The sequence below is a fragment of the Lolium perenne genome, chromosome 4, assembly GCF_019359855.2.
Source record: "Lolium perenne isolate Kyuss_39 chromosome 4, Kyuss_2.0, whole genome shotgun sequence".
Classification (NCBI taxonomy): Eukaryota; Viridiplantae; Streptophyta; class Magnoliopsida; order Poales; family Poaceae; genus Lolium; species Lolium perenne.
In genome coordinates, this window is record NC_067247.2 from 131,627,550 (window position 1) to 131,699,638 (window position 72,089).

The 72,089-nt window shown below is 43.1% G+C and overlaps 3 protein-coding genes across 8 annotated transcripts; 2 read left to right on the forward strand and 1 right to left on the reverse strand.

Annotated features, from left to right (window-relative positions):
• Positions 1-5,731: 5,731 nt before the first annotated feature.
• Positions 5,732-13,295, forward strand: LOC127293924 (uncharacterized). 6 transcript variants are annotated; one of them, XM_051323634.2, is made up of 6 exons: positions 5,732-5,984; positions 6,474-6,631; positions 7,198-7,264; positions 9,005-9,252; positions 9,342-9,405; positions 12,703-13,295. In XM_051323634.2, the coding sequence occupies exons 1-4, from the start codon at positions 5,850-5,852 to the stop codon at positions 9,101-9,103; spliced, it is 459 nt and encodes a 152-aa protein (XP_051179594.1). In that variant the 5' UTR covers positions 5,732-5,849; the 3' UTR covers positions 9,104-9,252; positions 9,342-9,405; positions 12,703-13,295. The 6 variants fall into 6 exon arrangements, with proteins under 6 accessions (XP_051179594.1, XP_051179598.1, XP_051179596.1 ...); XM_051323638.2 differs by having other exon boundaries at positions 9,005-9,237; positions 9,314-9,405; XM_051323636.2 differs by having other exon boundaries at positions 9,005-9,237.
• LOC127293923 (probable beta-D-xylosidase 7) lies at positions 9,933-15,027 on the reverse strand. The gene is made up of 4 exons (XM_051323631.2): positions 14,563-15,027; positions 11,881-12,332; positions 11,695-11,792; positions 9,933-11,455 (listed from the first exon to the last, which is right to left on the reverse strand). The coding sequence occupies exons 1-4, from the start codon at positions 14,986-14,988 to the stop codon at positions 10,092-10,094; spliced, it is 2,340 nt and encodes a 779-aa protein (XP_051179591.1). The 5' UTR covers positions 14,989-15,027; the 3' UTR covers positions 9,933-10,091.
• An 18,082-nt stretch (positions 15,028-33,109) lies between these two features.
• Positions 33,110-34,474, forward strand: LOC139830913 (uncharacterized). Its single transcript, XM_071819670.1, has 3 exons — positions 33,110-33,516; positions 33,618-33,881; positions 33,960-34,474. Exons 1-3 carry the CDS (start codon positions 33,447-33,449, stop codon positions 34,403-34,405), a joined length of 780 nt encoding a protein of 259 aa, XP_071675771.1. The 5' UTR covers positions 33,110-33,446; the 3' UTR covers positions 34,406-34,474.
• The last annotated feature ends 37,615 nt before the right edge of the window (positions 34,475-72,089 follow it).

The window sequence follows — 72,089 nt, forward strand, 5'->3', positions numbered from 1 at the left end:
TATTTTCCTGGATCCGATTAAGAAGGTCCCTTTTAAACTCTTCTTTGTTGCGTGTAAATGATCCAGAACAAGAAGTATCCAGCAAGGTCTTGTCTTGAAAAGAAAGTCTTGCATAGAAATTATCAATAATAACATTACCAGAAAGCTCATGAATGGGGCATTTGAGCATTAAAGACTTCAATCTCCCCCACGCTTGGGCAATACTCTCTCCATCATGAGGCCAAAAATTATATATGCGGTTCCGATCCTTGTGAATTTCACTTGGAGGATAGAACTTAGAATAAAACCGGGGCACAATATCATTCCATTCAAGAGAATCCCCATTATCCAGTAATTTATACCAATGCGCCGCTTTACCAGACAACGATATAGAGAATAATTTCTTCCTCACTTCATCCATAGCAATACCTGCACACTTGAATAAACCGCATAATTCATGTAAGAACAGTAAATGATCTCCAGGGTGGACAGTTCCATCCCCAGTATAACGGTTATCCACTACACGTTCAATAATTTTTATAGGTATTTTGTATGGTATTTCTTCCTCACCTGGCGCCTCATCCACTACCTTTGCAGTAGTAGTAGATTTTCCAAATAAAAATTCAAGAGAAGATCTCTCCATAATGAATTATGGCGGCAGGCAGAAATAAAATCAGCACAAACAGTAAAAGTTTCCCTTACCAATTTCACTTACCAATAGCGCTTCACTCCCCGGCAACGGCGCCAGAAAATAGTCTTGATGACCCACAAGTATAGGGGGTGTATCGTAGTATTTTCGATAAGTAAGAATGTCGATCCCAACGAGGAGCATAAGGTGTTGACAAGCAGTTTCGATGAAGGATTCACTGTAAATGCTCACAGACAAGTATTCAGGGGGTTTTGATGTAGCAGTTGAATAAAGTACGAGTAAGTAAAGTGCGAGAGTAACAATTGCAGCGAGTGGCCCAATCCTTTTTAGCACAAAGGACAAGCCGGTTTGTTTACTTATAATGACCAAACGTTCTTGAGGACACACGGGATTTTAGTCTAGTGCTTTCGCTACATACGACTAATTAATCTTCATTGTTTTGATAAGTGTTGTGTGGGTGAACCTATGCTAATGTACCGCCCTTCCTAGGACTAATACATACTTGTGATTATACCCCTTGCAAGCATCCGCAACTACAAGAAAGTAATTAAGATAAATCTAACCACAGCCTTAAACTCTGAGATCCTGCTATCCCTCCTGCATTGATATACCAACGGGGGTTCAGGTTTCTGTCACTCCGGCAACCCCGCAATTGGCAAACGAGTACAAGATGCATTCCCCTAGGCCCATAAAGGTGAAGTGTCATGTAGTCGACGTTCACATGACACCACTAGAAGAATAACACCACAACTTAAATATCATAACATTGAATATTACTCAACCATACTTCACTACTAACATTTAGACTTCACCCATATCCTCAAGAACTAAACGAACTACTCACGGGACATCATATGGAACATGATCAGAGGTGATATGATGGTGAATAACAATCTGAACATAAACCTTGGTTCAACGGTTTCACTCAATAGCATCAATAACAAGTAGAAATCAACACCGGGAGAGTTTCCCCTATCAAACAATCAAGATCAAACCCAAATTATTACAGCGGTGACGATGTGCAGCGGTGGAGACGGCGGTGATGATGATGGAGATGATGATGATGGTGATGGAGATGATGTCCAGCTCGATGACGGTGACGATGGCGTCGATTTCCCCCTCCGGGAGGGAATTTCCCCGGCGGATCTCAGCCTGCCGGAGAGCTCTTTTCTCTCTGGTGTTCTCCGCCCCGCAGAGGCGGCTGTGACTCTTCGCGACTCTCTCCCTGGAGCTTAGGTTTTCGGGACGAAGAAATACGCGAAGGAGAGGAGGCCAGAGGGGGCTGTGGGCCCCCTCCTCACAGGGCGGCGCGGCCAGGGCAGGGCCCGCGCCGGCCTATGAGGTGGGCCCACGGCGGCCCTCCTCGGCTCCCCCTTCTGGCTCCCTTCGTCTTCTGGAAAAATAGGATTTTCCATATAAATTCCGTCAATTGTTGATCTTCCGAAATATTGCATTCTGACGGCGCTTTTTCCAGCAGAATCCTGACTCCGGTGCGCGATCCTCCAATAATCATGAAACATGCAAAATAGATGAAATAACATAAGTATCATCTCCAAATATGAAATATATCAATAAATAACAGCAAATTATGATATAAAATAGTGATGCAAATTGGACGTATCAGACCTCCAGTGCGTTTACCAGGGGAAACTCTAGGATCAGTCCGGGCAGCAACGTTGGTGTCGCTGCATTCCTTCTTGAATGTGTTGCTTGGTACTGTTTGCTACGCAACACATGAGAGTGATAGGAGCGTGTTGGGGATTCTCTGGAGGGCGCAACGACTGTAGGCATCTTTGGTTTGTCGTTCCATACTTTTCGGGTTTTTCTCTTTTCTTTGAACGTGCAACACTACAATTATGTTGTGTAGTTCTATATTATTATGGTGGTGCGAAAGACTATTTGGAGCATGTGACCCACAAGCGAGGGCGCGATCAAGAGATTTTTTGTCAAAAAGGACCACCTGCCGAGTGAAATGGCAAAAATGACCACCTCTCCGTGAAAATGGCAAAACTGCTGTGGCGGCACGCTCGCCAGCCGACACGTGGCGGGTGCCGCCGCCGGCTGTGGCGGCACGCCCTACCGCCGTGAGCTATGGCGGCACGTTTGCCTCCCCGGCCTTCCGTCGATGTCGCCGTTAGCTGGTGGGCCCTGCCGCCAACGCCCGCGGCGGCATGCTGGCGTGGCAGGGTGCCGCCACCGGCCACGGCGGCACGTCTCCTGCTGGCCGACAGTCTTCGCGTGTAAGTTTGTGCGCGTGAAAGTGCGTGCGCGTGAAAGTTTGTGTTGTTGGATTCCTCTGTTTTTGGCTGAGTGTGTGTGATCATTTCCCATGCTTTTGGCTGTGGCGCGTGAATGGAGGAATTGCAGCTGATTTCGATGCTGTATGGGTGTAACTTGCCCGATTCGCATGCATTTGATGCAGACATGAAACTACTGAGACAGGAAATAGACCACCGAAAGTGCTTGAGCAGCCTGACTCCGCATGCTTTAAAAGCAGCAGCTGCTCACTCCTCACAGGGAATTGTTCTCACTCACGCGCAGCTACTCTCCTTCTCTCGTACGAGCAGACGAAAAATTAGCATAGCTAATGATTAAGTCCGTGATTAAGTGCATGCAGCAGTTGAAGGAATAATACATAAGGTGAGTTATGTGAGATATTTGATTATATTCGTACATGCACAAATTTTGTTACCATTTTGTTGTTTAGTGAGTGTATCTTACTTTACTAATTAGACATGCAACATTGAATTTGCGTAGTCTAGTGTAGTATTATTGTATGTAAGAGTGAAATTTTAACATATGAGCAAATGGACGAATTTAGGTGGATTGAAGCATATAGCTGCTCTAGTGTAGTATTATTGTACGTACGAGTGAAATTTGAACATATGAGGAAATGAACTAATTTACTGAAGAAGTGAGTACGTACGTTAGCTGGATCTTATGAAGTCATGATCTTGTATGTTTCGTGGATTATCGTAATAAAATTTTAACTAAATTTATGAATTTATATTTTAGATGGATTCGAGCATACAATTGCTCTCTGATCGTTGGTATATAAGTGGGGCGTTTATGTTGTTGCTGAATGATATTAGTTGGAAATATCGTGAGGCGCAATTTTTTCTTCGAAGAACACCCATCTGTGAAAAAGAATTGAGGCATAAATGGTATCATAATATTTTAACAGTATTATTTTAGAATTATTGTGTTGTTTATTTTTGTAAAAAAAGGATTAATTATTTTCAAAAATTCATAACGCCATGTTAAAATATGTGTTGTAACGAATTCTTATTGTTAAAATAATCCTTTTTAACAATAAATGAGTAATTATTTTTAAAAAGTCATATGTCATGTTAAAATATCTGATGTAACGAAATTATTAAAACATGAATATGATTTAAGGTAGGATGTTACTAATATTATTTTAAAAATCTGGTTGTGCGGTAGATACGATGGAAAATTTGGTAGTGTTACATGGGGAAGTCGTACGTGATGAATTTGGAGGAGTGGATTTCTCGAACTTGACTCGATGGAAGTTGATAGATATGGTTAATAGAGCATTTGCGGATGTAAGAAAAGACACCCAAGTCCCATTTGGTCAGGCGATGCTTGGCATAAGGATGACGGTTGGGGCTCTTATCTGTGTAGAAGGGAATGATATGACAGGACCTCTCCGTTGGAGTTTGCGTGAGGTTAAAAATGATATAAATTGACATACTCGTACATGAGGAAATTTTGGCGGGAAATTTTGGCGGGAAAAAATAAAGCGGGAAAATTTAGGCGCGAACTTTTTTCGGAAATCAACATTTATTATTAATAGAGCTAACGAAATAAAGATGGAAATATAACTTAAATTAAAATACGGCTAATCACTACAACGAAATTTAAGATGCAACGAGAAAGTAAAACAGAAATTAACATACGTAGTTAGTACAACAGATCACTCTATTTACTCTGCGTTCAGCGTGGCCATTTTTCAGTCTTATCGCCGCGTTCTTCTGCTGCCTGCGCCTCAGCAGCCCTTTCTCTTAATCTCTTCCTTTTCGCTTCACGGGCCTCACTGCGCACCTCTTCCTCCGCATACCTACGTGTAGCCTCATCATCTATCCGCTTCTGATTTATCTCACGATTGCGAGTTTGCTCCGCCCTTAATTTCTTCATCCGTCTCTCTCTCACTGCTTTATCATTAACAATGGCTTGTTCCCTACGCTCCTCCTCATGGAACCTTGCCCATGCACGCCGTTGTTTTTCCTCCACCTCAAGGCGCGCCCAATCCAACTGCTCTTGGTCTATCCAGTGAAACCAGTTGCAAAGGGGCGGGGGAGACTGCAACAAAAATAAGACGGTTAATAAATGAAAATTAATGAAACATACCGCAGGCCTCGAGGATTTTTAATCATGCTTTTAGAACATACCGCAGGCCTCGAGGACGATGAACTTGTTCGTGCGGGTGGATCATGATCGTAATAAGCGCACATGAAATATTTCATGCCGAACTTATCAGAAAAATCCACCACCTCCTTCACCTTCGCAAGGCGGCCGCACCAACACCTCTCTACTCTAACCCCCGGTGGCAAGCTTCTATTCTTCCCCTTCATCGGCCTAAAATCCTGGTCCGAGCAAGGCACACTCATGCTGGCTAAGGTATAACGACTTGTGACTTGTGTACCAAATAACATCGACGCCTGTATTTATAAAGAACTAGACAGATCGAGCGGGAGAATTAGGCGGGAAATGGATGCAATCAGCAAAAAAGCGAAGCAATCATCTGAAAAGCGAAGAGTGGGAATCAGTGCCAGGACTGCTGCCTTTGTCCCCCAGCCAGGCATCTTGCCGCCACGGCCGGTGGAGGCAGGCTCCACGTCAGCGTACCGCCATCCTCTATGGCGGCGGGGCCCACCAGGGTTCGACGACGCTAACGGTCGGCAGACGGCGACCACGGCGCGCCAACGTGCCGCCACAGCAGGCGGCGGCACCCTCCACGTGTCGCCTGACTAGCGTGCCGCCACGGCATTTTTGGCATTTTCACTTAGAGGTGATCCTTTTGGAAAAAATCCGATCAAGATGCTAGCTTGACTAATGGGCCGTGTCCTGACCCACCGAGCCCAACGCTGCATCCGGATGGCCCAGCGGTCAGCCCACACGCTGTTTGCCGGTGGAGAGTGGGGGAATCCGGCGATCCGTGGGAAGAGGACGCCGCAATCCGGCGAGGTGGGACGGCGAGATGGGGTCGGCGGTGTTACCGACGCTGCGGCGGAAGCGGGAGGTGGACACCGCCATTCGCGACACCCTCGACAAGGTCCTCGTCCTCCGATTCGGCCGCGCCGCCGACGCCGCCTGCCTCCAGCTCGACGACGTCGTAAGTCCGCACTACATCACCCGCCGTGCCATCCCTAGGTAGCGTCTGATTCCACCCGTTCTCCTCAAACTCGGTATTCGATCTGGGGCTACTTTTCTTCTGCGCCGATGCGATTGGAACTGTAGGTGGGTCCAATCTGGCCTCTGGGAGCAGTTTCTTCAGTCTGCCTAAGTTCTTCGAGAGTCTGATCGGACTCTGCGTTGAGCTTTGGCCTTTGGCAGGATAGTTTGATAGTATACTCTAAATACAATTTGCCGAACATGGTAAGTCTAAAGAGTATAAATGTGTGATAGTCACAACATGAACAAATTAGCAGCTAAGGTGACTTCCACCCCATTTGATTATTAGGATAGCTTTGTAAATTGATTTGACGTACTAGTGAGTAGTGACTAGTTTTTCATTCATATCCTTTTTAGTATGGAATTTTACGAGTTCTCTAGTGTTTATGCCATTTCTTTCATCTCATCCTGTTCATTGCTGTTTCAACAGCTTGCAAAATCTTCTTGGGATATATCCAAGTTTGCAACGATAGCGTTGGTCGACATGGATTCTGAGGAGATTCAAGTGTACGTTGACTATTTTGATATCACGTTGGTTCCAGCAACCATTTTCTTCTTCAATGCTCATCATATGAAGATGGATTCAGGGTATGTTATTGTTCCTCTTGTTTTAATTTCATTGTTATGATACTGTTTGGAGATGCTCGTCTTACTATATAGTTATATTATTTCATCACTATACACTCAAGACCTTTCTCCCAAAGTTTGAAATGAGCTGTGCATATCTGAATGACGCCCGCCTAAAGTTGTCACGTGTCTTGTAGATTTTACATAGAGATGTATCATGATGTAAAGATCTAAGAAACATCCACTTTAATCTGAAATTAGTGACAACTGACTTGATATTAAAGATTACATGGAAGATATGCAAAATATTTATGTGTCTTTCTTTGAATTGTAAGTAGATTATATGAAAGATTTATGGAAGAAATTTCAGTGAATATATGTGAAAATGTATATGGCTGTGTTTCAAACCTAATCGAACTTCATAGAGTTGATTTCTTTTTCTCATAGCAAGGAGAGTTGGTCAAGTAAATGCTCAATTATATGCACCCACAGGGGCAGGGATAACATATGTCTCATCACTATATTTTATTTTAGTTATTTTCCATGGTACTGTACAAAATAAATGACACACTTGTTATAATGTACAGGACACCTGATCACACAAAATGGATAGGCTCTTTCAGCAGCAAGCAAGACTTCATTGATGTAGTGGAGGTGAGTGGACCTAAAGTGTCGTATTTTCTCCACCTCTCTGATACCTTCTGTTATTAGATTTGACTATTGAAATTGGCAAGTTAATGAAGTAAACGGGTGGAGAATATAGATAATTTTGATTCGACTGTAACATTAATATGTGGTAGGGTTCCATGGATGTTAATCTGTGAAAACTAGAAGGAGACTGCCTATTATAGTTGGTGCAGGTTATAGATATTTGTTCATACATGTGCAAATTGCTTTCCAGAATCCATAACAAGAATATACGTATAGAGAATAGACAATTGCAAATTATAGCCAGGGGTTGATATCCTGTATATTTTGGTGTAATCCAGCGCAAACCATACAATTAATCCAGTGCACACCATTAATTGGACGACATCCTTTGATAACAAAGGAAAGCTGAGGTAGAAAGTTTTCTTTTCTGTTAGTAGTTAAACCTTTTTCCTTTTTCTGTATTGCATTCTTGGGTTCAAAGCTGTTCAAATTTAAAATAAAGAATAGGGATTTGCTAGTTAAGTTTGTGCTCAGTCAAGTCTACATTGTTAGATTTGCTTCGTGATTCGTGCTAGTTATCAGTTGCAACATGAGTTGCAACTGAGATTTGATGACATCATCTGACCGAGAACGAAGTTAGTTCTCCGTCGACTGAGAAATAGCCACACCCTAAAGAATACTGTAAAAACTCAAAGACACGATATAGAACTTCTAAGTTTAGGCTGCGTTGTGCTGCATATTTTTAACGGCTGCAGTATTCCCATTTCTTTTATGATGGAAACAAAATGAAATGCTACTCACTATGTCCCAAAAAGGATGTCTCAACTTTATCTAGATACGCATGTATCTAGACGAGTTTTAGTGTATAGATACATGCAAATCTAGACAAAGTTGAGACTTCCTTTTCGGGGCGGAAGGAGTACAAATTAAACTTCTCAATTTTCCTCAAACTTACTCAGTACAAAACTTATAGCATATCTTCTCTTTCCATACATACCATCAGACAGTGAACTTTTTTGTTTCACTCACTTTGATGGCTCATGTAGTGAGCACACATCTCAGTCGTTATGGTTTACTCACCCTTCCCATTGCCATAGGGACACACAGAGGGAAGACATTTTCGAAAAAGTAAATTCTAAATTCTTTTCCGATAATACAAGTGTGGGAATTTTACTTCTCAAGATGAAGAGAAACTAAGATTCTTCACTCTGGGTGGTCCAAGTAACTTGTTAGGCCACCATTAGGATCCACCTGGGCCTGCTGCTTTTGGATGTTTCTTGCAGTACCTTCTCTTAAACCCACCCATGGGGGCTGAAACACATGTTCCGTGAACATTTGGTTATTTGATGCCTTAGCTGTTATTGTGCGAATCACAGCTTACCTGGAAGGTTTCTGTCTAAGAGCACTAGCATGGTACGATAAGTGGTCAAGTCTTACTTTTTTTTGTGTGTGGAAAACACGTTTTCTGGATCATTTGAATATCTTCTCTCAATCCAGTTTATTGCTCCTGTGCTCTTCAAGTTCTTATAATCCCAATCCTTCCAAGTATAGCTGTTTAGCTGATACAGTATCGGCATCAATTCGCAACACTTCTTTTATGTAAGATTTTTGGAATGCAACAATTATCTCTGCCCAAATATCCAAAATTCATGATGATTGGCATGTTGTATCACAGCTTCTTCTGTACAGCATTGCTTGGCAATTATGTTTCCTCCGAATTCTCTGATGATCTTTTCACTGCAGGCAGTATTTAGGGGTGCGATGAAAGGCAAACTGATAGTGTCCTGCCCACTTCCACCAGAGAGGATACCTAGATTCCAACTTCTTTTCAAGGATGTCTGAACACAAGAAGCTCTAATTATAAACAGATGTACCTTTCCTAAAAGAATATGGTCTTTTTGATATTGGAACAGTTTCATTCCCTGTCCTCTGCATACATATCCACCCAGCGAGACCTAAACAATAAGCTGTTGATGGTAGGTGAAAAGGAGGTATACTTGATCCAACTGCATTAGCTGGTGCACTGCTCATTCTTGTATCCTTTTTCTGCAGTATGAATGATACGATTTATGGACTGCAGGAGGATATGAAGCTGTGGTTGCATGAGCTAGGCGGTGAACAATCAAGAGTTGGCACTTACATTGGTTTGCATCAACTGCACTTCTTTATTATGTTATAATAGCATAATAATACAACAATTTATATTCTGATGTCTGTGAAGTTATGAATTTCACAAACTAAAATGCTCAAGTGTGTATCTGTTAGTGTGGTACATATTATTAGTGGGGTACATACATGGCTGGTTATGGGCAAGTTTAGTGTGTATTTGTGAAGTCATAAAATAAATTACCAAAATTTACATGATTGTACTCTCCATCTCAATGATGCTTGAAGAGATAATTTTTGTTGGGCTAGATTTTATTTGAAGAGGCAGTGAATACATGTCTTACAGTACAGACTAGGAATCTCAGTTTCCAATCAGAACAATGCAATGTAAAATATAAAATGAGAATTATACGTACCGACCTATACTTCTTTCTTCTCAAGCAATTGTTTATCTGTTTGTGTGGTACATACAAGTCTGGTTATAGGCAAGTATAGTGGATGTTTGCGAAGTGATAGAATCAATTATCGAAATTACTCTCCATCTCAATGATTCTGGAAGAGATGCTTCGTTGGACTAGATTGATCTTTATTTCAAGTGTCAGAGAACACATCTCTTACAGTACAGCCTAGAAACCATAGTTTCCAATCAGAACAATGCAATATAGACTATAAAATGAGAGAATTACACTGTATCCACCCCTACTTCTTCCCTGCAATCTTAAACTCAGGCCTCAAATCTGATCTCCATCTCATGCTTGTCAACCATGAGGAAATGAGAACCTCTGTCTATGACCTTGTTGCCATCCTCCCTTACTCTGCTCAAATGCTCACACGGGTTGATGTCAAACTTGAGTCTGGCCTTCTCCCCTACCTTGAGATGCTGTCTCCTGAACCCCACCAGCTGCCTTCCAGGCCGTCCAGCCGTTGCGTTGGGCCACCGGAGGTACATGAGCACTGAGTGCTTGCCGTCCATGGGGCCGTGGTTTTCTACCTCTACCATGGCCGGGAACTTGAGCTGCTCGCACCCTTCAGCGCCAATCTGTTCCACATGGTAGCTCGCGACGCCTTCTTCCGTGGTTGGCATCGTGTTCAGGTCTGCCAGCAAGTCCATGTTGGGTGGCCGCTTTCTGGCGCCAGATGCGACTAAGTGGCGAGAGTAGCTGGAGTAGCTGAGGCCGTAGCCAAATTTGTAGACAGTTGGTCCCTGGTAGAAGCGGTAGCTCCGGCCGGGGTAGCCGGTGGCCGGGTCGGCACGCATCCGCATATCCGTCATGGGCACCTTGGTGAACTCCTCCGGGTACCAGGTCACCGGCAGCTTCCCGCTGGGGTTGTGGTCGCCAAAGAGCACCCTGGCGATGGCGAGCCCGCCGGCCTGGCCAGGGTACCCTGCCCACAGGATGGCGCCGATCTTGGGGTTAGTCTGCGCGAACGTCACGTCCACTGGCCCGCCCGTGAGGAGCACCAGGATGACGGGCCTCTTGGCCGCGTCGGCCACGGCGGTGATGAGGCTCTGCTGCTCCCCGGGGAGCAGCAGGCTGGTCCTGTCGCGTCCTTCGCTCTCCTGCTGCTGGCTCAGCCCCACGAAGAGGAACACGTAGTCTGATGTGCTCGCCAGCGTGGCTGCCTGGTCCGTCGCGGCCGTGGGACAGGCCGCCATGGGACACCCGGCGAGGAACCTTGTGTCCTTGACGTACCCCTGGATCCCTTGCAGCGGGGTGATGGACTCGCACGGCGGGCCGAAGTAGTTGCCTATGAGCAGGCCGGCGTTGTTGGCGTTGGGGCCGATGACAGCGGCGGATGCAATGGCCGCCCGGTCGAGCGGGAGGATGCCTGCGTCGTTCTTGAGGAGGACGATGCCGTCCTGGGCGGCTTCGAGGGCGAGGCTCCTGTGCTCGGGGGTGCAGATGTCGGCGGCGCCGAGGGATCCGTAAATGTTGCTCCTGGGGTCACCGTCGAAGTGGCCCAGGCGCATCCGGATGGTGAAAAGGTTCCTGAGCGCCTTGTCGATGTCCTCCTCCGTGATCTTCCCCTGCTGGACCGCGGCCGCCGCGTGCTGCTGCATGTAGGCACCGCAGTCGATGTCCAGCCCTGACAGAGATCATCCAAATCATTACCGTTTTCAAGAAAATTGTTAGATTGGTGTGAACCAGTGGTGGACTGGTGGAGCAATCCTTGACTAGTGGAGTGCTTGGTGTCTAGCTAGAAGGCAGATTTACATTTGGACGACTCAGGAAAGTGCACGAATTTTGTTGGATCGTGCTATAGCTGAACTAGTGCAAACATAGCTAATCTATAATTTCGATTTGGACGCATCGATGCTGACTTACCAGCCTTGAGCGCTAGTGCCACGGCGTCCTCTGGCGTCTGCGCATACCTCTGCGCGTCACGCATGATGGCCACGGCGTCACAGTCGGAAGCGATGTATCTGCACGGAAACGACCAAAGTACACCGGCCCTCGTGAAGAGCATGTGACTCGAAACAAATTTACCAGCTGCAAACTGCAGTCACATACCCGTCTAGGCCCCAGTCCCCCTTGACGGTCTTGGTGAGCAGGTCGGCGTTGGCGCAGGCGGGGACGCCGTTGATGCCGGTGTAGGCGCACATGACGCAGCTGGCGCCGCCATCGACCACGCAGCTCCTGAACGGCGCATTGTAGGTGTCCTCCAGGTCTTGTGCCGTCACCTTGGCGTTGAAGTTGTAGCGGGCCACACCGTTCCAGTCCTCCAGGTCATACGCCGTCGCGTGCTTGCAGCAGGCCGACGTCTGGAGCAGTGACGTCGAGTTCCCCTGCAGGCCCTTCACGAACGCCACGCCGTAGCGGCTTGCGGTCGTGGGGTCCTCGCCGGGGGTCTCCTGCCCGCGGCCCCATCTAGGGTCGCGGTAGATGTTCACGTTCGGGGACCACATTGTCAGGCCCTCCGCCTGGCCCATGTTGTACAGCGCCCTCCCCTCCCTGCCGATCGCCTGCACGTACTCGTAGCAGAGATGATGATTATTGGCAATCGTCATGGCAGGCAATCGAGAGTGATCTATAAAGGTAAAATGTATAAAGGAGATACTGCAGTAGGCTATGTGACAACTGACAAGACATGCTTGCAACACAAACTTGCACACTGACCACAAAGTGACAACTTTTGCCAAGTGTTATAAGCACTACTAGTAGGAACTGCGGGTATCTATGGGTGAGTTATGTATGAACGATGTTGCTCTCATCTGATCAGTATTATAAATTGCATGAACTTACTAGTTACTGAAAATGCAATATGACTCATAGTCTGATCCAGTTGTGCACGGTACAGCTAAACAAACCTAACAATTAGTTCTTCTTTTGCAGGGAACCTAACCAGGGCTAATACAGCCTAAAATTTAGTGATTTTGCTGGAAGGCCTAACATTTAGTTGGTGGAACTCCAACAAGCAAGAATTCGACCAAACTCGACACCGTAATCCATCTTTATATTAATTGATGGTACCAGAATCAAACCACATGCCTATGAATCTGGCTCCTAACAAGAAGCATAGCACGGGATGTGTACAACGTATGACATGACCTTGTGGTCTTGTGGGCACTCCCCACTCCATACCCACGGGCCACGGATAGCAGCATAACAAAAAGGTTCGGTACGATGGGAAAGGCCCGATCTATTCATATCAGATCTATCTACGGCTCACATGTGGCTCCCCAGAACCAAAAGGCGCCTCTTTTTCTTTCCCGCACAAACATTCTTCTCCTTGTCGTTGGCACTAACCACACTACGTGTACTCACGTGCTGTCCCTTTGCTGTCACTTTTCTAGGTGGCACCCGGTGAACCTCTACACGGCTGCTTGTCCTATACATACATAAGTAGTTCCTTGAGGGAACAGTATTGGACATTGCTTTGGACGTACATAAAAAAGCATATTCAAGTGTTTACTTATGTTTTTTTTGCTGGACTAGTATGGTGCTTCTTTTTCTGCATACAAAGTATTTCCACTGATTGACTAATACACGTACGGAACCCAGTTGTCGGTTGGATATTACTTCCCATATGGTGCAAAAATCAATTAACCCTCGCAGATCTTCGCCTATGACTTTTGCCATCCTATTCACAACTTATGTGGAATGGGTGTTCTCGCCTTTCAAAGTTGGTGATGTTGGTGTTGAGGTCGTTGTAGGGACCGTATGATATAGTTCAAAAAGGTATGGGAAATAAGAAAATAATAAGTATGATATAGTTCTAAAAAATAGTGGGAAATATAAGAAATCAGTAAGTATGATATAGTTCTAAACAATAGAGAACATGAAATTAATAAGTATGATATAGCTCTAAATATATAAGTATAATATAGTTCTAAAAAATAGTTGCGAAAAAAGGAAAGTAATAAGTATGATATATTTCTAAAAATTTGGGGGGAAATAAGAAATTAATAAGTACGATATAGTTCTAAAAATATTGGGCAAAATAAGGAAGAAACAAATATGATATAGTTCTAAAAAATAGTTGCGAAAATAAGAATGTAATAAGTATATGATATGCGTATAATCATGCATATCAACCTACATAGCCAATTGAACGAAAAAAGAACTTACACGGCTAATCTGCCCTCAAGCCAAATCAATCTTACAACAATATTTTGTAGGGAGATGCCACTTATATTACTACCTCCATTTCATATTATCACAGATTTATCTAGATTTACATTTCTTTATAAGATAAAACGCGTATAGATATTTAGTATCTAGGCAAATCTACGACAGGTAATATAGCACGGAGAAAACAATTAAAATATAAAAGCAAAATCAGAGCTAGCTATCAAATCCTCAGCTCACGAGCATCCATACTGCACACCCCATAAACAAAAAAAAATAGAGAACGTACATATACTATACAGGCTACAAACCGCCGCACTCTTTGTCTGTTCCGAAATCACGGATCAAGGAAAGAAACCCAGTGAAAGAAAATGACTGGTGCATGATGCATGGCATGGAATGGACGCACGCGCGCATGCATGCATATGATTCTTGGGCCCGCGTGCCCGATCGACCGTAACCCAACAAACCGCCCGGCCGGCCGAGGTCGACAGCGATCCACGGCGGCAACATTCCATCATGAAAACTGCCGCGCCGCCATTAATACTACGCCAAGAAAAGAGGCGGAAAGAAACCGCAAGTTGGCGAAAGCCTCACGGGCTTTGCTTCGTAGTACGTACGTACCTGGCCGATGCGGAACCAGAGGTCCTCGTCGAAGGCGGCGGCTGTGAGGCTGACCTGCGGGAAGCTGGTGGCGCGGCGGACGGCGCCGTTGAAGTGGAGGCCCTTGCCGGAGGTGGCCAGCCCGTGCAGCGCCTCGTTCCACCACTTGTAGGGCGGCACGCCCAGCCGGGGCACGCCGGGGGCCTCGTCCCCGAGCTGCGACACCTTCTCCGCCAGCGTTAGCCGCGACACCAGGTCCGCCGCCCGCTCTGCCGCCGGGCGCGCCGCGTCGCAGAAACCGCCCCCCTGCGTCGTGGCGGACGGCCCGCACGAGAACGGCGGGTCAGCGGCCCGGGCAACTGCCACCAGCAACGACGGCGCCGTCAGAAGCAGAAGCAGCAGCGTCTGTGCCACCGCGCCGGCGTCGCGGCAGGACAAGGCGGCCATGGCGAGGACGGGGACGTGAGACGGGATTGTGAAGGGGACGCTGCCGTCGCCTGCCTAAATAGGCGTTCCTGGCCAATGGAGGCGAGCCACGTGTACTACCACACAGGCTGGGGTTGCGTTGCGTGTGACATACTTCTACACTAGTCCTATGCTGCTAGCTTAGTTACCCATGGAGAGGACTAACCTCGCCTGCTAATGCATGTTAGTAAAGGCGGAATATGATGTTGCACCCGCGTGCATGTTGTTCTTTGCCTTTCGGCGTGGATTTAGATTTTTAATTCGACTGGTGCGAGCTAGATCACGAACTGAGATATGTAACTTGCGTGCTGGGCGATGTTCCCATTCGATTCATCTTCATGTGCATATCCGTTTCGTGGCCTCTGCTAGTTAGAGAAGCTTTTTTTATTTTTTTTTGTGAAGTAGAGAAGCTAGTAGCTGTTTGGTAGTAGCTCGCTTGACATGAATGTGCTGCTTTGCATTCATGTCAGCCTAACGACGATACGATTGTTGATAAACGTATTCAGATAAGATGAGGTGATGCACACCACCACAAGCATATATCGTTCACGTCATGTAGCTGACGTGCACGTTCAGAAAATATGAATACGGCGGACTAGCCAAGGCCGGCACTCGTCTCACTACAGGGAACAGGTGGTATGCCGAGGGCCCCAAACCGTCGGCATACAGCAAAATGCCCTCGGCAAAGGTATATGCCGACGGCGGCACTCGGTGCACACGGTCGTCAGCAGCCATGTGTATAGCCATCAGCATACGTGCCCATATGGAGCGTTTTACATGGTTGTCGGCGGTAAAATACTTGGCAAAAAAAAAAGATGTTATGATTCCGTCCATTTGACGACTTCTGCGTATATGCCGTACGTATATGCTGAGGGCTAGGCTGCCGATGTTGAAGGCCACGTGGCATTATCTAGGAGTTCCTAGAATGTATGTTCGCCGAGGGCCAGGCCATCCGCATAGATCTACCCTTTGGCCCGCTTCCAACGGCAGTTGACCAATAGACTTTTCTCTTGGTTGTGTTTGGTTGGATCAAAGGAACATGGAAAATTAAGTTGGAGTCTAACTTCTCCCAAGCTACCATCAGGTTGATCCAAAGTGGGAGTTTTCCATAATCTTCCTAAGTGGCATGGCATGTCTCTGAAGAGGGTCACACTTAAGTATAACTTTTGACTTCCTTGTTATTTGTTAATTTGAGTCAATAGAGAGACTTGGGTTTTGGCTCTTTCATCCTTCAACCACACTTATATGCATATGCTATGGCCATATGAAAGTTTTGGAGGGATCCCGACCCTCCGAAACGCAGTATCGGACGATACCCTTGCCTGTGGGCCACAGTCGGTCTATCTCCCTGAAATTCTCCAAACGACGGTTGACTAATGGATTTCTTTTCGCTTTCTTTGTGTTTGGTTAGGTCATAGCAACATGGAAAACCAAGTTGGAGCCCAATTTCTCACAAGGTTCCCACCAGTGGACCCGAAGTTGGAGTATTCCACTATAAGTCTACCGCCTTTTATAAGTGACAACACATGTCTGTGGAGGGATTAACACTTGGGAGATGAGTTTTTCCATAGGTGTACAAGGAGATAGAATTAACTTTCCAAATATCACGAGGAGAGAGAATTCACTTTGCAATCATCAAAATGAGAGATAAATCACTTCCCATTTGGTATCTAGGTTTCCTTCTATGATTCGTGGTGCCCAAGCATCATAGTGCACGAGTTAATTTACCTACCACATGGGCCACATGCAAGTTTTTGGGAATTTCAACCATCCAAAACACAGTTTCGAGAAAAATCCTACCACATGCCCCAATCAGACTACCTGTCAACGACGTTTGACCAATGGACTTTTCTCTTGGTTTGTGTTCGGTTAGGTCATAGCAAAATGAAAACCAATTTTGAGCCCACGTGGGGGCTTTCGCATTGCCATTTTATGTGATATCGTTGTACGAAATAAAATCAGCATGCAAAAAAAAAATCAAAAGCAAACATACGTACTAGGAAATAAAAGTAGCATAAAAACTAAAATTAAAGTGTATGCGGACTACGGCTAGCGCCTCTGATATGGTTGCTGGATAACACCTAGAGCCGTTAGGCTTTCATCATATAGCGAATGTATGCCGATGGCCCGAAGTATGCCGACGGATACCCTCAGTATAACGATAGCTATGCCGGCAACTATGTTTTGTTGGCGACTGTGTAAAGAAAACCGTCAGCATACATACCTATATTCCGAAAACTTGTGTTTGCTGACAACATATTTTAGGTGCTCGGTATATGACCTTGGAATGCAGATGGACCCGATAACCAATGGGCATACAGAAAGCCATAAGCAAAGTAGCATTTTCCTCTAGTGCGTTGATTAGTCTATCAAGCACCTACGTTAAGGTGTATCATTTGTTTATTTATTTTTGAGAAACACAACCTTTATGCCTCTTGAGCTAATAGAAAGCACATAATTACAAGCCTAGTACTAATCAGAAAAAACCAAACACTCAAGAAAGGACTACAATAATGGCTAGATAGACATTACAAACGTCACCCGCCTAGATGTCATCCACACGAGCACACAAGACACAACAAACCTACTAAGATCAACAACAGTGAGCGTTCTATAGAGCCAGATCTAGTAGCATGAGCTGCATGCGACCTTCTCCTTGAACGTCCATGCATTACCCATATATTCAAGATCCACCAATTTATAAATATACATTATATCTCTCAATGCATCAATCTAGGTGTTATTCTGCCCATTAACATCCATATGCTCCTCCCTAAGGAGTACCTAATTTGAAGGCCTCGATGCAAAGCCAAAGCCATAGAAAGGGAGTGGATGATTTTGATGAATCAAAGTGTGTCCCAAGTTTATGACGCTCGTTAACTTGAGCCTTGTTGACGCGTAAAGCACACGCCCGTTGGGAACCCCAAGTGGAAGGTGTGATGCGTATAGCAGCAAGTTTCCCTCAGTAAGAAACCAAGGTTTATCGAACCAGTAGGAGTCAAGGAGCACGTGAAGGTTGTTGGTGACGGAGTGTAGTGCGGCGCAACACCATGGATTCCGGCGCCAACGTGGAACCTGCACAACACAATCCAAATACTTTGCCCCAACTTAATAGTGAGGTTGTCAATCTCACCGGCTTGCTGTAAACAAAGGATTAAATGTATGGTGTGGAAAATGATGTTTGTTTGCAAAGAACAGTAAAGAACAATGTTTGATTGTATCCAGATGTAAAAGAATGGACCGGGGTCCACAGTTCACTAGTGGTGTCTCTCCAATAAGAAATAGCATGTTGGGTGAACAAATTACAGTTGGGCAATTGACAAATAAAGAGGGCATAACAATGCACATACATATCGTGATGAGTAGCGTGAGATTTAATCGGGCATTACGACAAAGTACATAGACCGCTATCCAGCATGCATCTATGCCTAAAAAGTCCACCTTCGGGTTAGCATCCGCACCCCTTCCAGTATTAAGTTGCAAACAACAGACAATTGCATTAAGTATGATGCATAATGTAATCAACACAAATATCCTTAGACAAAGCATTGATGTTTTATCCCTAGTGGCAACAACACATCCACAACCTTAGAACTTTCTGTCACTGTCCCAGATTTAATGGAGGCATGAACCCACTATCGAGCATAAATACTCCCTCTTGGAGTTACAAGTATCAACTTGGCCAGAGCCTCTACTAGCAACGGAGAGCATGCAAGATCATAAACAACACATATATGATAGATTGATAATCAACTTGACATAGTATTCCATATTCATCAGATCCCAACAAACACAACATGTAGCATTACAAATAGATGATCTTGATCATGATAGGCAGCTCACAAGATCTAACATGATAGCACAATGAGGAGAAGACAACCATCTAGCTACTGCTATGGACCCATAGTCCAGGGGTGAACTACTCACACATCAATCCGGAGGCGATCATGGTGATGAAGAGACCTCCGGGAGATGATTCCCCTCTCCGGCAGGGTGCCGGAGGCGATCTCCTGAATCCCCCGAGATGGGATTGGCGGCGGCGGCGTCTCTGGAAGGTTTTTCGTATCGTGGCTCTCGGTAAAAGGGTTTTCGCGACGGAGGGAATAAATAGGCGAAAGGGCAGAGTCGGGGGGCTGACAAGGGGCCCACACCATAGGGCGGCGCGGGCCCCTCCCTGGCCGCGCGGTCGTATGGTGGCGGCGCCTCGTCGCCCCACTTCGTATCACCTTCGGTCTTCTGGAAGCTCCGTGGAAAAATAAGACCCTGGGCGTTGATTTCGTCCAATTCTGAGAATATTTCCTTTGTAGGATTTATGAAACCAAAAATAGCAGAAAACAACAACTGGCTCTTCGGCATCTCGTCAATAGGTTAGTGCCGGAAAATGCATAATAATGATGTAAAGTGTGTATAAAACATGTGAGTATCATCATAAAAGTATCATGGAACATAAGAAATTATGGATACGTTTGAGACGTATCAAGCATCCCCAAGCTTAGTTCCTACTCGCCCTCGAGTAGGTAAACGATAACAAGGATAATTTCTGAAGTGACATGCTATCATAATCTTGATCAATACGATTGTAAAGCATATGAGATGAATGAAGTGATTCGAAGCAATGGTAAAGACAATGATTAAACAACTGAATCATGTAGCAAAGACTTTTCATGAATAGTACTTTCAAGACAAGCATCAATAAGACTTGCATAGGAGTTAACTCATAAAGCAATAGATTCTTAGTAGAAAGTTTTGAAGCAACACAAAGGAAGATATAAGTTTCAGCAGTTGCTTTCAACTTCAACATGTATATCTCATGGATAATTGTCAACACAAAGTAATATGATGAATGCAAATAAGCAAGTATGTAGGAATCAATGCACACAGTTGACACAAGTGTTTCCTTCTAAGATAGAAAGAAGTAGGTAAACTGACTCAACATAAAGTAAAAGAAAGGCCCTTCGCAGAGGGAAGCATGGATTGCTATATTTGTGCTAGAGCTTTTATTTTGAAAACATAGAAACAATTTTGTCAACGGTAGTAATAATTCATATGTGTTATGCATAAGATATCCTATAAGTTGCAAGCCTCATGCATAGAATACCAATAGTGCTCGCACCTTGACCTAATTAGCTTGGATTTACATGGATTATCATTGCATAGCATATGTTTCAACCAAGTGTCACAAAGGGGTACCTCTATGCCGCCTGTACAAAGGTCTAAGGAGAAAGTTCACATTGGATTTCTCGCTTTTGATTATTCTCAACTTAGACATCCATACCGGGACAACATAGACAACAGATAATGGACTCCTCTTTAATGCATAAGCATTCAACAACAAATAATATTCTCATACGGATTGATGTCCAAACTGAAACTTCCACCATGATTCATGGCTTTAGTTGGCGGCCCAATGTTCTTCTCTAACAATATGCATACTCAAACCATTTGATCATGATAAATCACCCTTACTTCAGACAAGACGAACATGCATAGCAACTCACATGATATTCAACAAAGGTGTAATAGTTGATGGCGTCCCCAGGAACATGGTTAGCGCTCAACAAGCAACTTATAAGAAATAAGATACATAAGCAACATATTCTTTACCACAATAGTTTTTAAGCTATTTTTTCCATGAGCTATATATTGCAAAGACAAGGAATGAAATTTTAAAGTTAGCACTCAAGAAATTTACTTTGGAATGGCAGATAAATACCATGTAGTAGGTAGGTATGGTGGACACAAATGGCATAGTTTTTGGCTCAAGGATTTTGGATGCACAAGAAGTATTCCCTCTCAATACAAGGCTTAGGCTAGCAAGGTTGTTTGAAGCAAACACAAGTATGAACCGGTACAGCAAAACTTACATAAGAACATATTGCAAGCATTATAAGACTCTACACTGTCTTCCTTGTTGTTCAAACCCTCACCAGAAAATATCTAGACTTTAGAGAGACCAATCATGCAAACCAAATTTCAACAAGCTCTATGGTATTTCTTCATTAATAGGTGCAAAGTATATGATGCAAGAGCTTAAACATGATCTATTTGAGCACAACAATTGCCAAGTATCAAATTATTCAAGACATTATACCAATTACCACATGAAGCATTTTCTGTTTCCAACCATATAACAATGAACGAAGCAGTTTCAACCTTCGCCATGAACATTAAGAGTAAAGCTAAGAACACATGTGTTCATATGCAACAGCGGAGCGTGTCTCTCTCCCAAACAAAGAATGCTAGGATCCGATTTTATTCAAACACAAACGAAAATAAAAACATACAGACGCTCCAAGTAAAGCACATAAGATGTGACGGAATAAAAATATAGTTTCACTAGAGGTGACCTGATAAGTTGTCGATGAAGAAGGGGATGCCTTGGGCATCCCCAAGCTTAGATGCTTGAGTCTCCTTGAAATATGCAGGGATGAACCACGGGGGTATCCCCAAGCTTAGAGTTTTCACTCTTCTTGATCATATTGTATCATCCTCCTCTCTTGATCATTGAAAACTTCCTCCACACCAAACTCAAAACAAACTCATTAGAGGGTTAGTGCATAATCAAAAATTCACATATTCAGAGGTGACATAATCATTCTTAACACTTCTGGACATTGCACAAAGCTACTGAAAGTTAATGGAACAAAGAAATCCATCAAACATAGCAAAACAGGCAATGCGAAATAAAAGGCAGAATCTGTGAAAACAGAATAGTACGTAAAGACGAATTTTTCTGGGGCACTTAACTTGCTCAGATGAAAATGCTCAAATTGAATGAAAGTTGCGTACATATCTGAGGATCACGCATGTACATTGGCAGATTTTTCTGAGTTACCTACAGACGGGGCTGCTCAATTTCGTGACAGTAAGAGATCTGTTTCTGTGCAGTAATCCAAATCTAGTATCATCTTTACTATCAAAGACTTTACTTGGCACAACAATGCAACAAAATAAAGATAAGGAGAGGTTGCTACAGTAGTAACAACTTCCAAGACTCAAATATAAAACAAAAGTGCAGAAGTAAAATAATGGGTTGTCTCCCATAAGCGCTTTTATTTAACGCCTTTCAGCTAGGCGTAGAAAGTGTGAATCAAGTATTATCAAGAGATGAAACATCAACATCATAATTTGTTCTAATAATAGAATCAAAAGGTAACTTCATTCTCTTTCTAGGGAAGTGTTCCATACCTTTCTTGAGAGGAAATTGATATTTAATATTACCTTCCTTCATATCAATAATAGCAAAAACAGTTCGAAGAAAAGGTCTTCCCAAAATAATGGGACAAGATGCATTGCATTCAATATCCAAGACAACAAAATCAACGGGGACAAGGTTATTGTTAACCGTAATGCGAACATTATCAATCCTCCCCAAAGGTTTCTTCATAAAATTATCAGCAAGATTAACATCCAAATAACAGTTTTTCAATGGTGGCAAGTCAAGCATATTATAAATTTTCTTAGGCATAACGGAAATACTTGCACCAAGATCACATAAAGCATTACAATCAAAATCATTGACCTTAATCTTAATGATGGGCTCCCAACCATCTTCTAACTTCCTAGGAATAGAAGTTTCAAGTTTTAATTTATCTTCTCTAGCTTTTATGAGAGCATTTGTAATATGTTTTGTAAAGGCCAAATTTATAGCACTAGCATTAGGACTTCTAGCAAGTTTTTGTAAGAAATTTACAACTTCAGAGATGTGACAATCATCAAAATCTAAACCATTATGATCTAAAGCAATGGGATCATTGGCCCCAATATTTTGAAAAATTTCAGCAGTTTTATCACAAGCAGTTTCAGCAGTTTTAGGCAGTTTTGCACGCTTTACATTAGGAGTAGAAACATTGCTAACACCAATTATTTTACCATTGATAGTAGGAGGTGTAGAAACATGTGAAGCATCAACATTACTAGTGGTGGTAATAGTCCAAACTTTAGCTACATTATTCTCTTTAGCAAATTTTTCCTCCTTTTCCCACCTAGCATGCAATTCAGCCATCAATCTAATATTCTCATTAATTCTAACTTGGATAGCATTTGCTGTAGCAAATGATTTAATATCTTTAGTTTCATTAGGCATAACTTTCAATTTTAAAAGATCAACATCAGCAGCAAGACTATCAACTTTAGAAGCAAGAATATCAATTTTACCAAGCTTTTCTTCAACAGATTTGTTGAAAGCAGTTTGTGTACTAATAAATTCTTTAAGCATGGCTTCAAGACCAGGGGGTACACTCCTATTATTGGTGTAAGAGTTACCATAAGAATTACCATAACCATTACTATTATGAGAAGGATATGGCCTATAGTTGTTACCAGAATTATTCCTATAAGCATTGTTGTTGAAATTATTATTTTTAATGAAGTTCACATCAACATGCTCTTCTTGAGCAACCAATGAAGCTAAAGGAACATTATTAGGATCAACATTAGATCTACCATTCACAAGCATAGACATAATAGCATCAATCTTATCACTCAAGGAGGAGGTTTCTTCGATAAAATTTACCTTCTTACCTTGTGGAGCTCTTTCAGTGTGCCATTCAGAGTAGTAGATCATCATATCATCAAGAAGCTTTGTTGCGGCGCCTAGAGTGATGGACATAAAAGTACCTCAAGCAGCTGAATCCAATAGGTTCCGCGAAGAAAAATTCAATCCTGCATAAAAGGTTTGGATGATCATCCAAGTAGTCAGTCCATGGGTAGGGCAATTTTTGACCAAAGATTTCATTCTTTCCCATGCTTGAGAAACATGCTCATTATCCAATTGTTTAAAATTCATTATGCTACTTCTCAAGGATATAATTTTAGCAGGAGGATAATATCTACCAATGAAAGCATCCTTACATTTAGTCCATGAATCAATACTATTCTTAGGCAAAGATAGCAACCAATCTTTAGCTCTTCCTCTTAAGGAGAAATGAAACAATTTCAATTTTATAATGTCACCATCTACATCCTTATATTTTTGCATTTCACAAAGTTCAACAAAATTATTAAGATGGGCAGCAGCATCATCAGAACTAACACCAGAAAATTGCTCTCTCATAACAAGATTCAGTAAAGCAGGTTTAATTTCATAAAATTCTGCTGTAGCAGCAGGTGGAGCAATAGGTGTGTATAGGAAATCATTATTATTTATGCTTGTGAAGTCACACAACTTAGTATTCTCAGGAGTACCCATTTTAGCAATAGTAAATAAAGCAAACTAAATAAAGTAAATGCAAGTAACTAATTTTTTTGTGTTTTTGATATAGAGAACGCAAACAAGACAATAAATAAAGTAAAACAAGTAACTAATTTTTTTGTGTTTTGATATAAGAAAGCAAACAAAGAAGTAAATAAAGTAAAGTAAAGCAAGACAAAAACAAAGTAAAGAGATTGGAAGTGAAAGACTCCCCTTGCAGCGTGTCTTGATCTCCCCGGCAAAGGCGCCAGAAATTTAGCTTGTTGACGCGTAAAGCACACGCCCGTTGGGAACCCCAAGTGGAAGGTGTGATGCGTACAACAGCAAGTTTCCCTCAGTAAGAAACCAAGGTTTATCGAACCAGTAGGAGTCAAGGAGCACGTGAAGGTTGTTTGTGATGGAGTGTAGTGCGGCGTAACACCAGGGATTCCGGCGCCAACGTGGAACCTGCACAACACAATCCAAATACTTTGCCCCAACTTAACAGTGAGGTTGTCAATCTCACCGGCTTGCTGTAAACAAAGGATTAAATGTATGGTGTGGAAAATGATGTTTGTTTGCAAAGAACAGTAAAGAACAATGTTTGATTGTATTCAGATGTAAAAGAACTGACCGGGGTCCACAATTCACTAGTGGTGTCTCTCTAATAAGAAATAGCATGTTGGGTGAACAAATTACAGTTGGGCAATTCACAAATAAAGAGGGCATAACAATGCACATACATATCATGATGAGTAGTGTGAGATTTAATCGGGCATTACGACAAAGTACATAGACCGCTATCCAGCATGCATCTATGCCTAAAAAGTCCACCTTCGGGTTAGCATCCGCACCCCTTCCAGTATTAAGTTGCAAACAACAGACAATTGCATTAAGTATGGTGCGTAATGTAATCAACACAAATATCCTTAGACAAAGCATTGATGTTTTATCCCTAGTGGCAACAGCACATCCACAACCTTAGAACTTTCTGTCACTGTCCCAGATTTAATAGCGGCATGAACCCACTATCGAGCATAAATACTCCCTCTTGGAGTTACAAGTATCAACTTGGCCAGAGCCTCTACTAGCAACGGAGAGCATGCAAGATCATAAACAACACATATATGATAGATTGATAATCAACTTGACATAGTATTCCATAATCATCAGATCCCAACAAACACAACATGTAGCATTACAAATAGATGATCTTGATCATGATAGGCAGCTCACAAGATCTAACATGATAGCACAATGAGGAGAAGACAACCATCTAGCTACTGCTATGGACCCATAGTCTAGGGGTGAACTACTCACACATCAATCCGGAGGCGATCACGGTGATGAAGAGACCTCCGGGAGATGATTCCCTCTCCGGCAGGGTGCCGGAGGCGATCTCCTGAATCCCCCGAGATGGGATTGGCGACGGCGGCGTCTCTGGAAGGTTTTTCGTATCGTGGCTCTCGGTAAAAGGGTTTTCGCGACGGAGGGAATAAATAGGCGGAAGGGCAGAGTCGGGGGGCTGACGAGGGGCCCACACCATAGGGCAGCGCGGGCCCCTCCCTGGCCGCGCGGCCCTATGGTGGCGGCACCTCGTCGCCCCACTTCGTATCCCCTTCGGTCTTCTGGAAGCTCCGTGGAAAAATAAGACCCTGGGTGTTGATTTCGTCCAATTCCGAGAATATTTCCTTTATAAGATTTCTGAAACCAAAAACAGCAGAAAACAGCAACTGGCTCTTCGGCATCTCGTCAATAGGTTAGTGCCGGAAAATGCATAATAATGATGTAAAATGTGTATAAAACATGTGAGTATCATCATAAAAGTAGCATGGAACATAAGAAATTATAGATACGTTTGAGACGTATCAAGCCTCTCCATAAAAACAAGTTAGATGACATGATTCTGCCGATGAGGAAGAGACAACTGCATCAGTGAGGTATTGGGAGTAAGGTAAAATGTCTAATTTATTTTATTATTTAGGAAAATTACAATACCACCACTACGACCTAAACTACTAACCGAAAAAGCATTGCCATAACCTAATGTTCCCTCTAAACCCTCCACCTGAGACTTTTGAATTTTTTCTCCACAACACACATGATTGATGGGGGCAAACTCCCTCATGAAATTGTGAAATGTTGCAGTATTGCCAATTAGGCGGTAATTTCACAAGTACTCATTTTTTCCGACGGTGCTCCGTGTTGGAGCACGCCAATTATGAGGTATTTTGGTCTTCTTTGGTGGAGTATAGTTCTTTGGATGGATTCTACTGTATAGGAGATGGTGGAGGTGGAGGGGTACCCAAGCCGGGTACATAGTTCTTTTGGGGTTTTCCCCATCAAATTCAAGTTTCCTGCTCGTTCTTCTCTATGTGAATCACCATTAGTTCCTTCTAGGTAAGCACCAACGTCGACAAACGTTGAGTTCTTCCCCTGATTTGTTAGGCCGCATTAAGTCAACATGGCATCTTTCGAAGTTCTTTTGCGGTTCTTGATAGGAAGGATACCCCCTCCCAATTGTGACATCCTAGAATCAATAGGATTGATATGATACTCGTATCAACAAGTTGCAACTTGTTTTCCGGAAGCTTATCCCCAAAGAACTCCAATGTTAAGCGCGATTGGCCTAGAGCAATGTGAAGATGGGTGACCGACCGGGAAGTCCTTCCCGGGTGCACACGATTGAGGATAAAGTGCGCATAAAAACATAGTTGTAGGCACCACTTCCACCCATGGATTTTTGTCTAGGGCCGCGACTCTCACTAAATAAGGGGGTCGGCTATTCTAGCGTTACACTTTGTCAATGCCATATAGTTTTGCATGATTCATCACCATGTCAGCCAACATCCAATTAAAATAGATCATCTCGCTCACCTCAGTGAGCACCACGTCCACCCATGGATTTTTGTCTAGGGCCGCGACTCTCACTAAATAAGGGGGTCAACTATTCTAGCGTTACATTTTGTCAATTCCATATAGTTGTGCATGATTCCTCACCATGTCGGCCAACATCCACTTAAAATAGATCACCTCGCTCAGTGAGTTCTCACTTGTTCCCCATTCCCCCTGGACATGGACGAGAAGGACACACACTACACAATAGTGAGGAACCTTCTCGTATTTCACCCCGTGATCACCAGTGTTTCACACATGGCTTGATTGTTGAAAATGGAGTGAGGCTCATCCTGATGTCCAGCAACACCTAGAACCGAACAAATGTTGCCTCCATAAACATTAGAGTTGTTTATATCCACGGAGATGATCTCTCCAATACTAGATACCAACACCGTGATGATCAGTTTCCTCTAATATAGGTCTGGGACATCATGGACCTCTGCGCATGCATGGATACAGTTCAGCTCAACCATTGATGCCTTGCTTCTCCCATCATATTTCTCAACTAGCATACCATGCTCCCTAAAGATCTAGGGCCCTTGATCAGTGATTTTTTTCCAATCTCCCAAAGAGCTCGCCTCGACTATGAACTTGTTCTCTTCTAGATCATGAAAAGTCACCTCCTTCGTTGGTGCCCAAGTTAACCTCATCGTCTTCTTTAGAGATGTAGCGCATAAATTGTTTGATGACCTCCATCCAAGTAGCTACTTCCTTCAATGACTCCACTTCTTCCTTGGTGACGAGTAATCACTCGACGTCTTCTCCCTCGAGATTCAGTCTCCACAACAGCTCCTCCAATGCCGATTTAGACTCACCATGCAGCACCGATCCGCTAGGCTCGCGATTTCCCCTAGCCAATGTAAACATTTTTGTTTCCGAAAAGACCACCGATCTATTATTAATTATCAACGGTAGTACAAAGAGCTCTAAAAGATAAAGTTACAAATAGGTCCGTGTACCACCTAGGAAAGATTAGAAGCACTAAAGCGAGCCAAAGGCACGCAGTCGTTCTCACCCTCCCTCACTGAAGCCGGGTAAAGCTTGTCATGGGAGAGTTTGTTGTACTATATAGATGTGAGGTTATCGTGCTAAGACCCCAAAAGACCAGCGCACCAGAGAAGAAATTATTACAAAAGATGAGAACTATAAATTGGAAGAGATAGACTTGCAACCACACCAACTGATACAAACACCGACGGGATCCATGGAGATCCTTTGAGAAGACAACTTGATACGTCTCCAACGTATCTATAATTTCTGATGTTCCATGCTTGTTTTATGACAATACCTACATGTTTTGTTCACACTTTATGTCATATTTATGCATTTTCCGGAACTAACCTATTGACAAGATGCCGAAGTGCCAGTTCCTGTTTTCTGCTGTTTTTGGTTTCAGAAATCCTAGTAAGGAAATATTCTCGGAATTGGACGAAATCAATGCCCAGAACCTTATAATTCCACGAAGCTTCCAGAACACCGAAGAGGGGCCAGAGGAGAGGCCCAGGGCCACCACACAAGGTGGCGGCGCGGCCCAAGGGGGGCGCGCCCCCTATTGTCTGGCGGCCCCAGACCCCTTCCAACTCCGTTTCTCCGCCTATTTAAGCCGTCCTGACCTAAAAACTTCGGGGGAATAAGCCACGGTACGAGAAACCTTCCAGAGCCGCCGCCATCGCGAAGCCAAGATCCGGCACGCCGCCGGGACGGGGAAGTGCCCCCGAAAGGCATCTCTATCGACACCACCGCCATCTTCATCACCGTTGATGTCTCCCATGAGGAGGGAGTAGTTCTCCATCGAGGCTAAGGGCTGTACCGGTAGCTATGTGGTTCATCTCTCTCCCATGTACTTCAATACAATGATCTCATGAGCTGCCTTACATGATTGAGATTCATATGATGAGCTTTGTATCACTATTAATCTATGTGCTACTCTAGTGATGTTATTAAAGTACTCTATTCCTCCTCCATGATGTAATGGTGACAGTGTGTGCATCATGTAGTACTTGGCGTAGTTTATGATTGTGATCTCTTGTAGATTATGAAGTTAACTATTACTATGATGGTATTGATGTGATCTATTCCTCCTTTCATAGTCTGTTGGTGATAGTGTGCATGCTATGTTAGTACTCGGTATAATTGCGTTGGTCTATCATGCACTCTAAGGTTATTTAAATATGAACATCGAATGTTGTGGAGCTTGTTAACTCCGGCATTGAGGTGCTCTTGTAGCCCTACACAATTAGTGGCGTTCATCATCCAACAAGAGAGTGTAGAGTGGTTTTATTATGTGATCAATGTTGAGAGTGTCCACTAGTGAAAGTATGATCCCTAGGCCTTGTTTCCGAATAGAAAAGCTACACCACAAAGATTCCTATCTCCCACATCAACTGCACGCCAGCAAGCTATTTTCTGGCGCCATTGCCGGGGAGGTCACCATTTATTTACTGTTCCACTGCATATTTACTCGCTGCCATATTTTATTCAGATTGCTATTACCACTCATATACATCCATATTACCTGCATCTCACTATCTCTTCGCCGAACTAGTGCACCTATACATCTGACAAGTGTATTAGGTGTGTTGGGGACACAAGAGACTTCTTGTATCGTGATTGCAGGGTTGCTTGAGAGGGATATCTTTGACCTCTTCCTCCCTGAGTTCGATAAAGCTTGGGTGATTCACTTAAGGGAAACTTGCTGCTGTTCTACAAACCTCTGCTCTTGGAGGCCCAACACTGTCTACAAGAAAAGAAGCGTGAGTAGACATCAAGCTATTTTCTGGCGCCGTTGCCGGGGAGGAAAGGTAAAAGGCACTCACACTCCGGTCCCAGGTGACAAGGTATCAACTTGTCAATGCCTATGGATTGTAGGCTAGGGTTTAGTTGGAAGTAGAGGGTAAGTAGATCTCGAAGGTTTCAGCCGGAAAGTACTCGACGAATATGAAAACTAGGGTTTGCAGACAATGATTCGATTGATTCTTCGTCCCTCGACTCCCCCTTTATATAGGAGGTGGAGCCGAGGGATTCGTGCCATACAAGTTTACAGAGTCCGGGACGGTTTCTAACTCATCCCACCAGATTACAAATAACACTTCCTATTACAGCTCTATCTTTTCCTTAAATACATCTTGGGCTCTTCGAATCTTCTTATTCTTCGGGTAGTGGGCCTTCATTAAACCCCGGGTACTATATTCGGCAGGCCCATTTGGGATGCCTATGTCAGTAGCCCCCGAGATTTTGCTTGAATCATAGAGTCAGGGAAAATCTCCACTGTTTACGTTTACCCGAAAGCTTTAACTTTTTTTTATATTTCTTCACATAAAATTCTATATTGTACAGGGATACTGGTAGTTGGGGCTAGTTCATCTGACGGATCAGGTACTAGTTAACTGCTCTAGTGGCAATCCGCAAAAACCTACTTCAAAATCACGTCCCTGGACATGATCTCGGGATACCGGTGTAAACTTCGACAGGTGCCGCTTAAGGTCTTACCATTCTGTCGAGTCCCAGTCAAATTTATCGGGTACCTAACGCGTCCGTTAGGATTTTTCTTCGTATCTGTTGATACGGATAAAAGTAGCAGAGCGCAGTCTTCGGCGATGCCACGCCCAGCAGAACGGATCTGGGGTCTTACCTTCGCAAATTTGCGGCATTCAGAAATTGATCGCAACTTCGGCGTTCTGAGAATATATTGTCGAGTGCTTTTCCGGCTGTTGGAATGGCACATTTTATCGAGTCAAATATGACTTATACTGCTCTCCCGATGGGAGTATATGTAGAGTTAAATACAACTCGAAATATACTCTCTTGCTTTTCTATTTTTCTTTTGTTAATTTCATCGGGCACGCGAACAGCGTTCCCGATGGGAGTAGCCCCCGAGGCTACAGCCAAGAACTTGTGCTTGGTTGTAGGCTCAACATTTTAGTCCACCTTGTCGCTATATTGTCATTATTTCTCAATATGATCTTTTTCTTCTCTTCTTTTTTTTTTATCTCTCGGGTGCGCGAACATCGCTACCCATGGGACTACCCCCCGAGGCAACAACCAAGAACATGTGCGTGGGTGTAGGCTCCCATAATTTCTATATTGCCATAGTCGAAATTTTACTTTTTGTCGAAGTAGCCCCCGAGCATTTGGGGAAAAACTTGTTTTTGATCAAAGGCTCCCGAAGTATTGAATAATTCTTCCTGTCGCCAATCTTTTTTAACTTTTCTTGTCGACATGCTTCTCTTAACCAAATTTACTTCATCCTTCTCGAATAGTCGTGATTTTTCTGCCCTGTGGGTCCATTGCTTCCACCATGTTGACACGTCGTGCAAGTGGGGGACACACGTCCTCCGCTTTTTCTGGCGCACGTACAGTAACGCCTATCTCAGTAAAAATACCTTTTTACCCTTGTATCTAGAAGATCTATTCTCACCACACGATCTCTTCATCCAACGGCACACTGCTTCACCCGATCTTTATATAAACCTTTCTTCAACCTCCGTTCATCCCCTTGCTTGCGCCGCTCACCTGTTCCTCTTCGCAAAACCTCTCCTGCGCCCAATCTTTCTCTGATCTTCCGCACGCACACACATTACTCTGCCATTGCCGTTGATGCCACCGCGCGCGCGTCTGACTCGCCACAGCACTCCGGAATCCAAGATGGCCGCCGAGGATCTTGAGTGGGAGAGATCCAAAATCTCCAACCAAGACACCAACATGCTGAAGAGGCTTGGCCTCATGAAGAAGGAGGATGCCATCCGCTTCCCTAGCGAAGAAAGCTACCCCAAGCCTCCGATGGAGTATCGGGTTAGTTTTGTTGATCATCTCATCCGCGGCCTCTCGACCCCAATCCACGATTTCCTCCGCGGTCTTCTTTTTGTTTATGGGATTCAATTGCACCAATTGACTCCCAATTCCATCCTTCACATTTCTATTTTCATCACACTTTGCGAATGCTTCCTCGGAATCCCTCCCAATTGGGCTCTGTGGAAACGCATCTTCTGCCTCCGCCGCAATGGCTCCCACAACGTCACTTATAACATAGGTGGCGTTGTTATCTGTGTTCGCACTGATGTCGACTATTTCGACGTCAAATTTCCTGATTCTGTCCAAGGATGGCGCAAAAAGTGGCTCTACATTCACGAAGAAAGCGCCAACTCCGTTGAGCACAACATAGTTCCTTTCGACGGAAGTGCCAAAATTCAGCGCCGCTGCTCCTGGGATGCCGAAGCTTCCGAGGAAGAGAAAAAGGCGACAGAGGCGCTCATGTCTCGTATTCGCCAGCTTCAAAACACTCGAGGCAAAGAGCTTTCTGGTGTTCAAATCACTGCCTATTTCCTTAGGATTAGAGTGCAGCCTCTTCAGGCTCGCAAAAATCCCCTTTGGACATATTCTGGTAAAAATGACGCCAATAGAATCTCCGGTGATCTTTCCACCAAGGACTTGGAGAAGTTGATTCGAAGACTTTCTCGTCTGGGTAAAGACCCAATTCCTTCCTCTTGTCGCGTGGAACCGTACAGCGCCGCCAATCCACTCCCGAGGTATTTTGTCTTGCCGAGTTTTTACCTTATTTTGCACTTTCTCTGCACCTCATTATATTGTCATCTCTTTTACTTTTCCTTCTGGTCACTATTTTTTACAGAACCATCCTACCATGACTTCCCTTCCTCCTCTTCCGGAGGGTGGAGAAGTCGAAGAACAGGCCATTGTTGCCGAAGATACTCAAGGTTCTTCTATTCGTGAAAGTGAAGTCGCGGGTTCTCACAAATCTGCAGCTTCTCATGAAAAAGAAGTTGAGTCTGAAGCCAGTGAATCGACGCAATCCCTTCCTCCTGCTGTTTCTCCCAAGAACAAAAGGAAAAGGACCGATGTTGAAGATTCTGGCACCTCTAAGGCTGAAGAAGTTGTTCCTTCTCATCCGAAGGCAACTTACGATCTTTATGCTGAATCCCTCATCAGCTCGTAAGTCGTCTTTGTTTCTCTCTATTTTTGTACTCGAAATATCTAGCTTGTCTTGCTTTTTATGCTGCCGATTTTTTGATTATTAGCGATGACGAGGAAGAAGTTCCAACTACTGACGTGGCTCCTCGGACAAGCACGTCACGTACTGTACTTGCCTCAGACACGCTAGTTGAAGGAGAAGAAACCTCGCCTCCTCAACAAAACGTCGTCACCACTACTCCGCCATCAAGCCCCCTTGCTCCTTCACCAAAAAGGGCAAGGGTTGAAAAGATTATTGAACCTGCCCCTCAGTTGGGCAGTTCGTCGACTCTGCTCCTAGATGATGTAAGCTTGTCGACATCTATATTTTCCTTATTTTGTTTTTTCACACCTTTTCTCTTTTTCATGCCGATGTTTTTCTTTCTGTGTTCACGTTGAACAGCCTATGATCAAGGATCTTCTCCGCATCGGTTCCCAATTTGTTGGGTACCGTGAATATGCTAATAGAGCCGAAGGTAACGACTTTTGTACTTGCTGTTTTTCCTTGATTTTTTTACTCTTGGTGCTTGTCGCGATTTTTGATCTTTCTCCTCTCTTTTTTTTCATATCTCGACAGAGAAACTTGCAGAGGCTAACGAACGCGCCGACGCACTTTCTCGAAAACTTGAGCAAAGTGAGGCGGCTCGCAAGAAAGCGGACCTCGCTGCTAGCAAAGCCAAGACCGAAGCTGATGAAGCCAAGGCGAAAGCTGCTGGTGTCGAGGAACTGCAGAAAAAGCTTAAGGATGCTACAGCTGCTTTAGATGAGCACAAAGCTGCGCAAGCTTCTCGTGAAGAAGGAATCCTCAAGCGCCTGAAGACTCAGAGTCGCCGTACTTTCGGTAATTTTACTGCTCCCTTCTATTTTTATGAGAATCTTTGTTTCTCGTCTTTTCACTAATACTTTGTTTCCTTGACAGTCCAAACAAACCAGGATTTTGACCTGACGAATCCTGTCGATGATCCGGTCCTTGACGCACTTTCCTATCTGGAGCTTCATGGGTCCGAGATTCGTGAAGGTGTATCGAACGCTAACGCAGTATTGTCGGCATTGTTCCCCTACTTCTTCCCGAAGAAGGAGGAGCCTGCGACTTTCCTCAACCTTGCCAAGATGTTCAATACACCGGAAGACCTTGGACTGAAGATGCGCCAAGAGAATATGAAGGTTGCCGTTGAAAACACTGTCGCCTTGGTTGCTGACAGTCGACAGACTATCGACTGGACGAAAGTTGGCGACACCGAGCAAATAGAACAATCAAGGTGGAAGTCGCTGATCAAGGCAGCCAAGCCCAACACGAAGAAGATCTTGGCCTATCTCGGGATTAAGCCAGCGTCGACTCCTAGCTCGTCAAGGCCGGAGGTCTAGTTGCATGCCTCTGTTTTTCTTTGTTTCTTTTGCTTTTGTCGCCAAAGTAGTCGTTTGGCGACACGTATTTCCTTAGCTTCACTGTAATGCCCTTGTAATTATTCCAAGAGATTAATGAAGAACTCTATCTTTGCTTATCGTTTGATTTTGTCCTGTTTATATTTCAGTTGATATTTGATAACTATACTCCAACTTCCGCTCCTTCCAATGTGTCGCCTTCTTCTTCTCACGCGAGGAGAGTTTTTACTGATACTACACCTGTCGATGATACCTTGTCGCTTGAACTGGACGAACTTCGACAGCAGCTTCAGTATGCGAAGAAGCAAACACTTGTGATGATGGAACAATCCCGCAAGTCATCTGAAGCCGAAAAAGTTGCTCTCCAGCAAGCTCGCGAGGCCGTGGCTGCTAACGAATTTGCTGCTTCCGAGGCTGAAAAGGCGACTACTCGAGAAAATTTCATGCTTGAATTAATGAATGAAGCCAGTGCAGATATGTCGGGTATGCCTGTTTCATCCTCTGATATCTTTCATCTTCATGCTATTGTCTCTTAAAGGTTTCCCCTTCTTTGTTTTGATAGGTGCTTTTACTGACGCTGCTGCCGAGGAAGAGAGGGTAAGTGCTAGGACAAACCTCCTTGTTAATCTTTCCCTGGACCATGGTTCTTTGTTTTGGGCTACCCCGGAGAGGACCCGCCAAATTGTCAGATTTCAAGATCGCACCTCTCAAACTCGCGATTTCCTTGACTTCTGTACCAAGACCCTGTCCATGGTTTACAACTCCATGTTTCCTCGGAACGTCCAACCAAAAACTCTTCCTGAATTGATGGAAAGGTTCAAGGATGCTCGCAGTATCCATGATTTTGTCAAAGCTCAACTAGTGGCTGGCGCCAGATTTGCTCTTATCATGCTCCAAATCTGCCACTCGAAGCTTGACCTTACCCAGGTTGTCGAGAAGGTTCACCAAAAGGTAAAACGTCGGAGAGTTGGTATTGACAGGATTAACACGAAGGTTACGCCCATAGCCGAAGAAATGATTGAGGACCTGCTTCGGATGGATGCCGACTTTTTTGCCGATGGCCATTATGCCGATTTTCTTGGTGCTGCTCCTGAGGAAAACAGAATTACTCTTGATGACATACTGAATCAAGACTAGTTATTTTCTTCTTGTAGATATTTCTTCTTTGTAATCCATGACTATATTGTAAAGCAATCATTATATTTCTCTGTTTGTCCAGCCCCCGAGTGTTTCGGTGATTCTTTACTATATTTGTATATTTGCGAGGTTTTGAACCAAGGCATTTATATATTTAAGGCGAATATGAGCCCCCGAGCTTTTTATTGAGTACTATTTTGTATTTTTATTGACTCACGAGGTATTTGAATACCAAGGCAAGGTTTTTCTTTTGTCGCTGAACTATATTGAAATTCGTCGGAGCAAAGACTTTGATCATGTCGATAAAGAAGAAAAGTTATATTGTCACTATCTTTATTATATTGCAGCACCGCGAGCCCGCCTCATTAAAAACCTTCTCCGGCCCCACTCGGTGCCCCGAAAAAGGAAAAGAGTGCGTCTGAAAACTCGCGGGCGTTTCAGCACATTGAAGTTTTACAAGGACTATATTTCGACTCTAGGCGTAGAACCGCCTAAGTTGCGCCACGTTCCAGGGGTTTGGCTCCTCCACCCCTGTCTTCTTGTCCTTTATCCTGTATGCTCCTCCTCCGATTACTTCCGTGACGATGTAAGGGCCAAGCCAAGGTGACTCGAGTTTTTCATGACTTTTTTGCGTGAGCCGAAGTACTAGGTCGCCCACCTGAAAAGATCTTGGCCGCAAACGTCGACTGTGGTAATTCTTCAAGTCCTGTTGATATTTGGTTACCCGAGATAATACTTCATCTCGGGCTTCATCCAGTGCGTCAACATCGTCCTCTAGCGCTCTTCTCGATGTTTCTTCATCATATTCAGTGACACGTGGAGAGTTGTGCTCTATCTCGATTGGTAGTACTGCTTCTGCTCCATGAACCAGAAAAAATGGAGTTTCCTGCGTTGCTGTGTTTGGTGTTGTTCGGATGCTCCACAACACGCTTGGTAGTTCTTCTGGCCAGGTATGTCGAGCTTTTTCCAGTGGTCCTAACAAGCGCTTCTTGATGCCGTTGCAGATGATACCATTGGCTTTCTCGACTTGCCCATTGGTTTGAGGATGTGCAACTGACGCAAAGTTCAGCTTGATACCCACCTCTTCGCAATAATCTTTGAATTCATGGGATGTGAAGTTGCTGCCGTTGTCTGTGACGATGCTATGGGGCACTCCAAATCTAAAGACGAGGCCTTTTACGAATTTTACTGCGGATGCTCCATCTGGTGAATTTATCGGCTTCGCCTCTATCCACTTTGTAAACTTATCGACAGCCACTAGCATGTACTCCTTTCCTCCTGGCCAGGATTTGTGTAACTTACCCACCATATCAAGTCCCCATTGAGCAAAGGGCCATGACAATGGTATTGGTGCTAGCTCTGCTGCTGGAGAGTGAGGTTTTGCGGCAAACCTTTGACATGCGTCGCAAGTTCTTACTATGTCCTTGGCGTCCTCGATTGCTGTCAACCAGTAGAATCCTGCCCGAAAAACCTTGGCTACGATAGCTCGACTACTTGCGTGGTGGCCACATATTCCTTCATGTACATCCTTCAGGATTATTCTTCCTTCTTCGGGTGTGACGCATCTTTGCAAGACGCCTGAAATACTTCGCTTATACAGTTCTCCCTTGACCACCGTAAAAGCTTTGGAGCGTCGAATTACTCGCCTTGCCTCAACTGGATCGTCGGGTATTTCTTTCCTCAGGATGTATGATATATATGGCTGCATCCACGGTATCTGTATCACCATGACCAGGTCCTGATCTTCTTCGTCCTCTTGCTTTTCCTTGGTAGCCCCCGAGGGTTTCTTCTCCTTCTTTTTTGATTTTGTCGACTTAGTGGATCTCTCTGTTATTTCTTCCCAGAATACACCTGGTGGGACTGTAAGGCATTGCGACCCGATGTTTTCAAGAACATCGGCTTCGTCGTTGCTCAATCTGCTAATATGGTTTACTTCGCATCCATCGAACAACTTCTCGAGTTCGTTGTATACCTCCTTGTATGCCATCATGCTATCATTGACTGCATCACATTGGTTCATAACTTGCTGTGCCACCAGCTGTGAGTCGCCAAAGATTTTTAGTCGAGTTGCTCCGCAGGCTTTCGCCATCTTCATTCCATGTATGAGAGCCTCATATTCTGCTTCATTGTTAGATGCGTTAGGGAACGTCATCCGGAGGATGTACTTCAACTTGTCGCCTTCAGGTGATATGAGTACTACTCCTGCGCCAGCTCCTTCCAGTCTTTTGGACCCGTCGAAGTTCATGGTCCAAGTTCTCGATAAATCTGGAGGTCCTGTATTTTGCAACTCCATCCACTCTGCGATGAAGTCCGGCAGTATTTGCGATTTTATTGCTTTTCTTTTTTCATACGTGATGTCCCGAGGGGAAAGTTCTATTCCCCAAAGGGAGACACGACCCGTAGCTTCTGGGTTGTTCAGTATATTTGACAAGGGAGCTTCATTGACCACTATGATCGGATGTGCCGAAAAATAGTGGCGCAATTTTCGTGCTGTCGTGAATACTCCATATGCTATCTTTTGGTACTGCGGATACCTTTGTTTAGATGGTGATAAAACTTCGCTGACGAAGTATACTGGCCTCTGCACGCCGTGGAGTTTTCCTTCTTCTTCCCTTTCGACAACTAGCACCGTGCTCACCACTTGGGGTGTGGCTGCGATATATAGCAGGAGGGGTTCCCTTTCTTTTGGTGCCACCAGAATTGGCGGTGTCGAAATTGTGCGCTTCAAATCCTCGAAAGCTCTGTCGGCTTCTTCGTTCCACTGAAATTTATCTCCTTGTTTTATCAAAGCGTAGAACGGCAGTGCCTTTTCTCCCAGCCTGGCGACGAATCTACTCAAAGCTGCGACTCACCCCGTTAGCTGTTGTATCTCCTTCAACTTTGTTGGCTTCCTCATTGTTACGATAGCCTGTATTTTGTCGGGATTTGCTTCAATCCCTCTTGCTGAGACTAGAAACCCCAAAAGTTCTCCTGCTGGGACGCCAAAGGAACACTTCGTCGGGTTCAGTTTGAGGCAGAACTTATCAAGGTTGTCGAAGGTTTCCTTGAGATCCTCGATCAGCGTTGCCCCCTTTTTTGATGTTATGACGACATCATCAATGTATACTTGCACGTTCTTCCCAATCTGTGTCGCCAAACACTTCTGCATCATCCTTTGATACGTTGCTCCCGCATTTTTTAGACCAAAGGGCATTGTTCTGTAACAAAACACGCCGTAAGGTGTAATAAATGCGGTCTTTACTTCATCTTCTTCTTTTAATCTGATCTGGTTATAACCAGAATATGCATCCAGGAAGGAAAGACGTTCACATCCAGCCGTGGAGTCGATAATTTGATCGATCCTCGGGAGGGGAAAGTGATCCTTTGGACAATGTTTATTGACACACGTAAAGTCGACGCACATGCGAAGGACCTTAGTGTTTTTCTTCGGCACCAGCACAGGATTTGCTACCCATGTGGCCTCTGTGAATATCTCTTTGATAAAACCAGCTTCTTGTAGCCGATTAATTTCTGACAGCATGGCTTTGCGGTTTGGTTCCGAAAAACGCCGCAAAGGTTGTTTGATTGGTCTCGCTAGTGGATCCAAGTTTAGGTGGTGCTCGGCAAGTTCCCTGGGTACTCCTGGCATGTCAGCTGGACACCATGCGAAGATTTTCCAGTGCTCACGGAGGAACTCGACGAGCGCGCTTTCCTATGCGATATCCATGTTGTTTGCGATAGATGTCGTCTTTTTTGGATCTGTCGGATGAATCTGCACCTCTTTTGAATTTTTCTCGGTACTGAAAGTTGATTCTTTGTTTGGCCTTCCAACGTCTGGCAGTACGTCGTAATCAGTCATGCTTTTTGACGCCAAGTACTCAGCTTGCATCCCGAAAGTTTCTGACAACCGGTGGAAATCCTTGTCGCATTTATCGGCTAAGGCAAAGCTTCCTTTAACTGTGATTGGTCCCTTTGGTCCAGGCAACCTCCACAACAAGTATGTATAGTGTGGCACTGCCATAAATCTAGCATATGCTGGTCGTCCCAACAGAGCGTGATATTGCGACGGAAAATCCACGACTTCAAACTCGAGCCTCTCGATTCTATAATTTTCTCGGGTCCCAAACTGAACGTCGAGATTGATCTTTCCTAATGGATAACTTGGTTTCTCCGGTGTGATGCCGTGGAACCTTGTGTCTGTTGGTTTCAAGTTTGCTAAGGATATGTTCATCTTCCTCAATGTATCTGCATACATAAGGTTTAAGCTGCTGCCACCGTCTATGAATACTCGAGAGACATCAAATCCCGCGATAACTGCTGGCAGAATAAGTGCTGACTGCCCTGGTCGAGGAACTTGCTGCGGATGATCTGCTATTGTGAAGCCGATATCTTGTCCTGACCAATTAAGGTACTCAACTGTTGGTGGAGGCATTTTCTCTGCCATAAACACCTGTCGTGAGATTACTTTCTGAGCTCTATTGGACGGCCTTCCCTCTCGAATCATCAACACTGCTCCATTGGAATTATGATCAACATAAGGTGGTGGTGCAGGTGCTGCCGCTATTCTGAGCTGATGCCGATTGTCGTCTGCATGTCGCGGGAGGAGGCGGCAAGTGAATCTCGCTTACGGGTTCTCGAGGATTTCTCTCGTGCTGCCCGCGCATTAGCGTTCTCTGCATACCGCAACATTGCTTGAAAATTTCGACAATCCTTACGCAAGTGCCCTGACTGTCTTTTCCGTTCGTCGAGGAAAAATGCATCTGGCACGGTCCGTTCATCATCTCTTCAGGGGACACGAAAGGTCTTGGGAACTTAGGCCCGCTATTTTGCCTGTTGCGTGAATCATCCCTGTTATCACCTCGCTGTTCACTGCTTCTCTGGTAATCATCTCTGTTGCTTCCTCCTGTATTTGTCCGAAAACCTGCCGAAATTTGTCCTGGAGCGTCGTAGTTGCAGTACGTCCGAGGAAATCTTCGCCTCGGCTGATAGTTTCGACCGCGGTCCTCCTACGGCGACTGTGTCGTTTGTTGTGGACAGCGTCTTCTCCATCTGCCCATTTATTTGCTATCTCCATTAACGCGGATACTTGTCTTTGGATTGGTCCTTCCCAAGTCTTCGACGAAATCTCCACGCTCGACTCCTGCGACAAACGCATCTATTGCTCTCTCGTCGATATATTTTCTGCCGAGTTTTTAATGATATTCCACCTCTGGATGTACTTCCTCATTGGCTCATCTGGCTTTTGTCGACACGCTCTCAACTCCTCTAACGACGCGGGTTTTTTGCACGTGGATCTAAAGTTCTTGACGAACACATCCTCGAAACTTTCCCAGCTGTCGATGGATCCTGGAGCGAGTTTCTTTATCCAAGATCGTGCGGCTCCACTCAAATGCACCTGGATACTTTGCATGGCTGTTGCCCTAGTTCCTCCTGTGAGCTTCACCGTCTCTAGATAGTCGACTAGCCAATCCTCTGGATCTTGAAGGCCGTCGAACTTCTTGAAATTATCGGGTAACTTGAATCCTGAGGGGACTCGAGTTTTCCGGACTCTCCTCGTAAAGCATGGCAAGCCACACATATCTTCGTCGGTCAATTCCGGAGATTGCCGATGATCCCTTCTGCTTTGCCGCGCTCTGTCGACTCTTGCCTGTGCTGCTGTGTCTCTTGCTCCACTTGGCCCTTCGAGTCTTGCCGCTGTTCTTGCTGCAGGTCGTGGACTATTTTGCCTTGCCGCTCCTTCGGGAGGCGTTGATACAAACGCTGTCCCCATAGCTCCAACTCCTGCTACCGCCATATTGTACAATGTTTCCCTTGGATCACCTGGAGGTGGTTTAGACGCAAGGATAAAAGCATGTGTCGCCATATACCCAGCCTCTGGTGTCTTAGGGATGATGTTTCCTCTTGTATCTATCGACATGAAGGACATGTCGAGGTTCTGGACCAAGTGCTCTCTTTCTGCTTCAGGTATGTGTTGCAGCCTTGATCTTGCTCTGTTCCGCGCCTCCCGATGGCTATCACCCGTAGTTCTCGATTGTCGACTTAAATCTGCCCTTCTCCTGCTGGATGTAGAAGCTGCCTCCTTTCTCCTGTTCAACTCAGCTGTCTGTTTTTCCAATTCTCTGGCAGCTCGTGCAAGCCTGTATTGATATGCTTGCAGTTCTTCTGGTGTGGCCGTGGTAGCCATTGGTTCTGTGCCGTTCATAGCTCTCGCGGCTCTGTCCCACGCTGCTTGTGAAAGTTGAACTCTATCTCGCGGCTCTGGCCCGACGTATTTGTTGCCCAGGCCTTGCCGCAGATTGGAGGGATCGACGTATGGATTTCCCAGACTGTCGAAAGCCTCGGATGTCTCTTGATCTTCAATGGCGTAAATCTGATGATACTTTGTACTCAGATCTACGTTGGGTTTGGTGACATCATCGTTGAGATTGATGAAGACCTTGCCCACTGTGATAGATTTGTCGATAAAGTCATAACTGTCGACATCGCTTGAGCCATCGCTTATATATGAGTCTGCAGATGACTCAAACGACATGTCGTTGAAGATCTTGGCGAGTTTCTCTCTTGTTCTGGTGCTGACGTAACGTGTCGCCGAGGTTTCTTCTTCTCCTGACTCGGTTGACGATGCATAGCTTGAAAAATCTGAATCGATCACCGACGATCCCGACGAAATCGGAATCTCGACACGATACGACCCTTCCTTCTCGACTCGAAAGTGAAACCTTCCGAACGTCATCTCCATGGGCTCCGCCAGATACGCATATGCATCCAAACGGGAGGGTGGGTGAGGAACAAAATCGACAAGACCAGCAGCGATCTGTTTACCTCGATCCATTGTGTTGCTTGCGGTTGACGATGTCGAAGATCTTGAGCGTGCCATCGAGATCAGCTCCTTACGCCTCTAGTTCCCACAGACGGCGCCAATTGACAAGGTATCAACTTGTCAATGCCTATGGATTGTAGGCTAGGGTTTAGTTGGAAGTAGAGGGTAAGTAGATCTCGAAGGTTTCAGCCGGAAAGTACTCGACGAATATGAAAACTAGGGTTTGCAGACAATGATTCGATTGATTCTTCGTCCCTCGACTCCCCCTTTATATAGGAGGTGGAGCCGAGGGATTCGTGCCATACAAGTTTACAGAGTCCGGGACGGTTTCTAACTCATCCCACCAGATTACAAATAACACTTCCTATTACAGCTCTATCTTTTCCTTAAATACATCTTGGGCTCTTCGAATCTTCTTATTCTTCGGGTAGTGGGCCTTCATTAAACCCCGGGTACTATATTCGGCAGGCCCATTTGGGATGCCTATGTCACCAGGTAACTAAGTTATTTTCTGGTGCCATTGTAAGTGCTCGAAGCTATTTCCTTTAGATCCTGCAATTGCATCTTTTTGTTTCTTGTTTTTCACTAGTTAGGCATAATGGAAAGTAACAGTGAGCTTTTTAATCTATTTCCTGAGTTAAGACATGGATTTTTTGATGCGAAAATTAAAAAACCTATGGAACCTTATTTGCATGCTAGTAGCAATGATATTAGTATGAACGCTTTGAACACCATTGTTGCTAATGATATGGAAAATTCTAAGCTTGGGGAAGCTGGTTTTGATGAGCATGATATTTTTAGTCCCCCAAGCATTGATGAGAAAATTTTATTTGATGATACTTTGCCTCTCATTTATGATGATTATAATGATAGTAGTCTTTTGGTGCCGCCTACTATGGAGAGTAAATTTTATTATGATTATACTATGCCTCCTACACTTGATGAGAATAATAATGATAGCTACTTTGTTGAATTTGCTCTCACTACAATTAATAAGAATGACTATGCTTATGTTGGGAGTAGTAATAATTTTATGCATGAGACTCATGATAAGAATGCTTTGTGTGATAGTTATGTTGTTGAGTTTGCTCATGATACTACTGAAAGTTATTATGAGAGAGGAAAATATGGTTGTAGAATTTTTCATATTACTAAAACACCTCTCTATATGCTGAAATTTTTGAAGTTACACTTGTTTTATCTTTCTATGCTTGTTGCATTATGCTTCATAAATTTGTTTATTTACAAGATTCCTTTTCATAGGAAGTGGGTTAGGCTTAAATTTGTTTTGAATTTGCTTTTTGATGCTCTGTTTTGCTTCAACTACTATTTCTTGCGAGTGCATCATTAAAATTGCCGAGCCCATCTTAATAGCTATAAAGAAAGCACTTCTTGGGAGATAACCCATGTTTTTATTTTTCTACAGTACTTTTGTTTTATATTTGAGTCTTGGAAGTTGTTACTACTGTAGCAACCTATCCTTATCTTTATTTTATTGCATTGTTGTGTGATACGTCTCCAACGTATCGATAATTTCTTATGTTCCATGCCACTTTATTGATGATACCTACATGTTTTATGCATACTTTATGTCATATTTATGCATTTTCTGGCACTAACCTATTAATGAGATGCCAAAGAGCCAGTTGCTGTTTTCTGCTGTTTTTGGTTTCAGAAATCCTAGTAAGGAAATATTCTCGGAATTGGACGAAATCAACGCCCAGGATCTTATTTTTCCATGAAGCTTCCAGAAGTCCGGAGAGGAAACGAAGTGGGGCGACAAGGCGCCCACACACTAGGGAGGCGCGGCCCAGGCCTTGGCCGCGCCGGCCCGTTGTGTGGGGCCCTCGTGGCGCCCCCTGACCTATCTTCTCCGCCTATTTAAGCCTTCATCGATAATAACTCCAGTACCGAGAGCCACGATACGGAAAACCTTCCAGAGACGCCGCTGCCACCAATCCCATCTCGGGGGATTCAGGAGATCGCCTCCGGCACCCTGCCGGAGAGGGGAATCATCTCCCGGAGGACTCTTCACCGCCATGGTCGCCTCCGGAGTGATGAGTGAGTAGTCTACCCCTGGACTATGGGTCCATAGCAGTAGCTAGATGGTCGTCTTCTCCTAATTGTGCTTCATTGTTGGATCTTGTGAGCTGCCTAACATGATCAAGATCATCTATCTGTAATGCTACATGTTGTGTTTGTTGGGATCCGATGAATAGAGAATACTATGCTATGTTGATTATCAATCTATTATCTATGTGTTGTTTATGATCTTGCATGCTCTCCGTTACTAGTAGAGGCTCTGGCCAAGTTTTTGCTTGTAACTCCAAGAGGGAGTATTTATGCCCGATAGTGGGTTCATGCCTCCATTAAATCTGGGACAGTGACAGAAAGTTCTAAGGTTGTGGATGTGCTGTTGCCACTAGGGATAAAACATCGATGCTATGTCTAAGGATGTATGTGTTGATTACATTACGCACCATACTTAATGCAATTGTCTGTTGTTTACAACTTAATACTGGAGGGGGTTCGGATGATAACCTGAAGGTGGACTTTTTAGGCATAGATGCATGCTGGATAGCGGTCTATGTACTTTGTCATAATGCCCAATTAAATCTCACAATACTCATCATATCATGTATGTGCATGGTCATGCCCTCTTTATTTGTCAATTGCCCAACTGTAATTTGTTCACCCAACATGCTTATTCTTATTGGAGAGACACCACTAGTGAACTGTGGACCCCGGTCCATTCTTTACATTGAATACAATCTACTGCAATACTTGTTCTACTGTTTTCTGCAAACAATTATCATCCACACTATACAACTAATCCTTTGTTACAGCAAGCCGGTGAGATTGACAACCTCACTGTTACTTTGGAACAAAGTACTTTGGTTGTGTTGTGCAGGTTCCACGTTGGCGCCGGAATCCCTGGTGTTGCGCCGCACTACACTCCGCCGCCATCAACCTTCAACGTGCTTCTTGACTCCTACTGGTTCGATAAACCTTGGTTTCTTACTGAGGGAATCTTACTGCTGTACGCATCATACCTTCCACTTGGGGTTCCCAACGGTCGCGTGTTGTACGCGTGTCAAGCTAAATTTCTGGCGCCGTTGCCGGGGAGATCAAGACACGCTGCAAGGGGAGTCTCCACCTCCAATCTCTTTACTTTGTTTTTGTCTTGCTTTATTTTATTTAGTACTTTGTTTGCTGCACTAGATCAAAACACAAAAAATTAGTTGCTAGCTTTACTTTATTTACTATCTTGTTCTCCATATTAAAAACACAAAAAAATTAGTTACTTGCATTTTACTTTTGTTACCATGTCTAGTTCTGCACCTGTTACTTCTTCACCTGAGGAATTAGTCTTCACTTTTAAACAAGGGGATGAGGAGAGTTTTAAGGATGTTTGGTCCAGAATTTTTGATTCTTATCGTAAAGCTGAACCTCAAATGACTCTAAGTTTGCTCCTTAGTAACTTTTATTTTGGGCTTATGATTCGCTATAGATATGCTTTGGATGCCGTAGTGGGAGGAGATTTCCTTCATTGCAATGGGGATCAAGATTTTAATGCCATACAAAATTAGTTGCATCATATAGTTCAGCTAATAATTTTGATTCAGCTCTTATTAGCATTTATAATAGATTAAACACTCTTGAGACAAGTGCATCTTGCTTGAAAGAAAATTATAGCTATGTTCGTAACCGTCTTGATCAAGTTTTAGTGAATTCTGAACCTTCAAAATGGGACCCTACTATTAAAGTTGTTATCGGTGGTGAAACTTTTCATGCCAATTGTGATATTATGTCTGAATTTTGCCTTATGCCTAAGAGTATTTATGAATCTTTGACACTTTGGGGACTCGTTGAAGGGGGAGAAGGAATAACTCTTATTGATAACTCTGTTATAATTCCTAAGGGAATAGCCGAGGGTGTGCATACAACCATTCTTGGGAGAACAGTATCCACTGATTATCTTGTTATTGAATGTGTAGGAACAGGACAAATCACACTCGGAAGATCCCTGCTGAAACTATTGGGAGCAGTCATAAATGTGGGAGAAGGCACCCTAAAATTCACCTCTACATCGGGGGGTAGACATGTATTCCCTAAATCAAAGAGTAAGAAAAAGAATAAGAAGGGTAAGCGTAAAGCCCGAGGTAATGTAGATGCTTCATCTCTTGATAACACTTGATACACACTTTCTGCGCCTAGCTGAAAGGCGTTAAAGAAAAGCGCTTATGGGAGATAACCCATGATTTTACTACTGCACTTTTGTTTTATAATTGAGTCTTGGAAGTTGTTACTACTGTAGCAACCTCTCCTTATATTAGTTTTGTTGCATTGTTGTGCCAAGTAAAGTCTTTGATAGTAAGGTTCATACTAGATTTGGATTACTGCGCAGAAACAGATTTCTTGCTGTCACGAATCTGGGCCTAATTCTCTGTAGGTAACTCAGAAAATTATGCCAATTTATGTGAGTGATCCTCAGATATGTACGCAACTTTCATTCAATTTGAGCATTTTCATTTGAGCAAGTCTGGTGCCTCTTAGAAATTCATCTTTACGAACTGTTCTGTTTTGATAGATTCTGCCTTTTATTTCGCATTGCCTATTTTGCTATGCTTGATGGATTTTTCTATTCCATTAACTTTCAGTAGCTTTGTGCAATGTCCAGAAGTGTTAAGAATGATTATGTCACCTCTGAACATGTGAATTTTGATTGTGCACTAACCCTCTAATGAGTTTTTTTGAGTTTGGTGTGGAGGAAGTTTTCAAGGATCAAGAGAGGGAGATGATACAATATGATCAAGGAGAGTGAAAGCTCTAAGCTTGGGGATGCCCCGGTGGTTCACCCCTGAATATTTCAAGAAGACTCAAGCGTCTAAGCTTGGGGATGCCCAAGGCATCCCCTTCTTCATCAACAACATTATCAGGTTCCTCTAGTGAAACTATATTTTTATTCCATCACATCTTATGTACTTTGCTTGGAGCGTCGGTTTGCTTTTGTTTTTGTTTTGTTTGAATAAAATGGATCCTAGCATTCATTGTGTGGGAGAGAGACACGCTCCGCTTTTGCATATGGACAAATATGTCCTTAGGCTTTACTCATAGTGTTCATGGCGAAGGTTGAATCTTCTTCGTTAAATTGTTATATGGTTGGAAACGGGAAATGCTACATGTAGTAATTGGTAGAATGTCTTGAATAATTTGATACTTGGAAATTGTTGTGCTCATGTTTAAGCTCTTGCATCATATACTTTGGACCTATTAATGAAGAAATACATAGAGCTTGCTAAAATTTGGTTTGTATAATTGGTCTCTCTAAGGTCTAGATATTTTCTAGTAAGGGTCCAACAACAAGGAAGACAGTGTAGAGTCTTATAATGTTTACAATATTTCTTTTATGTGAGTTTTGCTGTACCGCTTCATACTTGTGTTTGTTTCAAATAGCCTTGCTAGCCTAAACCTTGTATCAAGAGGGAATACTTCTCATGCATCCAAATCCTTGAGCCAACCACTATGCCATTTGTGTCCACCATACCTACCTACTACATGGTATTTCTCCGCCATTCCAAAGTAAATTGCTTGAGTTCTACCTTTAAATTTCTATCCTCTATCTTTGCAATATATAGCTCATGGGACAAATAGCCTAAAAACTATTGTGGTATTGAATATGTACTTATGCATTTTATTTCTTATAAGTTGCTTGTTGTGCGATAACCATGTTCCTAGGGACACCATCAACTACTCTTTGTTGAATATCATGTGAGTTGCTATGCATGTCCGTCTTGTCTGAAGTAAGGGCGATTTACCATGAGTTGAATGGTTTGTGCATGCATACTGTTAGAGAAGAACATTGGGCCACTAACTAAAGCCATGATCCATGGTGGAAGTTTCAGTTTTGGACAACAATCCTCAATCTCATATGAGAAAATTAATTGTTGCTAAATGCTAATGCATTAAAGAGGAGTCCATTATCTGTTGTCTATGTTGTCCCGGTATGGATGTCTAAGTTGAGAATAATCAAAAGCGAGAAATCCAATGCGAGCTTTCTCCTTAGACCTTTGTACAGGCGGCATAGAGGTACCCCTTTGTGACACTTGGTTAAAACATATGTATTGCGGTGATAATCCAGGTAATCCGAGCTAATTAGGACAAGGTGCGGGCACTATTAGTATACTATGCATGAGGCTTGCAACTTGTAGGATATAATTTACATGATGCATATGCTTTCAAAATCAAAGCTCTAGCACAAATATAGCAATCAATGCTTCCCTCTGCGAAGGGCCTTTCTTTTACTTTTATGTTGAGTCAGTTCACCTATTTCTCTCCATCTTAAGAAGCAAACACTTGTGTGAACTGTGCATTGATTCCTACATACTTGCATATTGCACTTGTTATATTACTTTACATTGACAATATCCATGAGATATACTTGTTATAAGTTGAAAGCAACCGCTGAAACTTAATCTTCCTTTGTGTTGCTTCAATGCCTCTACTTTGAATTTATTGCTTTATGAGTTAACTCTTATGCAAGACTTATTGATGCTTGTCTTGAAAGTACTATTCATGAAAAGTCTTTGCTATATGATTCAATTGTTTACTCATTACATTTACCATTGCTTTGATCGCTGCATTCATTACATGTGCTTACAATAGTATTGATCAAGATTATGATGGCATGTCACTTCAGAAATTATCTTTGTTATCGTTTACCTACTCGGGACGAGCAGGAACTAAGCTTGGGGATGCTGATACGTCTCGAACGTATCGATAATTTCTTATGTTCCATGCCACTTTATTGATGATACCTACATGTTTTATGCATACTTTATGTCATATTTATGCATTTTCTGGCACTAACCTATTAACGAGATGTCGAAGAGCCAGTTGCTATTTTCTGCTGTTTTTGGTTTCAGAAATCCTAGTAAGGAAATATTCTCGGAATTGGACGAAATCAACGCCCAGGATCTTATTTTTCCACGAAGCTTCCAGAAGCCCGGAGAGGAAACGAAGTGGGGCGACGAGGTGCCCACACGCTAGGGCGGCGCGGCCCAGGCCTTGGCCGCGCCAGCCTGTTGTGTGGGGCCCTCGTGGCGCCCCCTGACCTATCTCCTCCGCCTATTTAAGCCTTCATCGATAATAACTCCAGTACCGAGAGCCACGATACGGAAAACCTTCCAGAGACGCTGCCGCCGCCAATCCCATCTCGGGGGATTCAGGAGATCGCCTCCGGCACCCTGCCGGAGAGGGGAATCATCTCCCGGAGGACTCTTCACCGCATGGTCGCCTCCGGAGTGATGAGTGAGTAGTCTACCCCTGGACTATGGGTCCATAGCAGTAGCTAGATGGTCGTCTTCTCCTAATTGTGCTTCATTGTTGGATCTTGTGAGCTGCCTAACATGATCAAGATCATCTATCTGTAATGCTACATGTTGTGTTTGTTGGGATCCGATGAATAGAGAATACTATGCTATGTTGATTATCAATCTATTATCTATGTGTTGTTTATGATCTTGCATGCTCTCCGTTACTAGTAGAGGCCCTGGCCAAGTTTTTGCTTGTAACTCCAAGAGGGAGTATTTATGCTCGATACTGGGTTCATGCCTCCATTAAATCTGGGACAGTGACAGAAAGTTCTAAGGTTGTGGATGTGCTGTTGCCACTAGGGATAAAACATCGATGCTATGTCTAAGGATGTATGTGTTGATTACATTACGCACCATACTTAATGCAATTGTCTATTGTTTACAACTTAATACTGGAGGGGGTTCGGATGATAACCTGAAGGTGGACTTTTTAGGCATAGATGCATGCTGGATAGCGGTCTATGTACTTTGTCGTAATGCCCAATTAAATCTCACAATACTCATCATATCATGTATGTGCATGGTCATGCCCTCTTTATTTGTCAATTGCCCAACTGTAATTTGTTCACCGAACATGCTTATTCTTATCAGAGAGACACCACTAGTGAACTGTGGACCCCGGTCCATTCTTTACATCGAATACAATCTACTGCAATACTTGTTCTACTGTTTTCTGCAAACAATCATCATCCACACTATACATCTAATCCTTTGTTACAGCAAGCCGGTGAGATTGACAACCTCACTGTTACGTTGGAACAAAGTACTTTGGTTGTGTTGTGCAGGTTCCACGTTGGCGCCGAAATCCCTGGTGTTGCGCCGCACTACACTCCGCCTCCATCAACCTTCAACGTGCTTCTTGACTGCTACTGGTTCGGTAAACCTTGGTTTCTTACTGAGGGAAACTTACTGCTGTACGCATCGCACCTTCCACTTGGGGTTCCCAACGGTCGCGTGCTGTACGCGTGTCATTTTGCCGAGTAAAGTCTTTGATAGTAAGGTTGATACTAGATTTGGATTACTGCGCAGAAACAGATTTCTTGCTGTCACGAATTTGGGCAGGGTTCTCTGTAGGTAACTCAAAAAAATCTTCCAATTTACGTGCGTGATCCTCAGATATGTATGCAACTTTCATCCAATTTGAGCATTTTCATCTGAGCAAGTTAAGTGCCTCCAAAAAATTCGTCTTTACGGACTATTCTGTTTTGACAGATTCTGCCTTTTATTTCGCATTGCTTCTTTTGGTGTGTTGGATGGATTTCTTTCTTCCATTAACTTTCAGTAGCTTTGGGCAATGTCCAGAAGTGTTAAGAATGATTGTGTTACCTCTGAACATGTGAATTTTTGATTATGCACTAACCCTCTAATGAGTTTGCTTTGAGTTTGGTGTGGAGGAAGTTTTCAAGGATCAAGAGAGGAGGATGATATAATATGATCAAGAAGAGTGAAAAGTCTAAGCTTGGGGATGCCCCCGTGGTTCATCCCTGCATATTTCAAGAAGACTCAAGCATCTAAGCTTGGGGATGCCCAAGGCATCCCCTTCTTCATCAACAATTTATCAGGTCACTTCTATTGAAACTATATTTTTATTCCGTCACATCTTATGTACTTTACTTGGAGCGTCTGTTTGTTTCTTTTTTTGTTTTTGTTTGAATAAATGCATGCTTGTGTGGGAGAGAGACACGCTCCGCTTGTTCATATGAACACTAGTGTTCTTAGCTTTACTTTTAATGTTCATGGCGAAGGTTGGAAACAGAAAATGTTGCATGTGGTAGTGGTATAATGAAACACTTGCATAATCTTGTAGATCATTGAGCTTTGATAACTTGATTCTTTGCAAACGTTTTGAGGTATTTAGATAGTAAGGCTTGCTGGATAAATAAGTTAAAATTAGTAGTGGATTGTTGTCTTTAAGTTTGTGCCGTACTACAAACTCTATCTAAATAGTTGAAGGTGTAGTTGGACTTGACAGCTTTCCATGTCTGAGAGTTTGATACGTCTCCGGCGTATCGATAATTTCTTATGTTCCATGCCACATTATTGATGATATCTACATGTTTTATGCACACTTTATGTCATAATTATGCATTTTCCGGAACTAACCTATTGACGACATGCTGAAGGGCTAGTTGCTGTTTTCTGCTGTTTTTGGTTTCAGAAATCCTAGTAAGGAAATATTCTCGGAATCGGACGAAATCAACGCCCAGCATCTTAGAATCCCCGGAAGCATCCAGAACACCCGAGAGCCGCCAGAGGGGGGCCACAGGGGCCCCAGATGATAGGTGATGTCTACGCCCCCTCCTTTTCCTGTAGACAGTGTTGGGCCTCCAAGAGCAGAGGTTTGTAAAACAGCAGCAAGTTTTCCTTAAGTCGATCACCCAAGGTTTATCGAACTCAGGGAGGAAGAGGTCAAAGATATCCCTCTCATGCAACCCTGCAACCACAAAGCAAGAAGTCTCTTGTGTCCCCAACACACCTAATAGGTGCACTAGTTCGGCGAAGAGATAGTGAAATACAGGTGGTATGAATAAGTAGTAGCAACGGCACCAGAAAAGTGCTTTGCCCAGGACAGTAAACAAGCAGTAGTAACGCAGCAGTAGTAACACAGTAAAACAATAAACAAGCAGCGATAGCAGTATTTAGGAACAAGGCCTAGGGATCATACTTTCACTAGTGGACACTCTCAACATTGATCACATAACAGAATAGATAAATGCATACTCTACACTCTTGTTGGATGATGAACACCATTGCGTAGGATTACACGAACCCTCAATGCCGGAGTTAACAAGCTCCACAATTCAATGTTCATATTTAAATAACCTTAGAGTGCAAGATAGATCAACACAACCAAACCAAGTACTAACATAGCATGCACACTGTAACCTTCACACTATGAAAGGAGGAATAGATCGCATCAATACCATCATAGTAATAGTTAACTTCATAATCTACAAGAGATCACAATCATAGCATAAACCAAGTACTTCATGATGCACACACTGCCAACATTACATCATGGAGGAGGAATAGACTACTTTAATAACATCACTAGAGTAGCACATAGATGAATTGTGATACAAAACTCATATAAATCTCAATCATGTAAGGTAGCTCATGAGATCATTGTATTGAAGTATATAGGAGAGAGATGAACCACATAGCTACAGCGGAGCCCTCAGCCTCGGGGGTGGATTACTCCCTCCTCATCATGGAGGCAGCGATGGCGGTGAAGATGGCGGTGAAGACGGCGGTGGAGATGGCTCCGGGGGCAATTCCCCGCCCCGGCAGGGTGCCGGAACAGAGAGTTTTGTCCCCCGAATTGGAGTTTCGCGACGGTGGTGGCGCCCCTGGAGTCTTTCTGGAGTTTCGTCAATTGGTACTGCGTTTTTAGGTCGAAAGGGGTTTTATAGGCGAAGAGGCGGCGCAGGAGGGCTGACAGGGTGGCCTCACCCTAGGCCGGCGCGGCCAGGGTCTGGCCCGCGCCGCCTTATGGTGTGGTGGCCCCCTGGCCCCTCTCCGACTCTTCTTCGGTGTTCTGGAGCCTTCCGGGAAAAATAGGACGTTTGGCGTTGATTTCGTCCAATTCCGAGAATATTGCCCGAACAGCCTTTCTGGAACCAAAAACAGCAGAAAACAGCAACTGGCCTTTCGGCATCTCGTCAATAGGTTAGTTCCAGAAAATGCACGAATATGACATAAAGTGTGCATAAAACATGTAGATATCATCAATAATGTGGCATGGAACATAAGAAATTATCGATACGTCGGAGACGTATCACGGCTCTGGATGGTTTAAAGGTAGCACTCAAGCAATTTACTTTGGAATGGCGGAGAAATACCATGTAGTAGGTAGGTATGGTGGACACAAATGGCAGTGGTTGGCTCAAGTATTTGGGATGCATGAGAAGTATTCCTTCTCGATACAAGGTTTAGGCTAGCAAGGTTATTTGAAACAAACACAAGGATGAAGCGGTGCAGCAAAACTCACATAAAAGACACATTGTAGACATTATAAGACTCTACACCGTCTTCCTTGTTGTTCAAACTCAATACTAGAAATTATCTAGACCTTAGAGAGACCAAATATGCAAACCAAATTTTAGCATGCTCTATGTATTTCTTCATTAATAGGTGCAAAGTATATGATGAAAGAGCTTAAATATGAGCACAACAATTGCCAAGTATCACATTATCCAAGATATTTTAGCAAATTACTACATGTATCATTTTCCAATTCCAACCATATAACAATTAACGAAGCAATTTCAACCTTCGCCATGAAAATTAAAAGCTAAGAACACATGTGTTCATATGAACCAGCGGAGCGTGTCTCTCTCCCACACAAGCATTTATTCAAACAAAAACAAAAACGAAAGCACACAGACGCTCCAAGCAAAGTACATAAGATGTGGCCGAATAAAAATATAGTTTCAAAAGAAGGAACCTGATAATTTGTCGATGAAGAAGGGGATGACTTGGGCATCCCCAAGCTTAGATGCTTGAGTCTTCTTGAAATATGCAGGGGTGAACCACCGGGGCATCCCCAAGCTTAGAGCTTTCACTCTCCTTGATCATAGTATATCATCCTCCTCTCTTGACCCTTGAAAACTTCCTCCACACCAAACTCGAAACAAACTCATTAGAGGGTTAGTGCATAATCAAAAACTCACATGTTCAGAGGTGACACAATCATTCTTAACACTTCTGGACATTGCCCAAAGCTACTGGAAGTCAATGGAACAAAGAAATCCATCCAACATAGCAAAAGAAGCAATGCGAAATAAAAGGCAGAATCTGTCAAAACAGAACAGTCCGTAAAGACGAATTTTATTGAGGCACCAGACTTGCTCAAATGAAAATGCTCAAATTGAATGAAAGTTGTGTACATATCTGAGGATCACTCACGCAAATTGGCATAATTTTCTGAGTTACCTACAGAGAATTTTGCCCAGATTCGTGACAGCAAAGAAATCTGTTTCTGCGCAGTAATCCAAATCTAGTATCAACCTTGCTATCAAAGACTTTACTTGGCACAACAAAACACAAAACTAAGATAAGGAGAGGTTGCTACAGTAGTAAACAACTTCCAAGACTCAAATATAAAACAATGTACTGTAGCAAAATAAACACATGGGTTATCTCCCAAGAAGTTCTTTCTTTATAGCCATTAAGATGGGCTCAGCAGTTTTGATGATGCACTCGCAAGAAATAGTAGTTGTAGCAAAAGAGAGCATCAAGAGGCAAATTCAAAACACATTTAAGTCTAACATGCTTCCTATGAAAAGGAATCTTGTACACAAATAAATTCATGAAGAGCAAAGTAACAAGATCAGGAAGATAAAACAAGTGTAGTTTCAAAAATTTCAGCACATAGAGAGGTGTTTTAGTAACATGAAAACTTCTACAACCATATTTTACTCTCTCATAATAATGTCCAGTAGCATCATGAGCAAACTCAACAATATAACTATCAAGTGAAACATTCTTATCATGAGTCTCATGCATAAAATTATTACTCTCCACATAAGCATAGTCAATTTTAGTAGTTGTAGTGGGAGCAAATTCAACAAAGTAGCTATCATTATTATTCTCATCATCAAATATAGGAGGCATATTGTAATCATAATCAAATTTATCCTCCATAACAGGTGGTACCAAAAGCCTACTATCATTATAATCATCATAAATAGGAGGCAAAGTATCATCAAAGTAAATTTTCTCCTCCATGCTTGGTGGACTAAAAAGATCATGCTCATCAAAACCAGCTTCCCCAACTTAGAATTTTCCATAGCATTAGCAACAATAGTGTTCAAAGCATTCATATTAATAACATTCCCATTAGCATGCATATAAAGTTCCATGGGTTTTTTAATTCTCTCTTCAAACACATCATGTCCTAATTCAAGATAAAGTTCATAAAGATCTCTCATATTTTTGTTGTTTTCCATTATGCCTAACTAGTGTAAACAAGAAACAAAAAGATGCAATTGCAGGATCTAAAGGAAATAGCTTCGAGCACAAACACAATGGCGCTAGAAAAGTACTGTTACCTGGAACCGAAGTATGAGTGCCTTTTACCTTTCCTCCTCGGCAACGGCGCCAGAAAATAGCTTGATGTCTACGCCCCCTCCTTTTCCTGTAGACAGTGTTGGGCCTCCAGGAGCAGAGGTTTGTAGAACAGCAGCAAGTTTCCCTTAAGTGGATCACCCAAGGTTTATCGAACTCAGGGAGGAAGAGGTCAAAGATATCCCTCTCATGCAACCCTGCAACCACAAAGCAAGAAGTCTCTTGTGTCCCCAACACACCTAATAGGTGCACTAGTTCGGCGAAGAGATAGTGAAATACAGGTGGTATGAATAAGTAGTAGCAACGACACCAGAAAAGTGCTTTGCCCAGGACAGTAAACAAGCAGTAGTAACGCAACAGTAGTAACACAGTAAAACAATAAACAAGCAGCGATAGCAGTATTTAGGAACAAGGCCTAGGGATCATACTTTCACTAGTGGACACTCTCAACATTGATCACATAACAGAATAGATAAATGCATACTCTACACTCTTGTTGGATGATGAACACCATTGCGTAGGATTACACGAACCCTCAATGCTGGAGTTAACAAGCTCCACAATTCAATGTTCATATTTAAATAACCTTAGAGTGCAAGATAGATCAACACAACCAAACCAAGTACTAACATAGCATGCACACCGTAACCTTCACACTATGAAAGGAGGAATAGATCGCATCAATACCATCATAGTAATAGTTAACTTCATAATCTACAAGAGATCACAATCATAGCATAAACCAAGTACTTCATGATGCACACACTGCCAACATTACATCATGGAGGAGGAATAGACTACTTTAATAACATCACTAGAGTAGCACATAGATGAATTGTGATACAAAACTCATATAAATCTCAATCATGTAAGGTAGCTCATGAGATCATTGTATTGAAGTACATAGGAGAGAGATGAACCACATAGCTACAGCGGAGCCCTCAGCCTCGGGGGTGGATTACTCCCTCCTCATCATGGAGGCAGCGATGGCGGTGAAGATGGCGGTGAAGACGGCGGTGGAGATGGCTCCGGGGGCAATTTCCCGCCCCGGCAGGGTGCCGGAACAGAGAGTTCTGTCCCCCGAATTGGAGTTTCGCGACTGTGGCGGCGCCCCTGGAGTCTTTCTGGAGTTTCGTCAATTGGTACTGCGTTTTTAGGTCGAAAGGGGTTTTATAGGCGAAGAGGCGGCGCAGGAGGGCTGACAGGGTGGCCTCACCCTAGGCCGGCGCGGCCAGGGTCTGGCCCGCGCCGCCTTATGGTGTGGTGACCCCCTGGCCCCTCTCCGACTCTTCTTCGGTGTTCTGGAGCCTTCCGGGAAAAATAGGAGGTTTGGCGTTGATTTCGTCCAATTCCGAGAATATTGCCCGAACAGGCTTTCTGGAACCAAAAACAGCAGAAAACAGCAACTGGCCTTTCGGCATCTCGTCAATAGGTTAGTTCCAGAAAATGCACGAATATGACATAAAGTGTGCATAAAACATGTAGATATCATCAATAATGTGGCATGGAACATAAGAAATTATCGATACGTCGGAGACGTATCAATAGGCCGGCGCGGCCCAGGCCCTGGCCGCGCCGCCTTATGGTGTCGTCGCCTCGTTGACCTTCTGAAGCTGCCTCTTCACCTATTTAAGCCCCCTCGACCTAAAACCTCGATACGGAAAAGCCACGGTACGAGAAACCATCCAGAGCCGTGATACGTCTCCGACGTATCGATAATTTCTTATGTTCCATGCCACATTATTGATGATATCTACATGTTTTATGCACACTTTATGTCATATTCGTGCATTTTCTGGAACTAACCTATTAACAAGATGCCGAAGTGCCAGTTGCTGTTTTCTGCTGTTTTTGGTTTCAGAAATCCTAGTAAAGAAATATTCTCAGAATTGGACGAAATCTTGGTTTGTGTTGTGCAGGTTCCACGTTGGCGCCGGAATCCCTGGTGTTGCGCCGCACTACATCTCGCCGCCATCAACCTTCAACGTGCTTCTTGGCTCCTACTGGTTCGATAAACCTTGGTTTCATACTGAGGGAAAACTTGCCGCTGTACGCATCACACCTTCCTCTTGGGGTTCCCAACGGACGCGTGCTGTACGCGTATCAAGCAGCTTTTTCTGGCGCCGTTGCCGGGGAGATCAAGACACGCTGCAAGGGGAGTCTCCACATCCCAATCTCTTTACTTTGTTTTTGTCTTGCTTAGTTTTATTTACTACTTTGTTTGCTTCACTAAATCAAAATACAAAAAAATAGTTGCTAGTTTTACTTTATTTGCTATCTTGTTTGCTATATCAAAAACACAAAAAAATTAGTTACTTGTATTCGCTTTAATTATTTCAACATGTTTCCTTTTAATTTTACCGTAAAAAACATGCCGGTAGGACGTGGGTCTATAATTGGGAGAAATAATATAGAAGAATTTTTCAATCATGTTAGTACCGTTGAAGATTTTGAAGATAGACACTTGGTAGATCTTGCTCCTACTTATGAAATTGCTGCTGCTGCTCTAGTTCGCATGTTGGAAACTAAATTTGTTAATCTCAATCCTATAATCCAACACATGTTTCTCACACTCGGTGATATGGAAGAGGGGGAAAAGAAAGATTTTGTTTTAGAAACCCTTCTTAGAGAATTTGGTGGCCTAGCAAGAGAGGCTAGAAAGGTCTTTGCTAAATATAATATGCTTGGTTCTTGCACCAATTTTGTTAGTCTCCTTGAAAAGATGGACATGGATAGAATAAGGTACACTAATAATATTAATGATGGTGGGGAGATCAAAGCACCAATACCATGTAAGCTCCTAGCGATGAATGATGCACTAGAAAATAACTATGCTTGGCTTGTTCCTGAAAATTTGTTTGATGAGAATAGCAAGCCTAAGACTAATGAAAAGGGAGACGCTAAAACTTATGTATCCAATATACTATGCTTGGCTGATAAAATTCCGCATCCCGCTGTAGATGCACCATCCTCCGATAACACTTGATACACACTTTCTGCGCCTAGCTGAAAGGCGTTAAAGAAAAGCGCTTATGGGAGACAACCCATGTTTTTACTACAGCACTTTGTTTTTATTTTGTGTCTTGGAAGTTGTTTACTACTGTATAAACCTCTCCTTATCTTAGTTTAGTGTTTTATTGTGCCAAGTAAAGTCGTTGATAGTAAAGTTCATACTAGATTTGGATTACTGCGCAGAAACAGATTTCTTTGCTGTCACGAATCTGGGCAAAATTCTCTGTCGGTAACTCAGAAAATTATGCCAATTTACGTGAGTGATCCTCAGATATGTACTCAACTTTCATTCAATTTGAGCATTTTCATTTGAGCAAGTCTGGTGCCTCGATAAAATTCGTCAATACGAACTGTTCTGTTTTGACAGATTCTGCCTTTTATTTCGCATTGCCAGTTTTGTTATGTTCGATGGATATTTCGATTCCATTGACTTTCAGTAGCTTTGTGCAATGTCCAGAAGTGTTAAGAATGATTATTTCACCTCTGAACATGTATATTTTTACTGTGCACTAACCCTCTAATGAGTTGTTCTAAGTTTGGTGTGGAGGAAGTTTTCAAGGATCAAGAGAGGGAGATGATACAACATGATCAAGGAGAGTGAAAGCTCTAAGCTTGGGGATGCCCCGGTGGTTCACCTCTGCATATATCAAGAAGACTCAAGCGTCTAAGCTTGGGGATGCCCAAGGCATCCCCTTCTTCATCGACAACATTATCAGGTTCCTCCCCTGAAACTATATTTTTATTCCATCACAGCTTATGTGCTTTTCTTGGAGCGTCGGTTTGTTTTTGTTTTTGTTTTGTTTGAATAAAATGGATCCTAGCATTCACTTTGTGGGAGAGAGACACGCTCCGCTGTAGCATATGGACAAGTATGTCCTTAGGCTCTACTCATAATATTCATGGTGAAGTTTCTTCTTCGTTAAATTGTTATATGGTTGAAATTGGAAAATGATACATGTAGTAATTGCTAAAATGTCTTGGATAATGTGATACTTGGCAATTGTTGTGCTCATGTTTAAGCTCTTGCATCATATACTTTGCACCCATTAATGAAGAAATACATAGAGCATGCTAAAATTTGGTTTGCATATTTGGTCTCTCTAAGGTCAAGATAATTTCTAGTATTGAATTTGAACAACAAGGAAGACGGTGTAGAGTCTTATAATGTTTTCAATATGTCTTTTATGTGAGTTTTGCTGCACCGCTTCATCCTTGTGTTTGTTTCAAATAGCCTTGCTAGCCTAAACCTTGTATCGAGAGGGAATACTTCTCATGCATCCAAAATACTTGAGCCAACCACTATGCCATTTGTGTCCACCATACCTACCTACTACATGGTATTTCTCCGCCATTCCAAAGTAAATTGCTTGAGTGCTACCTTTAAATTTGCATTCTCCACCTTTACAATATATAGCTCATGGGACAAATAGCTTAAAAACTATTGTGGTATTGAATATGTACTTATGCACTTTATCTCTTATTAAGTTGCTCATTGTGCGATAACCATGTTCACTGGGGACGCCATCAACTACTCTTTGTTGAATATCATGTGAGTTGCTATGCATGTTCGTCTTGTCTGAAGTAAGGGAGATCTACCACCTTATGGTTAGAGCATGCATATTGTTAGAGAAGAACATTGGGCCGCTAACTAAAGCCATGATCCATGGTGGAAGTTTCAGTTTTGGACAATATCCTCAATCTCATATGAGAAAATTAATTGTTGCTACATGCTTATGCATAAAAGAGGAGTCTATTATCTGTTGTCTATGTTGTCCCGGTATGGATGTCTAAGTTGAGAATAATCAATAGCGAGAAATCCGATGCGAGCTTTCTCCTTAGACCTTTGTACAGGCGGCATAGAGGTACCCCTTTGTGACACTTGGTTAAAACATGTGCATTGCGATGATCCCGGTAGTCCAAGCTAATTAGGACAAGGTGCGGGCACTATTAGTATACTATGCATGAGGCTTGCAATTTGTAAGATATAATTTACATGGTACATATGCTTTATTACTACCGTTGACAAAATTGTTTCTTGTTTTCAAAATCAAAGCTCTAGCACAAATATAGCAATCGATGCTTTTCCTCTTTGAAGGACCTTTCTTTTACTTTTATGTTGAGTCAGTTCACCTATTTCTCTCCATCTTAAGAAGCAAACACTTGTGTGAACTGTGCATTGATTCCTACATACTTGCATATTGCACTTATTATATTACTCTATGTTGACAATATCCATGAGATATACATGTTACAAGTTGAAAGCAACAGCTGAAACTTAATCTTCCTATGTGTTGCTTCAATGCCTCTACTATGAATTATTGCTTTATGAGCTAACTCTTATGCAAGACTTATTGATGCTTGTCTTGAAGTACTAATCATGAAAAGTCTTTGCTATATGATTCAGTTGTTTACTCATGTCATTTACATTGTTTTGATCGCTGCATTCACTACATATGCTTACAAATAGTATGATCAAGATTATGATGGCATGTCACTCCAGAAATTATCTTTGTTTATCGTTTACCTGCTCGGGACGAGCAGGAACTAAGCTTGGGGATGCTGATACGTCTCCGACGTATCGATAATTTCTTATGTTCCATGCCACATTATTGATGATATCTACATGTTTTATGCACACTTTATGTCATATTCGTGCAGTTTCTGGAACTAACCTATTAACAAGATGCCGAAGTGCCGATTCTTTGTTTTCTGCTGTTTTTGGTTTCAGAAATCCTAGTAAAGAAATATTCTCGGAATTGGACGAAATCAACGCCCAGGGTCCTATTTTGCCACGAAGCTTCCAGAAGACCGAAGAGGAGACGAAGTGGGGCCACGAGGTGGCCAAACCACAGGGCGGCGCGGCCCAAGCCCTGGCCGCGCCGACCTGTAGTGTGGGCCCCTCGTGACGCCCCTTGACCTGCCCTTCCGCCTACAAATAGCCTTCATCGCGAAACCCCCAGTACCGAGAGCCACGATACGGAAAACCTTCCAGAGACGCCGCCGCCGCCAATCCCATCTCGGGGGATTCAGGAGATCGCCTCCGGCACCCTGCCGGAGAGGGGAATCATCTCCCGGAGGACTCTACGCCGCCATGATCGCCTCCGGAGTGATGTGTGAGTAGTCTACCCCTGGACTATGGGTCCATAGCAGTAGCTAGATGGTTGTCTTCTCCCCATTGTGCTTAATTGTCGGGTCTTGTGAGCTGCCGAACATGATCGAGATCATCTATCTGTAATTCTATATGTTGTGTTTGTTGGGATCCGATGAATAGAGAATACTTGTTATGTTGATTATCAAAGTTATGTCTATGTGTTGTTTATGACCTTGCATGCTCTCCGTTACTAGTAGATGCTCTGGCCAAGTAGATGCTTGTAACTCCAAGAGGGAGTATTTATGCTCGATAGTGGGTTCATGTCTCCGTGAATCTGGGGGAGTGACAGAAACCTCTAAGATTATGGATGTGTTGTTGCCACTAGGGATAAAACATTGGTGCTATGTTCGAGGATGTAGTTACTGATTACATTACGCGCAATACTTAATGCAATTGTCTGTTGTTAGCAACTTAATACTGGAGGGGGTTCGGATGATAACCTGAAGGTGGACTTTTTAGGCATAGATGCATGCTGGATAGCGGTCTATGTACTTTGTCGTAATTCCCAATTAAATCTCACTATACTCATCATAATATGTATGTGCATGGTCATGCCCTCTTTATTTGTCAATTGCCCAACTGTAATTTGTTCACCCAACATGCTGTTTATCTTATGGGAGAGACACCTCTAGTGAACTGTGGACCCCGGTCCAATTCTCTATACTGAAATACAATCTACTGCAATACTCGTTCTACTGTTTTCTGCAAACAATCATCATCCACACTATACATCTAATCCTTTGTTACAGCAAGCCGGTGAGATTGACAACCTCGCCGTTTCGTTGGGGCAATGTACTTGGTTTGTGTTGTGCAGGTTCCACGTTGGCGCCGAAATCCCTGGTGTTGCGCCGCACTACATCTCGTCGCCATCAACCTTCAACATGCTTCTTGGCTCCTACTGGTTCGATAAACCTTGGTTTCATACTGAGGGAAAACTTGCCGCTGTACGCATCACACCTTCCTCTTGGGGTTCCCAACGGACGCGTGCTGTACGCGTATCAAGCAGCCGCCATCGCGAAGCCAAGATCTGGAGGACAGGAGTCTCTGTTCCGGCACGCCGCCGGGACGGGGAAGTGCCCCCGGAAGGCTCCTCCATTGACACCACCGCCATCTCCATCAACGCTGCTGTCTCCCATGAGGAGGGAGTAGTTCTCCATCGAGGCTCGGGGCTGTACCGGTAGCTATGTGGTTCATCTCTCTCCTATGTACTTCAATACAATAATCTCATGAGCTGCTTTACATGATTGAGATTCATATGATGATGCTTGTAATCTAGATGTCGTTATGCTAGTCAAGTGAATTTTACTTATGTGATCTCCGGAGACTCCTTGTCCCACGTGTGTAAAGGTTACAGTGTGTGCAGCGTGTGGGTCTCTTAGGCTATATTTCACAGAATACTTATTCACTGTTATGAATGGCATAGTGAAGTGCTTATTTATATCTCTTTATGATTGCAATGTGTTTTGTATCACAATTCATCTATGTGCTACTCTAGTGATGTTATTAAAGTAGTTTATTCCTCCTGCACGGTGTAATGGTGACAGTGTGTGCATCCGTGTTAGTACTTGGCGTAGGCTATGATCGTGATCTCTTGTAGATTATGAAGTTAACTATTGCTATGATGGTATTGATGTGATCTATTCCTCCTACATAGTGTGAAGGTGACAGTGTGCATGCTATGTTAGTACTTGGTTTAGTCGTGTTGATCTTTCATGCACTCTAAGGTTATTTAAATATGAACATCGAATATTGTGGAGCTTGTTAACTCCGGCATTGAGGGTTCGTGTAATCCTACACAGTTAGTGGTGTTCATCATCCAACAAGAGAGTGTAGAGTATGCATTTATCTATTCTGTTATGTGATCAAAGTTGAGAGTGTCCACTAGTGAAAGTGTAATCCCTAGGCCTTGTTCCTAAATACTGCTATCGCTGCTTGTTTACTATTTTACTGCGTTACTCTTTCTTTGCGTTACTCTTTGCTTGTTTACTGTCCTGGGCAAAGCACTTTTCTGGTGCCGTTGCTACTGCTCATATATATTCATACCACATGTATTTCACTATCTCTTCGCCGAACTAGTGCACCTATTAGGTGTGTTGGGGACACAAGAGACTTCTTGCTTTGTGGTTGCAGGGTTGCATGAGAGGGATATCTTTGACCTCTTCCTCCCTGAGTTCGATAAACCTTGGGTGATCCACTTAAGGGAAACTTGCTGCTGTTCTACAAACCTCTGCTCTTGGAGGCCCAACACTGTCTACAGGAAAAGGAGGGGGCGTAGACATCAAGCTATTTTCTGGCGCCGTTGCCGGGGAGGAAAGGTAAAAGGCACTCATACTTTGGTTCCAGGTAACAGTACTCTTCTGGCGCCATTGTGTGTGTGCTCGAAGCTATTTCCTTTAGATCCTGCAATTGCATCTTTTTATTTCTTGTTTACACTAGTTAGGCATAATGGAAAACAACAAAAATATGAGAGATCTTTATGAACTTTATCTTGAATTAGGACATGATGTGTTTGAAGAGAGAATTAAAAAACCCATGGAACTTTATATGCATGCTAATGGGAATGTTATTAGTATGAATGCTTTGAACACTATTGTTGCTAATGCTATGGAAAATTCTAAGCTTGGGGAAGCTGGTTTTGATGAGCATGATATTTTTAGTCCCCCAAGCATTGAGGAGGAAATTTACTTTGATGATACTTTACCTCCTATTTATGATGATTATAATGATAGTAGCCTTTTGGTTCCGCCTGTTATGGAGGATAAATTTGATTATGATTACAATATGCCTCCTATATTTGACGATAGCAACTTTGTTGAATTTGCTCCCGCTATTACTAATAAAATTGATTATGCTTATGTGGAGAGTAATAATTTTATGCATGAGACTCATGATAAGAATGCTTTATGTGATAGTTATATTGTTGAGTTTGCTCATGATGCTACTGAAAGTTATTATGAGAGAGGAAAATATGGTTGTAAAAATTTTCATGTTACTAAAACACCTCTCTATGTGCTGAAATTTTTGAAGCTACACTTGTTTTATCTTCCTATGCTTGTTACTTTGCTCTTCATGAACTTGTTTATTTACAAGATTCCTTTTCATAGGAAGCATGTTAGACTCAAATGTGTTTTGAATTTGCCTCCTGATGCTCTCTTTTGCTTCAAATACTATTTCTTGCGAGTGCATCATTGAAACTGCTGAGCCCATCTTAATGGCTATAAAGAAAGAACTTCTTGGGAGATAACCCATGTGTTATTTTGCTACAGTACTTTGTTTTATATTTGTGTCTTGGAAGTTGTTTACTACTGTAGCAACCTCTCCTTATCTTAGTTTTGTGTTTTGTTGTGCCAAGTAAAGTCGTTGATAGTAAGGTTCATACTAGATTTGGATTACTGCGCAGAAACAGATTTCTTTGCTGTCACGAATCTGGGCAAAATTCTCTGTAGGTAACTCAGAAAATTATGCCAATTTACGTGAGTGATCCTCAGATATGTACGCAACTTTCATTCAATTTGAGCATTTTCATTTGAGCAAGTCTGGTGCCCCAATAAAATTCGTCTTTACGGACTGTTCTGTTTTGACAGATTCTGCCTTTTATTTCGCATTGCTTCTTTTGCTATGTGGGATGGATTTCTTTGTTCCATTAACTTCCAGTAGCTTTGGGCAATGTCCAGAAGTGTTAAGAATGAATGTATCACCTCTGAACATGTGAGTTTTTGATTATGCACTAACCCTCTAATGAGTTTGTTTCGAGTTTGGTGTGGAGGAAGTTTTCAAGGGTCAAGAGAGGAGGATGATACAATATGATCAAGAAGAGTGAAAAGCCTAAGCTTGGGGATGCCCCGGTGGTTCACCCCTGCATATTTCAAGAAGACTCAAGCATCTAAGCTTGGGGATGCCCAAGGCATCCCCTTCTTCATCGACAAATTATCAGGTTCCTTCTCTTGAAACTATATTTTTATTCGGTCACATCTTATGTACTTTACTTGGAGCGTCTGTATGTTTCTTGTTTTTGTTTTTGTTTGAATAAATACTTGTGTGGGAGAGAGACACGCTCCGCTGGTTCGTATGAACACATGTGTTCTTAGCTTTTAATTTTCATGGCGAAGGTTGAAACTGCTTCGTTAAATTGTTATATGGTTGGAAACGGGAAATGCTACATGTAGTAATTGCTAAAATGTCTTGGATAATGTGATACTTGGCAATTTTTGTGCTCATGTTTAAGCTCTTGCATCATATACTTTGCACCCATCAATGAAGAAATACATAGAGCATGCTAAAATTTGGTTTGCATATTTGGTCTCTCTAAAGTCTAGATAATTTATAGTATTGAGTTTGAACAACAAGGAAGACGGTGTAGAGTCTTATAATGTTTACAATATGTCTTTTATGTAAGTTTTGCTGCACCGCTTCATCCTTGTGTTTGTTTCAAATAACCTTGCTAGCCTAAACCTTGTATCGAGAGGGAATACTTCTCATGCATCCAAAATACTTGAGCCAACCACTATGCCATTTGTGTCCACCATACCTACCTACTACATGGTATTTCTCCGCCATTCCAAAGTAAATTGCTTGAGTGCTACCTTTAAATTTCCATTCTTCACCTTTACAATATATAGCTCATGGGACAAATAGCTTAAAAACTATTGTGGTATTGAATATGTACTTATGCACTTTATCTCTTATTAAGTTGCTTGTTGTGCGATAACCATGTTCCTGGGGACGCCATCAACTACTCTTTGTTGAATATCATGTGAGTTGCTATGCATGTTTGCCTTGTCTGAAGTAAGGGAGATTTACCACCTAATGGTTAGAGCATGCATGTTGTTAGAGAAGAACATTGGGCCGCTAACTAAAGCCATGATCCATGGTGGAAGTTTCAGTTTTGGACAAATATCCTCAATCTCATATGAGAAAATTAATTGTTGCTACATGCTTATGCATAAAAGAGGAGTCCATTATCTGTTGTCTATGTTGTCCCGGTATGGATGTCTAAGTTGAGAATAATCAATAGCGAGAAATCCGATGCGAGCTTTCTCCTCAGACCTTTGTACAGGCGGCATAGAGGTACCCCTTTGTGACACTTGGTTAAAACATGTGCATTGTGATAATCCCGGTAATCCAAGCTAATTAGGACAAGGTGCGGGCACTATTAGTATACTATGCATGAGGCTTGCAACTTGTAAGATATAATTTACATGATACATATGCTTTATTACTACCATTGACAAAATTGTTTCTTGTTTTCAAAATCAAAGCTCTAGCACAAATATAGCAATCGATGATTTCCTCTTTGAAGGACCTTTCTTTTACTTTTATGTTGAGTCAGTTCACCTATTTCTCTCCACCTCAAGAAGCAAACACTTGTGTGAACTGTGCATTGATTCCTACATACTTGCATATTGCAATTATTATATTACTCTATGTTGACAATATCCATGAGATATACATGTTATAAGTTGAAAGCAACCGCTGAAACTTCATCTTCCTTTGTGTTGCTTCAATGCTTATACTATGAATTATTGCTTTATGAGTTAACTCTTATGCAAGACTTATTGATGCTTGTCGCGAAGTACTATTCATGAAAAGTCTTTGCTATCTGATTCATTTGTTTACTCATGTCATTTACCATTGTTTTGATCGCTGCACTCATTACATGTGTTTACAATAGTATGATCAAGGTTATGATGGCATGTCACTCCAGAAATTATCTTTGTTATCGTTTACCTGCTCGTGACGAGCAGAAACTAAGCTTGGGGATGCTGATACATCTCCGACGTATCGATAATTTCTTATGTTCCATGCCACATTATTGATGATATCTCCATGTTTTATGCACACTTTATGTCATAATTATGCATTTTCCGGAACTAACCTATTGACGAGATGCCGAAGGGCCAATTGCTGTTTTCTGCTGTTTTTGGTTTCAGAAATCCTAGTAAGGAAATATTCTCGGAATCGGACGAAATCAACGCCCAGCATCTTAGAATCCCCGGAAGCATCCAGAACACCCGAGAGCCGCCAGAGGGGGGCCACAGGGGCCCCAGATGATAGGCCGGCGCGGCACAGGCCCTAGCCACGCCGCCTTATGGTGTCGTCGCCTCGTTGACCTTCTGACGCTGCCTCTTCGCCTATTTAAGCCCCCTCGACCTAAAACCTCGATACGGAAAAGCCACGGTATGAGAAACCATCCAGAGCCGCCGCCATCGCGAAGCCAAGATCTGGGGGACAGGAGTCTCTGTTCCGGCATGCCGCCGGGACGGGGAAGTGCCCCCGGAAGGCCCCTCCATCGACACCACCGCCATCTCCATCAACGCTGCTGTCTCCCATGAGGAGGGAGTAGTTCTCCATCGAGGCTCGGGGCTGTACCGGTAGCTATGTGGTTCATCTCTCTCCTATGTACTTCAATACAATAATCTCATGAGCTGCTTTACATGATTGAGATTCATATGATGATGCTTGTAATCTAGATGTCGTTATGCTAGTCAAGTGAATTTTACTTATGTGATCTCCGGAGACTCCTTGTCCCACGTGTGTAAAGGTTACAGTGTGTGCACCGTGTGGGTCTCTTAGGCTATATTTCACAGAATACTTATTCACTGTTATGAATGGCATAGTGAAGTGCTTATTTATATCTCTTTATGATTGCAATGTGTTTTGTATCACAATTCATCTATGTGCTACTCTAGTGATGTTATTAAAGTAGTTTATTCCTCCTGCACGGTGTAATGGTGACAGTGTGTGCATCCGTGTTAGTACTTGGCGTAGGCTATGATCGTGATCTCTTGTAGATTATGAAGTTAACTATTGCTATGATGGTATTGATGTGATCTATTCCTCCTACATAGTGTGAAGGTGACAGTGTGCATGCTATGTTAGTACTTGGTTTAGTCGTGTTGATCTTTCATGCACTCTAAGGTTATTTAAATATGAACATCGAATATTGTGGAGCTTGTTAACTCCGGCATTGAGGGTTCGTGTAATCCTACACAGTTAGTGGTGTTCATCATCCAACAAGAGAGTGTAGAGTATGCATTTATCTATTCTGTTATGTGATCAAAGTTGAGAGTGTCCACTAGTGAAAGTGTAATCCCTAGGCCTTGTTCCTAAATACTGCTATCGCTGCTTGTTTACTATTTTACTGCATTACTACTGCTGCGTTACTACTGCTTGTTTACTGTCCTGGGCAAAGCACTTTTCTGGTGCCGTTGCTACTGCTCATATATATTCATACCACATGTATTTCACTATCTCTTCGCCGAACTAGTGCACCTATTAGGTGTGTTGGGGACACAAGAGACTTCTTGCTTTGTGGTTGCAGGGTTGCATGAGAGGGATATCTTTGACCTCTTCCTCCCTGAGTTCGATAAACCTTGGGTGATCCACTTAAGGGAAACTTGCTGCTGTTCTACAAACCTCTGCTCTTGGAGGCCCAACACTGTCTACAGGAAAAGGAGGGGGCGTAGACATCAGAGTTCATCGTAATAACTAAGTTGTGCTGAAGGTCGAGGGAGCTAGCGGGTTACTTGTGCCACCGTGAATGGCCCTCCTTGGAGTAAATTTTAATCATGCTCTTAATGTTGAACCTGCTAGATGTTTGCAATAAGCTTGTGAGTTCTTTTTGACTAATGTTAAGCTACGGTTTTTGGCACTTCCACCATCCAAATTTGCTAGCCTCTTCGGTACTGTGCATTGCCTTTTGCTCACATTGAGAATTGTGCATACTTCGCCAGTACATCCAAACCCGTGGGAGGAATTTCTCTTGTTCTCCTACACATAAGCCCATACATCTCCTCAAAACAGCCACCATACCTACCTACCACAGCATTTCCATAGCTGTTCCGAGATATATTGCCATGCAACTTCCATTTTACATTACATGCCATGTTGTCATTCATTATTTATATATTGCTTTGCATGATTCTATACATCTGATGTGTAGTTTACCCATGTTACGCTAGATCATTGCACATCCTGCTACACTGGCAGAGGCATACAATTTTATACATCATGTTTTATTCATTATGAGTTATTTGTACCAAAAAGTGTGTTGTCATATTAGGATGTTGCCCCTAAAAGTGAAAAGAGCCATGGAGGCCATCAAAAAGAGAAAAAGAAAAGAAACAAAAAAAATAGAAAAGAAAAAGAAAAAGGAAAAAGAAAAGAGAGAGAATAAAGAAAAAGGGGGCAGCATTACTATCTTTTATCCACACTTGTGCTCATGTTTTAGCACCTGCATATTCATAGTCATCATTTGTGCTCATGTTTAGCACCTATACTCCATATGAGAGAGTTTTCATGTTTTACTAGTATAACTATGTGGGGAATTTACACTATAGAACTTGGGTTGTATATTCCAATGATGAGCCTCCTCAAAAGTGCTCTAGGTCTTCATGAGCAACCAAGTTGGATGCACCCCCACTAGTTCCATTGGAGAGCTTTCATACACATATAGCTCTATGTGCATCCGTTGCATGGCAATCACTACTCCTTGCATAGCTTCGATCATAAGGCTTCCTCTTGTCTAATGATCACTTATAGCTTTGTAAGACTTTCTTCCATTTGGCCTTCCAAACCCCCATTAACGTTCTTTATGCCATAACTTCCTGGTGCTAATACCAAATGCTTGCGCTCACCGGTTGAGTAGACTTCGAAACAGTTGTTTCATGACGTTCATGTTTATGTTTACTTGACTGAATCCTTCTTATGTTGTGAAAATTTACTTGATGCTTGGAATGAAGGATAGAACTTCTACGCTGGATACTTAACACATCTTTAATGAACTTTGTACGGTTTCATGTCTTTGAAGCAATAGTTCATGAAAACTTCTAGCTTGTTTAACTCTTGCATTATCATCTCTTATATCAATATAGACATTTGCTTTGAGTGATTTGATCTCAGCTCATATGCTTTACATCATTATTGGATCAAGATTATGTTGGTAGCATGTCACTTCAGAAATTATTCTTTTATCGTTTACCTACTCGAGGACGAGTAGGAACTAAGCTTGGGGATGCTGATACGTCTCCAACGTATCTATAATTTCTAATGTTCCATGCTTGTTTTATGACAATACCTACATGTTTTGTTCACACTTTATGTCATATTTATGCATTTTCCGGAACTAACCTATTGACAAGATGCCGAAGTGCCAGTTCCTGTTTTCTGCTATTTTTGATTTCAGAAATCCTAGTAAGGAAATATTCTCGGAATTGGACGAAATCAACGCCCAGAACTTTATAATTCCACGAAGCTTCCAGAACACCGAAGAGGGGCCAAAGGAGAGGCCCAGGGCCACCACACAAGGTGGCGGCGCGGCCCAAGGGGGGGCGCACCCCCTATTGTCTGGCGGCCCCAGACCCCTTCCAACTCCGTTTCTCTGCCTATTTAAGCCGTCCTGACCTAAAAACTTCGGGGGAATAAGCCACGGTACGAGAAACCTTCCAGAGCCGCCGCCATCGCGAAGCCAAGATCTGGGGGACAGGAGTCTCTGTTCCGGCACACCGCCGGGACGGGGAAGTGCCCCCGGAAGGCATCTCCATCGACACCACCGCCATCTTCATCACCGCTGCTGTCTCCGATGAGGAGGGAGTAGTTATCCATCGAGGCTAAGGGTTGTACCGGTAGCTATGTGGTTCATCTCTCTCCCATGTACTTCAGTACAATGATCTCATGAGCTGCCTTACATGATTGAGATTCATATGATGAGCTTTGTATCACTATTAATCTATGTGCTACTCTAGTGATGTTATTAAAGTACTCTATTCCTCCTCCATGATGTAATGGTGACAGTGTGTGCATCATGTAGTACTTGGCGTAGTTTATGATTGTGATCTCTCGTAGATTATGAAGTTAACTATTACTATGATGGTATTGATGTGATCTATTCCTCCTTTCATAGTCTGTTGGTGACAATGTGCATGCTATGTTAGTACTCGGTATAATTGCGTTGGTCTATCATGCACTCTAAGGTTATTTAAATATGAACATCGAATGTTGTGGAGCTTGTTAACTCCGGCATTGAGGTGCTCTTGTAGCCCTACACAATTAGTGGTGTTCATCATCCAACAAGAGAGTGTAGAGTGGTTTTATTATGTGATCAATGTTGAGAGTGTCCACAAG

What these genes read in the sequence shown, in the direction of transcription:
- LOC127293924 (XM_051323634.2), top strand. Translation starts at nt 5,850, where the DNA reads ATGGGGTCGGCGGTGTTACCGACGCTGCGGCGGAAGCGGGAGGTGGAC. An exon ending in GCCTCCAGCTCGACGACGTC is followed by an intron (nt 5,985 to 6,473) that starts GTAAGTCCGCAC and finishes CTGTTTCAACAG; the next exon opens with CTTGCAAAATCTTCTTGGGA. An exon ending in CATATGAAGATGGATTCAGG is followed by an intron (nt 6,632 to 7,197) that starts GTATGTTATTGT and finishes TATAATGTACAG; the next exon opens with GACACCTGATCACACAAAAT.
- LOC127293923 (XM_051323631.2), bottom strand. Translation starts at nt 14,988, where the DNA reads ATGGCCGCCTTGTCCTGCCGCGACGCCGGCGCGGTGGCACAGACGCTG. An exon ending in TCTGGTTCCGCATCGGCCAG is followed by an intron (nt 12,333 to 14,562) that starts GTACGTACGTAC and finishes GAGTACGTGCAG; the next exon opens with GCGATCGGCAGGGAGGGGAG. An exon ending in GGCACTAGCGCTCAAGGCTG is followed by an intron (nt 11,456 to 11,694) that starts GTAAGTCAGCAT and finishes GATCTCTGTCAG; the next exon opens with GGCTGGACATCGACTGCGGT.
- LOC139830913 (XM_071819670.1), top strand. Translation starts at nt 33,447, where the DNA reads ATGATCAAGGATCTTCTCCGCATCGGTTCCCAATTTGTTGGGTACCGT. An exon ending in ATATGCTAATAGAGCCGAAG is followed by an intron (nt 33,517 to 33,617) that starts GTAACGACTTTT and finishes ATATCTCGACAG; the next exon opens with AGAAACTTGCAGAGGCTAAC. An exon ending in TCAGAGTCGCCGTACTTTCG is followed by an intron (nt 33,882 to 33,959) that starts GTAATTTTACTG and finishes TTTCCTTGACAG; the next exon opens with TCCAAACAAACCAGGATTTT.